At 33.6% G+C, this 72,089-nt stretch overlaps 1 protein-coding gene across 3 annotated transcripts; it reads right to left on the bottom strand.

Moving 5' to 3' along the window:
- Positions 1-32,061: 32,061 nt before the first annotated feature.
- On the bottom strand, positions 32,062-70,851 carry LOC139519635 (uncharacterized). 3 transcript variants are annotated; one of them, XM_071311836.1, is made up of 21 exons: positions 70,699-70,851; positions 67,355-67,736; positions 57,944-58,046; positions 56,919-57,349; positions 52,118-52,267; positions 50,911-51,036; positions 50,350-50,469; positions 46,430-46,507; positions 45,903-46,024; positions 44,332-44,421; positions 43,763-43,852; positions 43,068-43,181; positions 42,452-42,683; positions 41,176-41,328; positions 40,192-40,277; positions 37,852-37,922; positions 37,491-37,522; positions 37,033-37,180; positions 34,886-34,962; positions 33,794-33,844; positions 32,062-33,188 (listed from the first exon to the last, which is right to left on the bottom strand). In XM_071311836.1, the coding sequence occupies exons 2-21, from the start codon at positions 67,674-67,676 to the stop codon at positions 32,590-32,592; spliced, it is 3,195 nt and encodes a 1,064-aa protein (XP_071167937.1). In that variant the 5' UTR covers positions 67,677-67,736; positions 70,699-70,851; the 3' UTR covers positions 32,062-32,589. The 3 variants fall into 3 exon arrangements, with proteins under 3 accessions (XP_071167937.1, XP_071167938.1, XP_071167939.1); XM_071311837.1 differs by lacking the exons at positions 67,355-67,736; positions 70,699-70,851 and adding an exon at positions 59,560-59,709; XM_071311838.1 differs by lacking the exons at positions 67,355-67,736; positions 70,699-70,851 and adding an exon at positions 58,970-59,062.
- Positions 70,852-72,089: the final 1,238 nt, after the last annotated feature.

The following is a 72,089-nucleotide window of genomic DNA, read 5'->3' as shown; positions in this document are numbered from 1 at the left end:
TATCAAAACCATGAAAACATCAGTCACATAATGTTGAGAAAACTTTAAATGATCAACTTTTGTATTTTTACAGCTTGATGCTTTTTAACAAAATAAATCATGATCGAATTTATACATTTTTTGAAATATCTATATATATTTGGGAATATTAATAATTATGCTAGTATACTTAAATTAGCATAATAGTCCCAGTCCCATATATTATATCAAATATTATTGGATGCCGAATTGACTTTAAATAGGTGCCGATTTGACTAGATGCCGATTTAACCAGGTGCCGATTTGACTTTTTCTATGGGTGCCGATTTGACCAGGTGCCGATTTGACTTGTAAACAAACATGCTCCCCGTGTAACACGTGTCTGAATTATCCTTTCAAAGTGTTATGAATCTTTTTATGATATATTTTTCTGTTTTTAGGTTTGCATATCAGTATTCAAAGTGAATTAGACATAGGCCTAGTTCTGAGTATTGTGGTTTTTTTTTTTAATAAATTAGAAGGTAAGTGATCTACATAACTTCATATCGTCTTGGTACCTGTTTTGACGCGGACCAGAAATGACGCACCAATTTAGTTTTGGGTTTTATATTTCTAAACAAAAGATGTGACGTCATCGATAATTACTATTCATAACATGATGGTGAAGGTCATATGACTACAACATAGATGCCTCAAACTCTGTCCAGAAATGTTATTATTGCTTGAATTAGTAAAGATAATGCAATTTCTGCCATTTTATTAAGGTCAAAAACAGTCTACCCTTCCCAGAATGATTATCAGTCCTAAATCCACTTTGGCCGGCAAAAGTATGTATGCACATGCTGCCCCAGTTTGTGTTTTTCAAATCATATGACTGTCATGTGACATGGTTTTACATTTAATTAAAAGCGGGAATCACTGTAGAACAAATGATCGTCGCTTATATAATTTTCTATTGTTTATCGATTTTTTTCATTCATTGTACGAAGTATACATTGATAAATGTTTTAATGTCAATGTTGTTTTATGAATGCAATTACTTCTTATTTTCAAGTATATGGAATATATATGTCACTTTGATAAATTTTGAACAATTTTATATAAAATTTGAAATAAAATATAGGTTACAATTAAATTAATGAAAAAAATTGTGTTGCTATCAACATGATCATAAAAGTGACTGTAAATGTCAAAATTTGTTATTAAAATTAAATTTGTTGAATAGTGTTAACTTTAAATTATCCGGATTGAAGCAATTTTTCGAACATCAGGTACACTGCAAGTGGTTTTTACTGGTTTGTTTATAGTGCGTCATTACTGGTACCCATCATAAGTTGACAGTCCGTTTGTAATGTTAGCAAACATGATTTTTATTGCTTTTACTGTTTCAAAAATCAACTGTTTAATGATTGAAATACATTAACAAGTGATCAATCTTTCATTCTATTCTGTGTTTCTTTTTCTTTTAAATGGTAGATTAAATGCAGAGACAAACACAACGTTAGGTGCGTCATTACTGGTTCCTCGGGGATAAGTCATTATTAAACTCTGAGACTAGAGACTACTAGTAGTCTCAGTTTAACTGAAGTCTAAAAAGATGACTCAACTTTCCCTCTTATTCTCCCTCTATTTTTGAAACCTGCATACCAAATGAAAGGGCATTTGCTCCTGTCCTCTTCCCTGACATTTCCCTTTAAATTTGCTCAAAAGTCATAGTCCATTTACAGTAACGGCTGATTTGTGATTTTACCATCTTAACTGCAATTTTCATATTGAACACATTTGACCATTCAGTATGAGTTCCCATGTATTTTTGTCTTATATGAAGGATGTTTTAGGTCATGTTTTCCTAAACACCTTATAGCTATTTGTCTGTCTGGATTGTTAAAACCACAAATTCAAATATCGATGAATATGCAAGTTTTCAACAATCCAGGAGAATTGACATCCACGAAAAATATAGGAATCCACAGTAAGATTTAGGTTTTGATAAATTTTGGAAATGACATTAGGAAGTTATAAAACTTTATTCTTTGAATATGTTTCAAGCAAATTACATGCATGCTCGGCACCGCTTTTTATCAGGAATTTTATAATTTATGTCTTAAAATTCGGGTTTTTTCCATTATAATAGGTGGATTTTCAAGTTAATGAGAAAAATGCTTTGTTCACTAATGCAGCAATGCTTTAACTGTTGCGAATGTGAGCTCCCTTCGGCTATTATTAGAATCTAGATTTACATAATTCATGTTCAATGTAAGAGTTCTCCTTTCATTCAGAAGGTAGATTTCCATGTTTGCTGGTCACTTGACTAGAAACTGCATTCAGTGATATTGTTTGTCTCAATTTACGCCTGAATTTCAGATTTTTCCTTATTACCAATCACTAAAATAAATGTCATTTAATACGTATTAAATACATGTAGCATTGTATGATGGGCGTCAAGTTGGTTACCTATTCCCTATTCCCTATTCGTTACCTATTCCCTATTCCCTATTCGTTGCCTATTCGTTACCTATTCCCTATTCGTTACCTATTCGTTACCTATTCCCTATTCCCTATTCGTTACCTATTCGTTACCTATTCCCTATTCCCTATTCGTTGCCTATTCGTTACCTATTCCCTATTCCCTATTCGTTACCTATTCGTTACCTATTCCCTATTCCCTATTCGTTACCTATTCGTTACTTATTTGATTTTTAATATCCTTCCCCCTATTTAATTATGGCATGGAATAGTTTAATATGGCTGCCGTTACCATGGAAACGGCACAATTGTGAAAAAAATTAGCTTTTAGTTTTTGGTGAACTGTTTGGATATGCTTCAACTCATAATCATCATATTTTAGAACAATGTAGGTGCCCACTATATACAGGTGTTGGATGATTTTGGCGATCATTGGAACTACTATGTTGCCATGGAAACTACACCAAAATTTTCAAAATTCTAAAAATGCTCAAAACTTCATGAAACTTCACAGTAATGATGAGCAACATTGGAGTTGGAATTTCCAAAATAGGTCTTGTTACCATGGAAACAATGCAAAAAGGTCAAAAATTTCAAAAATAAGAATTTTCCGCAAACTGGATCAAACTTTACAGGAATGGTAACTGGCATAGGCAGAGTTGGATTTTGAAGTTAGAATTTTCAAAATGGCCGCCGTAACCATGGAAACAGCAAAAATATCAAAAATTCAAAATGTTCAAACTTAATGAAACTTTGCAAAAATGTTACTAGACATCTGTAGATGCTCTCTTTGACTTTGGAATTGTCAAAATGGCTGTCGCTCACCTGGTAATAGGGGGAAGGGGTGCCTTCCGTTATTGCTAGCAATTACAAATCTAGTTGTTAATAGTCTTACATATGGTAATAGTTCTGAATTGGTTGAGGTAAAATGATCTTTGTATGACCTATTTATATGTGTTTGTGCTCAACCGATCCTTTTACTTCATGTTCGATACGCATTTGTTCCTTACTTGTTTTTTATACGTTCTACCTTTTAACTGCTTTATGTCCGTATGTTTGAAGATGGATCTTGGTTCGACGGGATGAAATCACCGTGTTAGCGCTTGCGTAAAAACGAAGATGTGGTATGATTGCCAATGAGACAACACTCCACATTAGACCAAAATGACACAGATATTATCAACTATAGTTCACTGTACGGCCTTCAACAATGAGCATAGCCCAAACCGTGTAGTCACCTATAAAAGGCCCAGACATGACAACCTCATACAATTCAAACAACAAAACTGACGGCCGTATTTCATATACAAAAAAATAAACGGAAATATGCAACACAAAAACAAACGATAACTACTTAATTTCAGGCTCTTGTCTAGGGACAGGCACATACTTACATAATGTGGTAGAGTTAAACATGTAAGCAGGGTGTACATCGTTTCGGAGCATGCTATTACCTTGTTTAATTCGTTCCATCACTCGCTTATAATTCGCTTATAATACGTGTATCTTACGTTGCACCTTTTAAAACATGATTTTCAATTGTTTTGATGTCTCTGGTGGAAGATTTGGGCTCTTAGAGGTGATATAACTCTATAAGTGCATTTGTATCCGTTCTAGCGGTCGGATAATACCCTGTTAAATATTCGTTACTATTTCGCTTTTAAAAAGTTTGTTGTACGTTGCACCTTTTAGAAAAGGATTTCCAATTGTGTTCATATCTCTGGTGGTAATAATGTGTTCTTATAGATGAAATACCCCTATAAGCGCATATGTACTCGTTCCAGCGATCGGTTAATACCCTGTTACCTATTCGTTACCTATTCGTTACCTATTCACTTATAGTACGTTTGTTGTACGTTGCACCTTTTAGAAAAGGATTTTCAATTAAATTCATATCTCTGATGGTAACAATGTGTTCTTAGAGATGAAATGACCCCATTAGAGCGCATGTACCCGTTCCAGCGCTCGGTAAATAACCTGTTACCTATTCGTTACTTATTCGCTTTTAATGCGCGGGGTATACGGTGCACCTTGAAATAAATCGTTTTTTAATTGTGTTCAGGTCTCTGGTGGTAAGAATGTGTTCTTAGAGATGAAATTACCCTATTAGCGCGCATGTACCCGTTCCAGCGCTCGGTTAATACCCTGTTACCTATTTGTTACCTATTAGTTACCTATTCGCTTATAATACATTTTTTTATACGTTGCACCTGTTAGAAAAGGATTTTCAATTATGTCCAGGTCTCAGACGGTAACAATGTGTTCTTAGAGATGAAATGACCCCATTAGAGCGCATGTACCCGTTCCAGCGCTCGGTAAATAACCTGTTACCTATTCGTTACCTATTCGCTTTTAATGCGCGGGGTATACGCTGCACCTTGAAATAAATCGTGTTTTAATTGTGTTCATGTCTGGTGGTAACAATGTGTTCTTAGAGATGAAATGACCCCATTAGAGCGCATGTACCCGTTCCAGCGCTCGGTAAATAACCTGTTACTTATTCGTTACTTATTCGCTTTTAATGCGCGGGGTATACGGTGCACCTTGAAATCAATCGTTTTTTAATTGTGTTCAGGTCTCTGGTGGTAAGAATGTGTTCTTAGAGATGAAATTACCCTATTAGCGCGCATGTACCCGTTCCAGCGCTCGGTTAATACCCTGTTACCTATTTGTTACCTATTCGTTACCTATTCGCTTATAATACATTTTTTTATACGTTGCACCTGTTAGAAAAGGATTTTCAATTATGTCCAGGTCTCAGACGGTAACAATGTGTTCTTAGAGATGAAATGACCCCATTAGAGCGCATATACCCGTTCCAGCGCTCGGTAAATAACCTGTTATCTATTCGTTACCTATTCGCTTTTAATGCGCGGGGTATACGGTGCACCTTGAAATAAATCGTTTTTTAATTGTGTTCATGTCTGGTGGTAACAATGTGTTCTTAGAGATGAAATTACCCTATTAGCGCGCATGTATCCGTTCCAGCGCTCGGTTAATACCCTGTTACCTATTCGTTACCTATTCGTTACCTATTCGCTTATCATACATTTTTTATACGTTGCACCTGTTAGAAAAGGATTTTCAATTATGTCCAGGTCTCAGACGGTAACAATGTGTTCTTAGAGATGAAATGACCCCATTAGAGCGCATGTACCCGTTCCAGCGCTCGGTAAATAACCTGTTACCTATTCGTTACCTATTCGCTTTTAATGCGCGGGGTATACGCTGCACCTTGAAATAAATCGTGTTTTAATTGTGTTCATGTCTGGTGGTAACAATGTGTTCTTAGAGATGAAATGACCCCATTAGAGCGCATGTTCCCGTTCCAGCGCTCGGTAAATAACCTGTTACTTATTCGTTACTTATTCGCTTTTAATGCGCGGGGTATACGGTGCACCTTGAAATCAATCGTTTTTTAATTGTGTTCAGGTCTCTGGTGGTAAGAATGTGTTCTTAGAGATGAAATTACCCTATTAGCGCGCATGTACCCGTTCCAGCGCTCAGTTAATACCCTGTTACCTATTCGTTACCTATTCGTTACCTATTCGCTTATAATACATTTTTTTTATACGTTTCACCTGTTAGAAAAGGATTTTCAATTATGTCCAGGTCTCAGACGGTAACAATGTGTTCTTAGAGATGCAATGACCCCATTAGAGCGCATGTACCCGTTCCAGCGCTCGGTAAATAACCTGTTACCTATTCGTTACCTATTCGCTTTTAATGCACGGGGTATACGCTGCAACTTGAAATAAATCGTGTTTTAATTGTGTTCATGTCTGGTGGTAACAATGTGTTCTTAGAGATGAAATGACCCCATTAGAGCGCATGTACCCGTTCCGGCGCTCGGTAAATAACCTGTTACCTATTCGTTACCTATTCGCTTTTAATGAGCGGGGTATACGGTGCACCTTGAAATAAATCGTTTTTTAATTGTGTTCAGGTCTCTGGTGGTAAGAATGTGTTCTTAGAGATGAAATGACCCTATTAGCGCGCATGTACCCGTTCCAGCGCTCGGTTAATACCCTGTTACCCATTCTTTACCTATTCGTTACCTATTCGCTTTTAATGCGCGGGGTATACGCTGCAACTTGAAATAAATCGTGTTTTAATTGTGTTCATGTCTCAGGTGGTAACAATGTGTTCTTAGAGATGAAATTACCCTATTAGCGCTCATGTTCCCGTTCCAGTGCTCGGTAAATAATCTTGTTACCTATTCGTTACCTATTCGCTTTTAATGCGCAGGGTATACGCTGCAACTTGAAATAAATCGTGTTTTAATTGTGTTCATGTCTCAGGTGGTAACAATGTGTTCTTAGAGATGAAATGACCCCATTAGAGCGCATGTACCCGTTCCAGCGCTCGGTAAATAACCTGTTACCTATTCGTTACCTATTCGCTTTTAATGCGCGGGGTATACGGTGCACCTTGAAATAAATTGTTTTTTAATTGTGTTCATGTCTGGTGGTAACAATGTGTTCTTAGAGATGAAATTACCCTATTAGCGCGCATGTACCCGTTCCAGCGCTCGGTTAATACCCTGTTACCTATTCGTTACCTATTCGTTACTTTTTCGCTTATAATACATTTTTTTATACGTTTCACCTGTTAGAAAAGGATTTTCAATTATGTCCAGGTCTCAGACGGTAACAATGTGTTCTTAGAGATGAAATGACCCCTTTAGAGCGCATGTACCCGTTCCAGCGCTCGGTAAATAACCTGTTACCTATTTGTTACCTATTCGTTACCTATTCGCTTTTAATGCGCGGGGTATACGCTGCAACTTGAAATAAATCGTGTTTTAATTGTGTTCATGTCTGGTGGTAACAATGTGTTCTTAGAGATGAAATGACCCCATTAGAGCGCATGTACCCGTTCCAGCGCTCGGTAAATAACCTGTTACCTATTCGTTACTTATTCGCTTTTAATTCGCGGGGTATACGGTGCACCTTGAAATAAATCGTTATTTAATTGTGTTCAGGTCTCTGGTGGTAAGAATGTGTTCTTAGAGATGAAATGACCCTATTAGCGCGCATGTACCCGTTCCAGCGCTCGGTTAATACCCTGTTACCTATTCGTTACCTATTCGTTACCTATTCGCTTATAATACATTTTTTATACGTTTCACCTGTTAGAAAAGGATTTTCAATTATGTCCATGTCTCAGGTGGTAACAATGTGTTCTTAGAGATGAAATGACCCCATTAGAGCGCATGTACCCGTTCCAGCGCTCGGTAAATAACCTGTTACCTATTCGTTACCTATTCGCTTTTAATGCGCGGGGTATACGCTGCACCTTGAAATAAATCGTGTTTTAATTGTGTTCATGTCTGGTGGTAACAATGTGTTTTTAGAGATGAAATGACCCCATTAGAGCGCATGTACCCGTTCCAGCGCTCGGTTAATACCCTGTTACCTATTCGTTACCTATTCGTTACCTATTCGCATATAATACATTTTTTTATACGTTTCAACTGTTAGAAAAGGATTTTCAATTATGTCCATGTCTCAGGTGGTAACAATGTGTTCTTAGAGATGAAATTACCCTATTAGCGCTCATGTACCCGTTCCACCAGAGACATGAACACAATTAAAAAACGATTTATTTCAAGGTGCAACGTATACCTCGTGCATTCAATGCAAATAAGGAACGAATAAGAAGCAGGGTATTAACTGAGCGCTGGAACGAGTACATATGCGCTAATAGGGGTATTTCATCTAAAAGAACACATTATTACCACCAGAGATATGAACTGAATTAAAAATCCTTTTCTAAAAGATGCAACGTACAACAAACGTAATATAAGTGAATAGGTAACGAATAGGTAACAGGGTATTTATCGAGCGCTGGAACGGGTACATGCACGCTAATAGGGTCATTTCATCTCTTAGAACACATTGTTACCACCAGAGACATGGAGACAATTAAAAATCCTTTTCTAAAAGGTGCAACATACAACAAAAGTATTATAAGTGAATAGGTAACGAATAGGTAACAGGGTATTCACCGAGCGCTGGAACGGGTACATGCGTGCTAATAGGGTAATTTCATCTCTAAGAACACATTGTTACCACAAGAGACATGGAGACAATTAAAAATCCTTTTCTAAAAGGTGCAACATACAAAAAACGTATTATAAGTGAATAGGTAACGAATAGGTAATAGGGTATTAAACGAGCGCTGGAACGGGTTCATGCGCTCTAATAGGGTCATTTCATCTCTAAGAACACATTGTTACCACCAGAGACATGAACACAATTAAAAAACGATTTATTTCAAGGTGCAACGTATACCTCGTGCATTAAAAGCAAATAAGGAACGAATAAGAAGCAGGGTATTAACTGAGCGCTGGAACGAGTAAACACGCGCTAATAGGGGTATTTCATCTAAAAGAACACATTATTACCACCAGAGATATGAACTGAATTAAAAATCCTTTTCTAAAAGGTGCAACGTACAACAAACGTATTATAAGTGAATAGGTAACGAATAGGTAACATGGTATTTATCGAGCGCTGGAACGGGTACATGCGCGCTAATAGGGTCATTTCATCTCTAAGAACACATTGTTACCACCAGAGACACGGACACCATTGAAAATCCTTTTTCTGAAAGGTGCAACGTACAACAAACGTATTATAAGTGAATAGGTAACGAATTGGTAACAGGGTATTTACCGAGCGCTGGAACGGTTACATGCGCGCTAATAGAGTAATTTCATCTCTAAGAACACATTGTTACCACAAAAGACATGGAGACAATTAAAAATCCTTTTCTAAAAGGTGCAACATACAAAAAACGTATTATAAGTGAATAGGTAACGAATAGGTAACAGGGTATTAAGCGAGCGCTGGAACGGGTTCATGCGCTCTAATAGGGTCATTTCATCTCTAAGAACACATTGTTACCACCAGAGACATGAACACAATTAAAAAAACGATTTATTTCAAGGTGCAACGTATACCTCGTGCATTAAAAGCAAATAAGGAACGAATAAGTAGCAGGGTATTAACTGAGCGCTGGAACGAGTACATACGCGCTAATAGTGGTATTTCATCTAAAAGAACACATTATTACCACCAGAGATATGAACTGAATTAAAAATCCTTTTCTAAAAGGTGCAACGTACAACAAACGTATTATAAGTGAATAGGTAACGAATAGGTAACAGGGTATTTATCGAGCGCTGGAACGGGTACATACGCGCTAATAGGATCATTTCATCTCTAAGAACACATTGTTACCACCAGAGACACGGACACCATTGAAAATCCTTTTTCTGAAAGGTGCAACGTACAACAAACGTATTATAAGTGAATAGGTAACAGGGTATAAAGCGAGCTCTGGAACGGGTACATGCGTGCTAATAGAGTCATTTCATCTCTAAGAACACATTGTTACCACCAGAGACATGGGCACAATTGAAAAACGATTTATTTCAAGGTGCAGCGTATAACCCGCGCATTAAAAGCGAATAGGGAACGAATCAGTAACAGGGTATTATCCGAGCGCTGGAACGAGTGCATACGCGCTAATAGGGGTATTTCATCTAAAAGAACACATTATTACCACCAGAGATATGAACTGAATTAAAAATCCTTTTCTAACAGGTGCAACGTATAAAAAAATGTATTATAAGCGAATAGGTAACGAATAGGTAACAGGGTATTAACCGAGCGCTGGAACAGGTACATCAGCGCTAATAGGGTAATTTCATCTCTAAGAACACATTGTTACCACCTGAGACATGGACATAATTGAAAATCCTTTTCTAACAGGTGAAACGTATAAAAAAATGTATTATAAGCGAATAGGTAACGAATAGGTAACAGGGTATTAACCGAGCGTTGGAACGGGTACATGCGCGCTAATAGGGTAATTTCATCTCTAAGAACACATTGTTACCACCAGACATGAACACTATTAAAAAACAATTTATTTCAAGGTGCACCGTATACCCCGCGCATTAAAAGCGAATAGGTAACAGGTTATTTACCGAGCGCTGGAACGGGTACATGCGCTCTAATGGGGTCATTTCATCTCTAAGAACACATTGTTACCACCAGACATGAACACAATTAAAACACGATTTATTTCAAGGTGCAGCGTATACCCTGCGCATTAAAAGCGAATAGGTAACAGGTTATTTACCGAGCGCTGGAACGGGTACATGCGCTCTAATGGGGTCATTTCATCTCTAAGAACACATTGTTACCACCTGAGACATGGACATAATTGAAAATCCTTTTCTAACAGGTGAAACGTATAAAAAAATGTATTATAAGCGAATAGGTAACGAATAGGTAACAGGGTATTAACCGAGCGCTGGAACGGGTACATGCGCGCTAATAGGGTCATTTCATCTCTAAGAACACATTCTTACCACCAGAGACCTGAACACAATTAAAAAACGATTTATTTCAAGGTGCACCGTATACCCCGCGCATTAAAAGCGAATAAGTAACGAATAGGTAACAGGTTATTTACCGAGCGCTGGAACGGGTACATGCGCTCTTATGGGGTCATTTCATCTCTAAGAACACATTGTTACCACCAGACATGAACACAATTAAAACACGATTTATTTCAAGGTGCAGCGTATACCCCGCGCATTAAAAGCGAATAGGTAACGAATATGTAACAGGTTATTTACCGAGCGCTGGAACGGGTACATGCGCTCTAATGGGGTCATTTCATCTCTAAGAACACATTGTTACCACCAGACATGAACACAATTAAAACACGATTTATTTCAAGGTGCAGCGTATACCCTGCGCATTAAAAGCGAATAGGTAACAGGTTATTTACCGAGCGCTGGAACGGGTACATGCGCTCTAATGGGGTCATTTCATCTCTAAGAACACATTGTAACCACCTGAGACATGGACATAATTGAAAATCCTTTCCTAACAGGTGAAACGTATAAAAAAATGTATTATAAGCGAATAGGTAACAGGGTATTAACCGAGCGCTGGAACGGGTACATGCGCGCTAATAGGGTAATTTCATCTCTAAGAACACATTCTTACCACCAGAGACCTGAACACAATTAAAAAACGATTTATTTCAAGGTGCACCGTATACCCCGCGCATTAAAAGCGAATAAGTAACGAATAGGTAACAGGTTATTTACCGAGCGCTGGAACGGGTACATGCGCTCTAATGGGGTCATTTCATCTCTAAGAACACATTGTTACAATCAGAGATATGAATTTAATTGAAAATCCTTTTCTAAAAGGTGCAACGTACAACAAACGTACTATAAGTGAATAGGTAACGAATAGGTAACGAATAGGTAACAGGGTATTAACCGATCGCTGGAACGAGTACATATGCGCTTATAGGGGTATTTCATCTATAAGAACACATTATTACCACCAGAGATATGAACACAATTGGAAATCCTTTTCTAAAAGGTGCAACGTACAACAAACTTTTTAAAAGCGAATTAGTAACGAATATTTAACAGGGTATTATCCGACCGCTGGAACGGATACAAATGCACTTATAGAGTTATATCACCTCTAAGAGCCCAAATCTTCCACCAGAGACAACAAAACAATTGAAAATCATGTTTTAAAAGGTGCAACGCAAGATACACGTATTATAAGCGAGTGATGGAACGAATTAAACAAGGTAATAGCATGCTCCGAAACGATGTACACCCTGCTTACATGTTTAACTCTACCACATTATGTAAGTATGTGCCTGCCCCTAGACAAGAGCCTGAAATTAAGTAGTTATCGTTTGTTTTTGTGTTACATATTTCCGTTTATTTTTTTGTATATGAAATACGGCCGTCAGTTTTGTTGTTTGAATTGTATGAGGTTGTCATGTCTGGGCCTTTTATAGGTGACTACACGGTTTGGGCTATGCTCATTGTTGAAGGCCGTACAGTGAACTATAGTTGATAATTTCTGTGTCATTTTGGTCTAATGTGGAGTGTTGTCTCATTGGCAATCATACCACATCTTCGTTTTTACGCAAGCGCTAACACGGTGATTTCATCCCGTCGAACAAAGATCCATCTTCAAACATACGGACATAAAGCAGTTAAAAGGTAGAACGTATAAAAAACAAGTAAGGAACAAATGCGTATCGAACATGAAGTAAAAGGATCGGTTGAGCACAAACACATATAAATAGGTCATAAAAAGATCATTTTACCTCAACCAATTCAGAACTATTACCATATGTAAGACTATTAACAACTAGATTTGTAATTGCTAGCAATAACGGAAGGCACCCCTATTACCAGGTGAGCGACAGCCATTTTGACAATTCCAAAGTCAAAGAGAGCATCTACAGATGTCTAGTAACATTTTTGCAAAGTTTCATTAAGTTTGAACATTTTGAATTTTTGATATTTTTGCTGTTTCCATGGTTACGGCGGCCATTTTGAAAATTCTAACTTCAAAATCCAACTCTGCCTATGCCAGTTACCATTCCTGTAAAGTTTGATCCAGTTTGCGGAAAATTCTTATTTTTGAAATTTTTGACCTTTTTGCATTGTTTCCATGGTAACAAGACCTATTTTGGAAATTCCAACTCCAATGTTGCTCATCATTACTGTGAAGTTTCATGAAGTTTTGAGCATTTTTAGAATTTTGAAAATTTTGGTGTAGTTTCCATGGCAACATAGTAGTTCCAATGATCGCCAAAATCATCCAACACCTGTATATAGTGGGCACCTACATTGTATTAAAATATGATGATTCTGAGTTGAAGCATATCCAAACAGTTCACCAAAAACCAAAAGCTCATTTTTTTCACAATTGTGCCGTTTCCATGGTAACGGCAGCCATATTAAACTATTCCATGCCATAATTAAAAAGGGGGAAGGATATTAAAAATCAAATAAGTAACGAATAGGTAACGAATAGGGAATAGGGAATAGGTAACGAATAGGGAATAGGGAATAGGTAACGAATAGGCAACGAATAGGGAATAGGGAATAGGTAACGAATAGGTAACGAATAGGGAATAGGGAATAGGGAATAGGTAACGAATAGGCAACGAATAGGGAATAGGGAATAGGTAACCAACTTGACGCCCATCATTGTATGTAACTATCATATTCATGTTTATATTTGACATTATGAAAGTACTATCACTGTGTATCATCGCCACCGGAAATTGGGTACTAACGAAGCGGAGAGAAATAGAAAAAAAAGTAAACAAGTTAAGAATTCATCCAATTTAAAGCATTTCCACTCATTTGATGAGGGTGCCGCTTAAGAAATGATTTTCTGATATATAATTCTTTAAATTATTAGGCCGATAAGAACAAAATTAATTCAAGATTTTGTGTAATACCCCAAAACTTGCCACTTAGTACCGGAAAATTTCGAGGTCGATCGTCCTCTGTCGCTCCATTCTCAAGATATTGAACTGTTTTTCATTATTTTTCTAGACACATTTTTAGATTATTATAGTGTGGCATTATATTTACTGAAATTTGTTGTCAAAAACATGTTTTTTAAAGAATATGAACAAAAACATTGTTTGTTTGTTGTACGGCGAATTGCAGGACGTTGTACGGCGAATTGCAAAATAACAACTTTTGTGTGTACGGCGTCTTGCAATATATCATATTTTTAAGAGGAAATTAATCACTGTTTAGATAAAATCAAGTGACGATATTTTGTTGATATCAAAGCTTTACAGGCTTATAAATATACAAAATGTCTAACTTATCAAATATTATTAAATACATGCCGTTAATTCAGTTCAGAAGGCCTCTGTTGCGTACCGCTTTTCGATTTTGTACAAAAAGGTTTTTTCAACCATATTATCCTAAATACATTTATATATCGTTATACTACTAGCGACTGTTGTCTTTTTGTTTTAGTGTAAATTCAATAAAATAAACTGTCCATTCATCGTTTGTTGGTGCTAGCTTTAAAAAAACAGTGGAGATGTGGTATGATAGCAAATAAGATAACTATCCATCAAGATAAAATAAAGTATATGCTATCGTACGGCCTTCAACAACGAAAACTCCTACGAAAACTCGTACCTTATATAGCTGAGACTACTATAACAGTTATAGTAGTCTCAGCTTGTAGTCTCAGCTTGTAGTCGGCTATAAAAAGCACTGACAGAAAAATGTGGAAGGACTCAACAAGAAAACTAACGGCCTTACTTATATACAGTGTAACACTGAAACAATTTATGAAAACAACAAATAAGATAGAGATTAAGCAACGAAAATCACCGAACCACAGGATCGAAAATTCGGACAGACAAAATTAAGAAAATACTTTGTTTTCATCGAAAGTAAGGAGAAAAAAATCGTGAATTGCATTTCGAATTAATTTTCTTGTCTGTTTCTTTTTGAAAATATATAATTTGTATACATCTTAAATGCTGTGAAGCAAATGGTATTTCTATCTAATGCATTTTATCTAATGCATAATTAGATGAAGGGGGGGAGGGGTCCGTTAACATGTTAACAACACCTCGATTTTGGCAAAAACTGTTAACAACAAATTTTAAATGCTGATAAGAGTTAACAGCAACTTTAATTTACTTTTTCCAAACGAACTCAAAAGCAATGAAAAGGGGAAGTGCATATATTTTCAATGTATACAAAAGTTTGAAAACCACTGTACAAAGTCGCAGAAATGCCAAGCTCCATAAGGAATCTTATATAAAGCTGTCTAATTTTCAGAAGACACACGCAAGTACCATATTTTTTCATTGACACATGGACAGACAATTGAACGGATGGAAAAACAGACGGAGTGATTGACTCCAAGAAAAAGGACTATGTCATGAATAATCGAAAATGCTTCAAAAAGCAAAAGGGAGGCTTCTTCTGGTTATGTATATTGTTGAGTAAATGTTTTATGTTAATCAGTCGTAGCAACTTGGGTTATCGTCATGACGTAGGAAAGTAAAACACACAGAATGAGTGAATACTATAGGGCGGGGCTCTTATAAATTATGGTTACATCTCAGTCAGGGTTTTTCATACGACTCATTGCTTACATGATTTTATTAAAAGGAATTACATCTCCAAGTCCTAATTAAGAACTGTGAGCTGAAATAAAAATCTCCATCTTTACATTTCTGAAGTCTTAGACTAGCAATTTGACATCAATTTGAGAACCAAGTCCTCATTTTTCGGCCTCTTCTACCAGGCCACACTGTTCAGTTATTTTACGAATTGCAAATTGAAAAGGTACTTTATTTTTCACAATTCCGTCCAGGTACTCTGGGTCAATATAACTTATCAAACATTTCATATACATCTCAATTATTTTCATCATAGGACTGACCAGGGTTTCAGCTGGATAAGAAGTGGCCTTTCCTTTTAACGTTTTGGATACATTACAAATAGAAGCCAGATATAACTACATTGGTTAGACGTATAAAGAGGGGCATGAGATATCCCTAAACATGTTTAACACTGCCGCATTTGTTGCACCTGCATGTCCGTAACCTTTGCTACATTTGTATATAGTCATGGGCGTCAAGTTGGTTACCTATTCCCTATTCCCTATTCGTTACCTATTCCCTATTCCCTATTCGTTGCCTATTCGTTACCTATTCCCTATTCCCTATTCGTTACCTATTCGTTACCTATTCCCTATTCCCTATTCGTTGCCTATTCGTTACCTATTCCCTATTCCCTATTCGTTACCTATTCGTTACCTATTCCCTATTCCCTATTCGTTACCTATTCGTTACTTATTTGATTTTTAATATCCTTCCCCCTTTTTAATTATGGCATGGAATAGTTTAATATGGCTGCAGTTACCATGGAAACGGCACAATTGTGAAAAAAATGAGCTTTTGGTTTTTGGTGAACTGTTTGGATATGCTTCAACTCAGAATCATCATATTTTAAAACAATGTAGGTGCCCACTATATACAGGTGTTGGATTATTTTGGCGATCATTGGAACTACTATGTTGCCATGGAAACTACACCAAAATTTTCAAAATTCTCAAAATGCTCAAAACTTCATGAAACTTCACAGTAATGATGAGCAACATTGGAGTTGGAATTTCCAAAATAGGTCTTGTTACCATGGAAACAATGCAAAAAGGTCAAAAATTTCAAAAATAAGAATTTTCCGCAAACTGGATGAAACTTTACAGGAATGGTAACTGGCATAGGCAGAGTTGGATTTTGAAGTTAGAATTTTCAAAATGGCCGCCGTAACCATGGAAACAGCAAAAATATCAAAAATTCAAAATGTTCAAACTTAATGAAACTTTGCAAAAATGTTACTAGACATCTGTAGATGCTCTCTTTGACTTTGGAATTGTCAAAATGGCTGTCGCTCACCTTGTAATAGGGGGAAGGGGTGCCTTCCGTTATTGCTAGCAATTACAAATCTAGTTGTTAATAGTCTTACATATGGTAATAGTTCTGAATTGGTTGAGGTAAAATGATCTTTTTATGACCTATTTATATGTGTTTGTGCTCAACCGATCCTTTTACTTCATATTCGATACGCATTTGTTCCTTACTTGTTTTTTATACGTTCTACCTTTTAACTGCTTTATGTCCGTATGTTTGAAGATGGATCTTGGTTCGACGGGATGAAATCACCGTGTTAGCGCTTGCGTAAAAACGAAGATGTGGTATGATTACCAATGAGACAACACTCCACATTAGACCAAAATGACACAGAAATTATCAACTATAGTTCACTGTACGGCCTTCAACAATGAGCATAGCCCAAACCGTGTAGTCACCTATAAAAGGCCCAGACATGACAACCTCATACAATTCAAACAACAAAACTGACGGCCGTATTTCATATACAAAAAAATAAACGGAAATATGTAACACAAAAACAAACGATAACTACTTAATTTCAGGCTCTTGTCTAGGGACAGGCACATACTTACATAATGTGGTAGAGTTAAACATGTAAGCAGGGTGTACATCGTTTCGGAGCATGCTTTTACCTTGTTTAATTCGTTCCATCACTCGCTTATAATTCGCTTATAATACGTGTATCTTACGTTGCACCTTTTAAAACACGATTTTCAATTGTTTTGTTGTCTCTGGTGGAAGATTTGGGCTCTTAGAGGTGATATAACTCTATAAGTGCATTTGTATCCGTTCCAGCGGTCGGATAATACCCTGTTAAATATTCGTTACTAATTCGCTTTTAAAAAGTTTGTTGTACGTTGCACCTTTTAGAAAAGGATTTCCAATTGTGTTCATATCTCTGGTGGTAATAATGTGTTCTTATAGATGAAATACCCCTATAAGCGCATATGTACTCGTTCCAGCGATCGGTTAATACCCTGTTACCTATTCGTTACCTATTCGTTACCTATTCACTTATAGTACGTTTGTTGTACGTTGCACCTTTTAGAAAAGGATTTTCAATTAAATTCATATCCCTTATGGTAACATTGTGTTCTTAGAGATGAAATGACCCCATTAGAGCGCATGTACCCGTTCCAGCGCTCGGTAAATAACCTGTTACCTATTCGTTACTTATTCGCTTTTAATGCGCGGGGTATACGGTGCACCTTGAAATAAATCGTTTTTTAATTGTGTTCAGGTCTCTGGTGGTAGGAATGTGTTCTTAGAGATGAAATTACCCTATTAGCGCGCATGTACCCGTTCCAGCGCTCGGTTAATACCCTGTTACCTATTCGTTACCTATTCGTTACCTATTCGCTTATAATACATTTTTTATACGTTTCACCTGTTAGAAAAGGATTTTCAATTATGTCCAGGTCTCAGACGGTAACAATGTGTTCTTAGAGATGAAATGACCCCATTAGAGCGCATGTACCCGTTCCAGCGCTCGGTAAATAACCTGTTACCTATTCGTTACCTATTCGCTTTTAATGCGCGGGGTATACGGTGCACCTTGAAATAAATCGTTTTTTAATTGTGTTCAGGTCTCTGGTGGTAAGAATGTGTTCTTAGAGATGAAATGACCCTATTAGCGCGCATGTACCCGTTCCAGCGCTCGGTTAATACCCTGTTACCTATACGTTACCTATTCGTTACCTATTCGCTTATAATACATTTTTTTAAAACGTTTCACCTGTTAGAAAAGGATTTTCAATTATGTCCATGTCTCAGGTGGTAACAATGTGTTCTTAGAGATGAAATGACCCCATTAGAGCGCATGTACCCATTCCAGCGCTCGGTAAATAACCTGTTACCTATTCGTTACCTATTCGCTTTTAATGGGCGGGGTATACGGTGCACCTTGAAATAAATCGTTTTTTAATTGTGTTCAGGTCTCTGGTGGTAAGAATGTGTTCTTAGAGATGAAATGACCCTATTAGCGCGCATGTACCCGTTCCAGCGCTCGGTTAATACCCTGTTACCTATTCGTTACCTATTCGTTACATATTCGCTTATAATACATTTTTTTATACGTTTCACCTGTTAGAAAAGGATTTTCAATTATGTCCAGGTCTCAGACGGTAACAATGTGTTCTTAGAGATGAAATGACCCCGATAGAGCGCATGTACCCGTTCCAGCGCTCGGTAAATAACCTGTTACCTATTCGTTACCTATTCGCTTTTAATGCGCGGGGTATACGGTGCACCTTGAAATAAATCGTTTTTTAATTGTGTTCAGGTCTCTGGTGGTAAGAATGTGTTCTTAGAGATGAAATGACCCTATTAGCGCGCATGTACCCGTTCCAGCGCTCGGTTAATACCCTGTTACCTATTCGTTACCTATTCGTTACCTATTCGCTTATAATACATTTTTTTATACGTTTCACCTGTTAGAAAAGGATTTTCAATTATGTCCAGGTCTCAGACGGTAACAATGTGTTCTTAGAGATGAAATGACCCCATTAGAGCGCATGTACCCGTTCCTGCGCTCGGTAAATAACCTGTTACCTATTCGTTACCTATTCGCTTTTAATGCGCGGGGTATACGCTGCAACTTGAAATAAATCGTGTTTTAATTGTGTTCATGTCTGGTGGTAACAATGTGTTCTTAGAGATGAAATGACCCCATTAGAGCGCATGTACCTGTTCCAGCGCTCGGTAAATAACCTGTTACCTATTCGTTACCTATTCGCTTTTAATGAGCGGGGTATACGGTGCACCTTGAAATAAATCATTTTTTAATTTGTTCAGGTCTCTGATGGTAAGAATGTGTTCTTAGAGATGAAATGACCCTATTAGCGCGCATGTACCCGTTCCAGCGCTCGGCTAATACCCTGTTACCCATTCGTTACCTATTCGTTACCTATTCGCTTTTAATGCGCGGGGTATACGCTGCAACTTGAAATAAATCGTGTTTTAATTGTGTTCATGTCTCAGGTGGTAACAATGTGTTCTTAGAGATGAAATTACCCTATTAGCGCTCATGTACCCGTTCCAGTGCTCGGTAAATAATCTTGTTACCTATTCGTTACCTATTCGCTTTTAATGCGCAGGGTATACGCTGCAACTTGAAATAAATCGTGTTTTAATTGTGTTCATGTCTCAGGTGGTAACAATGTGTTCTTAGAGATGAAATGACCCCATTAGAGCGCATGTACCCGTTCCAGCGCTCGGTAAATAACCTGTTACCTATTCGTTACTTATTCGCTTTTAATGCGCGGGGTATACGGTGCACCTTGAAATAAATTGTTTTTTAATTGTGTTCATGTCTGGTGGTAACAATGTGTTCTTAGAGATGAAATTACCCTATTAGCGCGCATGTACCCGTTCCAGCGCTCGGTTAATACCCTGTTACCTACTCGTTACCTATTCGTTACCTATTCGCTTATAATACATTTTTTATACGTTTCACCTGTTAGAAAAGGATTTTCAATTATGTCCAGGTCTCAGACGGTAACAATGTGTTCTTAGAGATGAAATGACCCCATTAGAGCGCATGTACCCGTTCCTGCGCTCGGTAAATAACCTGTTACCTATTCGTTACCTATTCGCTTTTAATGCGCGGGGTATACGCTGCAACTTGAAATAAATCGTGTTTTAATTGTGTTCATGTCTGGTGGTAACAATGTGTTCTTAGAGATGAAATGACCCCATTAGAGTGCATGTACCTGTTCCAGCGCTCGGTAAATAACCTGTCACCTATTCGTTACCTATTCGCTTTTAATGAGCGGGGTATACGGTGCACCTTGAAATAAATCATTTTTTAATTTGTTCAGGTCTCTGATGGTAAGAATGTGTTCTTAGAGATGAAATGACCCTATTAGCGCGCATGTACCCGTTCCAGCGCTAGGCTAATACCCTGTTACCCATTCGTTACCTATTCGCTTTTAATGCGCGGGGTATACGCTGCAACTTGAAATAAATCGTGTTTTAATTGTGTTCATGTCTCAGGTGGTAACAATGTGTTCTTAGAGATGAAATTACCCTATTAGCGCTCATGTACCCGTTCCAGTGCTCGGTAAATAATCTTGTTACCTATTCGTTACCTATTCGCTTTTTATGCGCAGGGTATACGCTGCAACTTGAAATAAATCGTGTTTTAATTGTGTTCATGTCTCAGGTGGTAACAATGTGTTCTTAGAGATGAAATGACCCCATTAGAGCGCATGTACCCGTTCCAGCGCTCGGTAAATAACCTGTTACCTATTCGTTACTTATTCGCTTTTAATGCGCGGGGTATACGGTGCACCTTGAAATAAATTGTTTTTTAATTGTGTTCATGTCTGGTGGTAACAATGTGTTCTTAGAGATGAAATTACCCTATTAGCGCGCATGTACCCGTTCCAGCGCTCGGTTAATACCCTGTTACCTATTCGTTACCTATTCGTTACCTATTCGCTTATAATACATTTTTTATACGTTTCACCTGTTAGAAAAGGATTTTCAATTATGTCCAGGTCTCAGACGGTAACAATGTGTTCTTAGAGATGAAATTACCCTATTAGCGCGCATGTACCCGTTCCAGCGCTCGGTTAATACCCTGTTACCTATTCGTTACCTATTCGCTTATAATACATTTTTTATACGTTTCACCTGTTAGAAAAGGATTTTCAATTATGTCCAGGTCTCAGACGGTAACAATGTGTTCTTAGAGATGAAATGACCCCATTAGAGCGCATGTACCCGTTCCAGCGCTTGGTAAATAACCTGTTACCTATTCGTTACCTATTCGCTTTTAATGCGCGGGGAGTACGGTGCACCTTGAAATAAATCGTTTTTTAATTGCGTTCAGGTCTCTGGTGGTAAGAATGTGTTCTTAGAGATGAAATTACCCTATTAGCGCGCATGTACCCGTTCCAGCGCTCGGTTAATACCCTGTTACCTATTCGTTACCTATTCGCATATAATACATTTTTTTATACGTTTCAACTGTTAGAAAAGGATTTTCAATTATGTCCATGTCTCAGGTGGTAACAATGTGTTCTTAGAGATGAAATTACCCTATTAGCGCTCATGTACCCGTTCCACCAGAGACATGAACACAATTAAAAAACGATTTATTTCAAGGTGCAACGTATACCTCGTGCATTCAAAGCAAATAAGGAACGAATAAGAAGCAGGGTATTAACTGAGCGCTGGAACGAGTACATATGCGCTAATAGGGGTATTTCATCTAAAAGAACACATTATTACCACCAGAGATATGAACTGAATTAAAAATCCTTTTCTAAAAGATGCAACGTACAACAAACGTAATATAAGTGAATAGGTAACGAATAGGTAACAGGGTATTTATCGAGCGCTGGAACGGGTACATGCACGCTAATAGGGTCATTTCATCTCTAAGAACACATTGTTACCACCAGAGACACGGACACCATTGAAAATCCTTTTTTGAAAGGTGCAACGTACAACAAACGTATTATAAGTGAATAGGTAACGAATAGGTAACGAATAGGTAACAGGGTATTAACCGAGCGCTGGAACGGGTACATGCGCGCTAATAGGGTAATTTCATCTCTAAGAACACATTGTTACCACAAAAGACATGGAGACAATTAAAAATCCTTTTCTAAAAGGTGCAACATACAACAAACGTATTATAAGTGAATAGGTAACGAATAGGTAACAGGGTATTAAGCGAGCGCTGGAACGGGTTCATGCGCTCTAATAGGGTCATTTCATCTCTAAGAACACATTGTTACCACCAGAGACATGAACACAATTAAAAAAACGATTTATTTCAAGGTGCAACGTATACCTCGTGCATTAAAAGCAAATAAGGAACGAATAAGTAGCAGGGTATTAACTGAGCGCTGGAACGAGTACATACGCGCTAATAGTGGTATTTCATCTAAAAGAACACATTATTACCACCAGAGATATGAACTGAATTAAAAATCCTTTTCTAAAAGGTGCAACGTACAACAAACGTATTATAAGTGAATAGGTTAACGAATAGATAACAGGGTATTTATCGAGCGCTGGAACGGGTACATACGCGCTAATAGGATCATTTCATCTCTTAGAACACATTGTTACCACCAGAGACACGGACACCATTGAAAATCCTTTTTCTGAAAGGTGCAACGTACAACAAACGTATTATAAGTGAATAGGTAACGAATAGGTAACAGGGTATAAAGCGAGCGCTGGAACGGGTACATGCGTGCTAATAGAGTCATTTCATCTCTAAGAACACATTGTTACCACCAGAGACATGGGCACAATTGAAAAACGATTTATTTCAAGGTGCAGCGTATAACCCGCGCATTAAAAGCGAATAGGGAACGAATCAGTAACAGGGTATTATCCGAGCGCTGGAACGAGTGCATACGCGCTAATAGGGGTATTTCATCTAAAAGAACACATTATTACCACCAGAGATATGAACTGAATTAAAAATCCTTTTCTAACAGGTGCAACGTATAAAAAAATGTATTATAAGCGAATAGGTAACGAATAGGTAACAGGGTATTAACCGAGCGCTGGAACAGGTACATGAGCGCTAATAGGGTAATTTCATCTCTAAGAACACATTGTTACCACCTGAGACATGGACATAATTGAAAATCCTTTTCTAACAGGTGAAACGTATAAAAAAATGTATTATAAGCGAATAGGTAACGAATAGGTAACAGGGTATTAACCGAGCGCTGGAACGGGTACATGCGCGCTAATAGGGTCATTTCATCTCTAAGAACACATTCTTACCACCAGAGACCTGAACACAATTAAAAAACGATTTATTTCAAGGTGCACCGTAAACCCCGCGCATTAAAAGCGAATAAGTAACGAATAGGTAACAGGGTATTAACCGAGCGCTGGAACGGGTACATGCGCGCTAATAGGGTAATTTCATCTCTAAGAACACATTCTTACCACCAGAGACCTGAACACAATTAAAAAACGATTTATTTCAAGGTGCACCGTATACCCCGCGCATTAAAAGCGAATAAGTAACGAATAGGTAACAGGTTATTTACCGAGCGCTGGAACGGGTACGTGCGCTCTAATGGGGTCATTTCATCTCTAAGAACACATTGTTACTACCAGACATGAACACAATTAAAACACGATTTATTTCAAGGTGCAGCGTATACCCCGCGCATTAAAAGCGAATAGGTAACGAATAGGTAACAGGTTATTTACCGAGCGCTGGAACGGGTACATGCGCTCTAATGGGGTCATTTCATCTCTAAGAACACATTGTTACCACCTGAGACATGGACATAATTGAAAATCCTTTTCTAACAGGTGAAACGTATAAAAAAATGTATTATAAGCGAATAGGTAACGAATAGGTAACAGGGTATTAACCGAGCGCTGGAACGGGTACATGCGCGCTAATAGGGTCATTTCATCTCTAAGAACACATTCTTACCACCAGAGACCTGAACACAATTAAAAAACGATTTATTTCAAAGTGCACCGTATACCCCGCGCATTAAAAACGAATAAGTAACGAATAGGTAACAGGTTATTTACCGAGCGCTGGAACGGGTACATGCGCTCTAATGGGGTCATTTCATCTCTAAGAACACATTGTTACCACCAGACATGAACACAATTAAAACACGATTTATTTCAAGGTGCAGCGTATACCCCGCGCATTAAAAGCGAATAGGTAACGAATAGGTAACAGGTTATTTACCGAGCGCTGGAACGGGTACATGCGCTCTAGTGGGGTCATTTCATCTCTAAGAACACATTGTTACCACCTGAGACATGGACATAATTGAAAATCCTTTTCTAACAGGTGAAACGTATAAAAAAATGTATTATAAGCGAAAAGGTAACGAATAGGTAACGAATAGGTAACAGGGTATTAACCGAGCGCTGGAACGGGTACATGCGCGCTAATAGGGTCATTTCATCTCTAAGAACACATTCTTACCACCAGAGACCTGAACACAATTAAAAAACGATTTATTTCAAGGTGCACCGTATACCCCGCGCATTAAAAGCGAATAGGTAACGAATAGGTAACAGGTTATTTACCGAGCGCTGGAACGGGTACATGCGCTCTAATGGGGTCATTTCATCTCTAAGAACACATTGTTACCACCTGAGACATGAACACAATTAAAACACGATTTATTTCAAGTTGCAGCGTATACCCCGCGCATTAAAAGCGAATAGGTAACGAATAGGTAACAAGATTATTTACCGAGCACTGGAACGGGTACATGAGCGCTAATAGGGTAATTTCATCTCTAAGAACACATTGTTACCACCTGAGACATGGACATAATTGAAAATCCTTTTCTAACAGGTGAAACGTATAAAAAAAAATGTATTATAAGCGAATAGGTAACGAATAGGTAACGAATGGATAACAGGGTATTAACCGAGCGCTGGAACGGGTACATGCGCGCTAATAGGGTCATTTCATCTCTAAGAACACATTCTTACCACCAGAGACCTGAACACAATGAAAAAACGATTTATTTCAAGGTGCACCGTATACCCCGCGCATTAAAAGAGAATAGGTAATGAATAGGTAACAGGTTATTTACCGAGCGCTGGAACGGGTACATGCGCTCTAATGAGGTCATTTCATCTCTAAGAACACATTGTTACCATCAGAGATATGAATTTAATTGAAAATCCTTTTCTAAAAGGTGCAACGTACAACAAACGTACTATAAGTGAATAGGTAACGAATAGGTAACGAATAGGTAACAGGGTATTAACCGATCGCTGGAACGAGTACATATGCGCTTATAGGGGTATTTCATCTATAAGAACACATTATTACCACCAGAGATATGAACACAATTGGAAATCCTTTTCTAAAAGGTGCAACGTACAACAAACTTTTTAAAAGCGAAATAGTAACGAATATTTAACAGGGTATTATCCGACCGCTGGAACGGATACAAATGCACTTATAGAGTTATATCACCTCTAAGAGCCCAAATCTTCCACCAGAGACAACAAAACAATTGAAAATCATGTTTTAAAAGGTGCAACGTAAGATACACGTATTATAAGCGAGTGATGGAACGAATTAAACAAGGTAATAGCATGCTCCGAAACGATGTACACCCTGCTTACATGTTTAACTCTACCACATTATGTAAGTATGTGCCTGTCCCTAGACAAGAGCCTGAAATTAAGTAGTTATCGTTTGTTACATATTTCCGTTTATTTTTTTTGTATATGAAATACGGCCGTCAGTTTTGTTGTTTGAATTGTATGAGGTTGTCATGTCTGGGCCTTTTATAGGTGACTACACGGTTTGGGCTATGCTCATTGTTGAAGGCCGTACAGTGAACTATAGTTGATAATTTCTGTGTCATTTTGGTCTAATGTGGAGTGTTGTCTCATTGGCAATCATACCACATCTTCGTTTTTACGCAAGCGCTAACACGGTGATTTCATCCCGTCGAACCAAGATCCATCTTCAAACATACGGACATAAAGCAGTTAAAAGGTAGAACGTATAAAAAAACAAGTAAGGAACAAATGCGTATCGAACATGAAGTAAAAGGATCGGTTGAGCACAAACACATATAAATAGGTCATAAAAAGATCATTTTACCTCAACCAATTCAGAACTATTACCATATGTAAGACTATTAACAACTAGATTTGTAATTGCTAGCAATAACGGAAGGCACCCCTTCCCCCTATTACAAGGTGAGCGACAGCCATTTTGACAATTCCAAAGTCAAAGAGAGCATCTACAGATGTCTAGTAACATTTTTGCAAAGTTTCATTAAGTTTGAACATTTTGAATTTTTGATATTTTTGCTGTTTCCATGGTTACGGCGGCCATTTTGAAAATTCTAACTTCAAAATCCAACTCTGCCTATGCCAGTTACCATTCCTGTAAAGTTTCATCCAGTTTGCGGAAAATTCTTATTTTTGAAATTTTTGACCTTTTTGCATTGTTTCCATGGTAACAAGACCTATTTTGGAAATTCCAACTCCAATGTTGCTCATCATTACTGTGAAGTTTCATGAAGTTTTGAGCATTTTTAGAATTTTGAAAATTTTGGTGTAGTTTCCATGGCAACATAGTAGTTCCAATGATCGCCAAAATCATCCAACACCTGTATATAGTGGGCACCTACATGATGATTCTGAGTTGAAGCATATCCAAACAGTTCACCAAAAACCAAAAGCTCATTTTTTTCACAATTGTGCCGTTTCCATGGTAACTGCAGCCATATTAAACTATTCCATGCCATAATTAAAAAGGGGGAAGGATATTAAAAATCAAATAAGTAACGAATAGGTAACGAATAGGGAATAGGGAATAGGTAACGAATAGGGAATAGGGAATAGGTAACGAATAGGCAACGAATAGGGAATAGGGAATAGGTAACGAATAGGTAACGAATAGGGAATAGGGAATAGGTAACGAATAGGTAACGAATAGGTAACGAATAGGGAATAGGGAATAGGTAACGAATAGGCAACGAATAGGGAATAGGGAATAGGTAACGAATAGGGAATAGGGAATAGGTAACGAATAGGCAACGAATAGGGAATAGGGAATAGGTAACGAATAGGGAATAGGGAATAGGTAACCAACTTGACGCCCATAAAAAAAATTCTGTATAACTGTGATTTTCAACAATTTATCAAAGTCCAAAGCCCGTAATTTCAGCAAAAATTAGCGGAGCGGAACGAAACTTATACTTGATCTGTAACTCACAAACCAAAAATCAGTCCAATATCTGAAAGCGTTTAGAAAAAAAAGTCCGTATAACTGTGATTTTCAACAATTTATCAAAGTCCAAAGCTCGTAAATTAATTTCGGTAAAAATTAGAGGAGCAGAACGAAACTTAAACTTGATCTGTAACTCATCATGATTAACTCCTATACCAAGAATCTGCCCAATATCTGAAGCCGTTTAGAAAAATACTCCGTATAATAGTTTGTTGCGGAATGACAGAATTTCCAAAGCCCGTAATTTCATCAAAAATTATCAGAGCGGAACGAAACTTAAACTTGATCTGTAACTCATCATGGTCAACTCACATTCCAAAAATCCCCCAATATCTGAAGCCGTTTAGAAAAAAAACTCTGTATAATGGTTTGTTGTGGAATTTCGGAATTACGGAATTTCGGACAAGGGTAGAACTATATGGCACTGACAACTTCGTTGCAGGGCCATAAAAATGAATTTCAGCAAAGATATAAAGAAATATATGACAATGAAATATCATCTCTTGACCAAAATAGCAAACTTCTATTGTTTAAGAATATAAAAACTGACTGATATAAACAAGAAACTGAATTTTATTTGACATACCCTTATCTTGATACAAGAAAACTAATATGCAAATTTAGAATAAGTGATCATCCCCTCACTATTAAAGACTTTGTAATAAGTACAAAGTTCTGGATGAATCCCATTTCTTTCTAATATGTAAGATAAATGACGATTTAAAACATGTCTTTTTTAATGATTTAAAAACTCAATACAAAGATTTTTCTAATAATAAAATGAAATATATATACTAAATCCAACCACTAGTCAGCAAGTGAAATCTTTAGGCTCCTTTATTAAACAGTCTATGGAACTGAGGACAGGGAGCACTTGAGGTCATTTGTTGTGTTTAATGTTTATTTTTATTTTTTATGTAAATTTCAATGTCATTATTATATTGTCGTTATTACATGTAATTGTCATGCCTTTGGCCCTCTTATGGGTGTAATTTGTGCTTTAATAAATTTATTATAATGGTTTACTTTTTATCAAGTGTGACTTGGATGAAGAGTGGCATAGAGTTGTCTCATTTGCATTCATGTCACATCTTTTTATATATAGTCAATGTATTGAGAAAATTTACCTGAATCAATGATTGATTAATTGATTGTTTCTTACTTTTAATACCAGTGGCAAACCTTGCTAGATATTTATTGCTAATAAATTCGTCAAAGAACTAAACCTTAGCCTAATAATTGAATCATTAAAATGAAGCCAAGAGTGAAATGCCTCCTGTTGACTGGTAAAATCAAAGTGCGATATCATTTGAAGAAGTCAAGTGTTGAAGGCCGTACAGTGACCTATAGTTGTTAATTTCTGTGTCATTTTGGTCTTTTGTGGATAGTTGTCTCATTGGCAATCATACCACTTCTTCTTTTTTATAAGGTCAACTGTGACCTGCCAGATGACTAATATGATCTAATATACACCTCACAAACATAATATAGGCCATATATAGTTGAATCATAACACAATCATTCATACCATAATGAAACAAAATTATGCAAACAACATGATCATTATTTTTTCTAAATTTTATTTTGCATTCAGTCTGAAATGAATGATGAACGAAGATGTAGCAAATTTAGAATACATTTGAGTAGAATGAACAAAATAACACGTCTACATTTGTCAAGAAGAACAGTAACTGTTTATTGTGAAAACTGTGGTGACAGACATAAAACATAACCCATGTTGGTTATTTTCTTTAAAGAAATAAATAAAATGCATAGAATTTATTTTGTATCTGCTTCAATCCTTTATTTTAATAACAATATGCTATATGACATGATATAAATGGCAGCAAACCAACAAGACAAAAAAAATCGATGCGAGGTCCCTCATTTCTGTATTCTTCATTTTTTTAACGTTATTTTTCCCTATGTTCTGCCCATTAATCTCTATTCTATATTTTTGTTTGAGCTATTTTTCTTTATTCTTCATTTTATTTCCTATTTATTCTGCACATTTTACCCATTAGTCTTTATTCTGTAATATCAACCAGATCCTTGTCTAAATTATAACAATTCTGTTAGCTTTTTAAATATTCATTTCTTTTTTACTTTTACAAAGTACACAATTTATACAGAAATTGAAAATTATGAACATTCAAGCCTGCACGATCCAAACTATAAATTTGTATGAAAGATGTAAACTTTAAAGTTTGCTATCATTTATTGAGAAAATGATAATTCAATATGACACAATGCTCCCTATATGCTGTGTTATATTTATGCAGTCATGCATGCAGGTGACACAAAGTGTTGCCTCCCCCTAAAAAATAATTGGGGGGGGGGGGGGGGGGGGGGGAGAGGAATATTACGATTATATTTGTTTTCCTATTATTAAGGTCCCACCCTTTTAACCTCTTCTCAAGATTGTTTTGTTTGTGTTTGCTATACCCTGCAACAGTTACTGCACAAAAAAAGAAAGGTTATACCACAGGGAGAGCTGTTTTCAACATTTGAACAAAAAGCAATTTTTAAAATCAGACAAAAAGTCTTTCAATAAACTAAAACTTTCCATTAAAAGGGAAATATACCGTATGGGGCTGTCTTAAACTTGCAATGAGGTGAGAGTTTTTTTTCTTCTTTTTTTTTTTTGCTCCTTGTAGAATGCCTCACTGTAACCTAAAGACGAAGAACAGCAATCAAAATGCTGTTCTTTAGCTTTTTTGGGTGTTTTTGCTGTGTTTTTACTTAAATTAATTTTCATGAAATTTACTTCAATTAATTCATGAAAATCATATAGTAACTGTTATGACTAATAAACTATGAACAATTTGTGTTGAAACGTCAGTTATGGTTCAATTATTTATAAATTATAAGTTTTTGTTAAAATTACTTTTGGCTGCAATCCCTGATCCAGGAATTGTGGTAGTGTAAAACAAGAATGTGTCCTAAGTACATGGATGCCCCACTCAATCATTTTCAATGTTCCATGGACCATGAAATAGGGTAAAAATCTAATTTGGCATTAAAATTAGAAAGATTATACTATAGGGAACATGTGTACTAAGTTTCAAGTTGATTTTACTTCAATTTCCTCAAAAACTACCCTTTCCAAAAACTTTAACCTGAAACTCCCACTTTCATTTTCTATGTTAAGTGGACCGTGAAATTGGGGTCAAAACTTTAATTTGGCACTTAAATAAATTAGAAAGATCATATCATAAGCAACAAGTGTACTAAGTTTCAAGTTGATAGGACTTCAGCTTCATCAAAAACTACCTTGACCAAAAACTTCAACCTGAAACTCCCACTTTCATTTTCTATGTTCAATGGACCGAGAAATTGGGCTCAAAAGTCTAATTTGGCTTTAAAATTAGAAAGATCATATCATAAGCAAAAAGTGTACTAAGTTTCAGGTTGATTGGACTTCAGCTTCATCAAAAACTACCTTGACCAAAAACTTTAACCTGAAGCGGGATGAACGAACGAACAGAGCCACAGACTAGAAAAAAAATGACAATTTTTTTTAACCTAAAGCGGGACGAACAAACAAACGGAGCCACAGACCAGAAAACATAATGCCCCTCTACTATCGTAGGTGGGGCATAAAATTAAATTGGCCCCGTTTTGGTCTTCGGTTATGTGGCTATATTGTTTTCTGGAAGCTCTCAGGTCCAAAATGCACCAAATGATTGTTTTTTAACAACATATCCAAAATGTTATGACCTTGAAGTCTATCAGGTTCTTTAATTGAGAGATTTGTTTTACTTAGCAATACACTAATGCAATTTTTGTTTAAATGGACCCATTAAAGAAGCATTTTCTGACCTGTTTGATATTATTATCAGATTATTACATGGCATTTTTCATATCGCATGTATTATCAGCCCTAGGTTCAACATCAGCCCAAAAGCCGCATGGCTCGAGGGCTGATATTGACCGAGGGCTGATAATACATGCGATATGAAAAATGACATGTTATGATCTTTTTATCATATGCTTCAACAGTAGAGAAAAATAACAGATTCATATATTGATCCTTCTACGTGGTTCCCGAAAAGAAGTTGAAAGAGTAAAAAGTTCACGGACGTCGGACCCAAAATTTGATACGTTCAATATGAAATCTTTCCATCATATGCCTCAACAGAGAAAAAAAACAGATTTTAATATAAACGAATCGACAAAAAAATAATTTAACAATATACATAATGAAAATTGTTTGGAAAAGTAAACTTTTTAAAAGTAACTTTCTAAATTATGTTTCAGAAAAACTTAAAAAATGTATTTATTTAATTAATTTTTTTTAAATTAAATTTAATTGTTTTACACAATATACTTTCCAGTATTCAAATAATTGTTTTGTACACTACTTTGTAATGTTTTTCATTGAAAACGTAGCATTGAGGTGTATTTTCCGGAATTTGCCGAGTATCACCGGAATGCCATGTGATAACGTTACGGAAAGGCATGTGATAACAATCGAAGCATGTGATAAACTTTTCATATCAGCCCGCTAAGCACCAATTCGAAAAATATGGAAAAATTCGCTATTATCATACGGTAAAAATCATATGTTATTTAGTCTAAGTATATGATAAATTATGAACTTAAATACAAGGCCATATTATTTTGCAAAAGTTATCCTTGTCCTTAGTCAGATTGAGTTTCAGCCAGTTTAAACTTTGAAGTTTCTTGATAGAAATCAAAAGAATCAATTTTGAAGTTAGACTTTCCCCCAATATAATTCCATTGCTGTTACTTGAATAAAATGTAGAGAATTTGGTCACACTAAACTGAATATCTGAAAGTTATACTAGAGTTTGCAACAGAGGAACATGGACAGCTTTTAGAATTCTCTTAAACAGACTAGACATTTTTTTATTTTGTGGAATGACAATATAAGAATTTTAATTATGGGTAAATATAAGTGTGATGTTGCATAACTAGACACATTTTTCTCAATTTAACTTAATACCAATAAAATAAACCATAACAATAAATAACTTTCATATCAATACATCACAAAGTTTACAATGATGATAAAGAATCACAATAAAATAATATATAGGACTGTTCACAAACTTCAATCATGATAAGTTAATTTAGTCAAGAGACATTATTCATTTCTATGCTTTGACTGCCTGACACATTTCACATTGTAATGAATTGCCTCCATTTTCATAAGTACATTGTACACAGTTCCACTTTGGTCCACCACCTCCTCCCATTCCACCAAATCCTTGACCTCCCTGTCCCATCATTCCTCCAAATCCTTGACCACCTTGTCCCATCATTCCTCCTATTCCCTGACCTCCTTGTCCTTGACCTTGCCCCATCATTCCTCCTAGACCTTGACCTCCTTGTCCCATCATTCCTGCCAGACCTTGACCTCCTTGACCCATCATTCCTGCCAGACCTTGACCTCCTTGACCCATCATTCCTGCCAGACCCTGACCTCCTTGTCCACCTCCTAATCCACCTTGGCCCATTAATCCTGCTAAGCCCTGTCCCCCCATTCCAGCTTGGCCCATCATGCCTGCCAGACCTTGTCCACCTGCCCCTCCCTGACCCATGAGTCCTGCTAGCCCTCCCCCTCCTCCTTGTGCCATCTGATTCAGTAAATTCATTCCACCTCTTCCTCCTCCCTGTTGAAGCTGAGCTAAGAAATCCATTCCTCCTGCACCACCTGCCTGTGCCTGTTGAGCTCTCATCTTTTTCTCTTTATCTAAAATGATATTGAGATCATGCAATTATGGCTGGAATGGGTGGAATAGTTAGTTATCAAAGGTACCAGAATTATAATTTAGTACGCCAGACGCGTGTTTCATCTACATAAGACGCTCAGTTCAAAATAGTTATAAAGCCAAATAAGTACAAAGTTGAAAAGCATTGAGGACTTGAAATTTGACTCAAGGCCTAAATATTTTAATAACATATTTTGCAATTTCAAGGGTAAAAGTATGGCTCTAAACATACTATCACCTTCCCATGGAATTTTAATGCAAACAAATTTTAAAATCTAATTGAGTTACTTATCAACAAGTTTTCATATATTTTTTTGTCAAAAGACTTTCAAGATTTTACTAGCTTGTTTGTTTTTGTTGATTTTGATCTGTACAAATTACTGCTCAAAGATATACATCTTAATGTAAACCTTTACCCAAAATGTTTATATGCAAACATGAAAGTTTGTCAGAAAGATTAACAAACATAAGGATCGATCGATTGAGAAAATTGCTAAATCACCAAATTGAACAATGATGAGGGAATAAAAATCAATAATATGCAAATACTACCATCTTACTATATAACAGTAAGTAAAATACTTACATAAATTCCACTCATTGGTTCTTAGTCTATCTTGTTCATCAACTGACATACCTAGATAAGTTAAAGCAAAAGTTAAAGCAACTTCAATGAATAATAACACTTGAGCATAACAGAATTATGGTATAATTAAACCTAAGGATGAATTATAATGGATTCTTATTGTAAGGATTCCTGCTTCAATTTCAAAACTCTCTATTCTTTATATATAAGATCATTTGAACTGAAGTAAAAGATAGAGTTAATAGAGTTATAAAAAAATTGATATATATAGCTCACAGTATTCTAAAGTTATCTTTCTGAAACCAAATTTAACTATGCTCACTCAGAGATAAGTTAAAAGGCACAACTCTTTAATAGTAGTTGGAGCAGGGAACAGTTAAAACTTTCACAGGTATTTCATGGTAAGTAATACATTTGACATCAAAGCCACCTCTGTCATATTTTATGCAGGATTTCCTCTACAAGGGATGTTGACAGATCTTGAAATTCTTCATCAAATGAAGTGAATATGTCAAAACAGGCTTTAATTAAGGAGTGAAAATTTGTTTTAAGCACTTATATACCCATTCTAAACCATCAAATATTATAGATTAGTAATACAAAAGAGACTTTACTATTGTTTAGTACTTCAAGGGAAATAACTCTGAATGCTCACTATTTTTTTTAATATTTAGCAATAACTTTTAGGACATCAGCAGTAATTGAACTTGACCAGTACTTCATTCAAAGGATTATTGTTGCAAAGTTTAAACTTTTATTGTACCATCCAAAAACCATCATACTAATTGAACGTAATTGAAGGGCACAACTATATGACTGTAATTGTTGCAACTGTTGAAGTCAACATTCAACTGCATTTTGTGGTAGTTAGTAATAATGCAAAATCATATGGTACTAAACAAAATGGAAACTTAAATAAAAAGTAAGGAACAAGCTGTACGGGACAAACATATGGAGAAGCTGCTTGTAAGACTTTTTTCAGAAAGCATGATAATTCATATAGAAATTCCTAAATTTGAGTCAATTCTTTAAAGTTAAACATCATTTTCTTATAACGACTTGTTAGAGATTAACATTATACAGAATACTTACGTAAAAGTTTTATTTCTCCTCTTATAGATGAATCATTAACATTAACATACTCCATTTTGTCAAGGTCAAAATTATATCTGTAAAAGAATTTTATATAAACATGTTATTAATCAAAATATAAATAGATTTGAAAAAAAAAAAATTTTGGACCTTCAAATTTATTTAAAAATTATTGATGCAAGCTATACTTTATTGTAGTTTTAACATGGGTAGGCATTATATTCGTGATTATTTTAGCCCAAGTAAAGCGAGGGCTAAAATAACACGAATATAATCACCACCCATGTTAAAACTATAATAAGGTATAACTTGCATCAATTATTTCGATTCTGATTAGAAAAATTACAGTAATTTCTATGTCCGATGTGTATAAGTGTATATTGTTTGTGTAGGCTATTCCATGAACCTCAATTGTTTGTTTGTAAAAAAGCAAATGTCTGGCACTGTAATTTTTCAGAGGGAGGAGTTTGAACATCCAACATGAACAGTGTCATATCTGGTTCAAATATGTAAATTTCGGATGCAACACATTACAATTATAATAAGGGTTATTCCAGAAAAAAATGTATGGGGGGGGGGGGGGGGGGGTTGGAAGGCACATTATATTAATAATACATGGGTGATGGGTATCAGAGCAACTTTTCACACTATAATGCACTATAATTCTCAAATACAATTGTCTGGGTGGCGGGTGCTGACAAAAACTGCCTTCCAACACCCCCATACATTTTTTTCTGGAATAGTCCTAAATGAATTAGAAACAACATTTGCATCATTTAAAAGTATACAAGTGTTTTAAGTTAATGAAATATATTAAATGCATGCCAATTTAATGAAATTCATTATTCTGCAGTAGTCAATATACGCATGTGCAAACAAATTTTATTGGATTTAGAGCATGGCTTTGTTCATAAAGCGAAAGAAGCATGTCATATTAGAATACTTATTTTAATCTATCAACAGGTATGAATTTCAATACAGATCTGCCACTGATAATAAACACCATTTATCATCGTACAGCGGATATAGGTACTAACCAAGCGGGCATGAGCGATTTTCGTCTTACACAGTAACGAAAATCTTTGTTTTGCTTCATCAATATTCAATGTACATTTCTCAACATTTGAAATTCCTGCTCCCAAATAATTTTGGCATCAATTTTTTCCTATTCATAAAAAAAATTTGACATTCTAATAAGAACAATTAACTTGTACATGCGCAAATAGTTGTGAATGTCCACACCAACTTTCAATTTCGATGCAGTTGTTGAGACATTTACATGTTTTATCTGAAAGAAACCTAATACAGGGCAAAAGTAATAGTTACCAATCATAAACCTACCTCTGATTACTCATTCCTTGAAACATTTTGGGTAATAAACGAGTATGAAAATCAAGTTTTTGTGTACTGTTTACAACAACTTAACTATGCACCGTACATAAGGATTTATGTGGCCAGCTAAACACTGTACACAATGCTTCTTTCAGGATAAAATATCGAAAAATAACATAAAGCAGGCTATTATTTGAACTTGGAATTATTTTTAATTATGGAATTTACATAATTTCTTGTGCTTGCAATTTTTAATGAATTCCATGTGTATTTGGTATAAAAATGTTTTGAGCGGTTCATAACACTTTCTATACAATGTATTTTGTATAGATGGTGTTGTGCACGGCACAGTACATTCTATTGAAAATGTACTATCTTATTTGTAATAGAAATTGCTGTGTGCAGCACAGAACATTAAAGCATAGAATAAACATGGAATTTATTAAAAATTTCAAGAACAAGAAATTATGCAAATTCTATAATTAAAAATAATTATCTTATTATCGTTCTTGTTTTGGGAAAATAATGAGACATCTCTAATCATCAACCTACGACCAAATCATTTCTTAAAACAGCAATTTTGTTTAGATTGAAGCACACATTGATATCATGTGAACAAAACAAAGATATTTGTTACTGTGTAAGATCAAAATCACTCCTGCCAGCTTAATTAGTACCTATATCCCCTGTACGATGATACACGGTGATAAATTAGCAACTTCATAATCATTATACATAAAAATCTTAGCCTACCCTATTCCTTGTTATAAGATGATGACTTTACTTTTACTTTAAAAATAAAAGTGTATTCTTACCCTATTCCATGGTGCAAGGTCATGACTATGCCTCTGCGAGCTCTCTGTGTATCTATATGGTTGAGCACTGTATTATTTGCCTCTTCATCAAGTGTCCTCCATTCCGTAGGACTATCGTCTTTAAATTGATACTGTATCACTGTTTCTGCTGTTAAAAAAATTGATTGATGTTTTAAATTTATGATTCAAATGCAGCATTATCAGTATAAAGGTTACAAGGTTTGACTGTATACCCCAAATCCATGACAATTAGTACCTTGGCATATTTGACTAAAATATTTCAGAGGTTGAAAAACTAGGCAATCCATATTTAATTAATTGATGTCATATGTCTAATATGATGTTGAACAATTTATTATAATAAACACTGTAAGGTATTGTATCAGGAACCAAGATGATCAAGGGGGTGATCTGTCAGACTGGTAGAAAAAACATAATAATTTTAGAAAAGTACTTACTTATACCCCTATTTTTTCTTTCTTCTTCATCACTGAAATTAAAAAAAAAAAAAACATTCAACTATAACATGTACAAGTTTAATTCATATAAAATTTTTCATTCTTGCTATAACAATACTGGTAAGTAACTTATGGGCTCTGCAAATTCGTGAATTAATGTGTTGTTTATTCACTGGTTAAATATCCCCTAACCCCACACTTTTTTGCCATAGAAAATTAAATCCCCTACCCTAATAGGTCAAACTTTTATGAAAGCATTTACACCACTTTAATTTTATAAAATCTCTTTTTCCATGGATTCAAATACCATGTGATGTTAACAGGGGGGAACTGAGGTAATCCTGAAGGGTAATTAACTTACATTATTTCTAAGTCAAAGCAGTCATCAGCACCAAATCTGTATCTTTCTCTTGTGCCATTTGGCCATTTCACCTTTTGAATATTGAAAAAGATATAAATTTTAATTCAGTCTTGACGTACACAAAGCACAATAGTTCAAAATATATTTATAAAAAAATAATACGTCACTACGTACATAGGTATTAGATTAAATTTCTTTAAAAAAAATAGTCAGTGTTACTCTAACTTGAACTATCATGCTGTATAAAACATACAATGTCCCTTTAGTATTTTGTAACCCAAAAATAAATCAGTAATTAAAATTCTACTGAAAACATAAACAAGAGGCACACTTGTGCCTGTATCCCTCACCTAGTAAAACAATAGCCAGTTTGCTAATAAGAAGTTATAATTTTGGCAATTTAATCAAATTGTTAAACCTAGTTTCTCTAGTTTTTGAGATAACCGCTGAAACTGCAAATAAAAATATACATATATTTCAGGGGCAATAATTCTAAAACAGGCTGACTATTTCTTGTTGTTGTGGGTACTTTTGTTTTTATAATTTTATGTTTTACTAGCTCCTTTAGTTTTCATATTAACAGCCAGCATTGCTAAAACTTGGAGAACAATAGTTTTAATGGTAACAGTCAATAACTCTGAAAATGGGTATAAATCTACAATTCAAGGGCAATAACTCAATATATATTAGCATCCTCAGATTTTTCAGAAATTTTTCATCTAGATAGGACTTGCCATGATGATCAATTTTGTAGATTTCACCAAATGACAGGCGACGTGTGATGGAAAAACAGGTATCAGATCTATAAATGTACAGTAGAATTTATGTTAAGGAGGCTCAAGGGTACAAAAATTTTAGCAAAAATTTAAACATTTGTTTTCATTGCAAATTCTAATTATTTTTGTATTTATTGTACAAAAATCAACCCAAAAAATCAATTCATGTTGGCTCCAGATGACTATTAAAATGTACATATCATTGAAAAATTATCTTTCTTTGGTTAAAACCATTTGTCATTTATTTGCATTTAAATTTAAATATCTGCTTTTGCTCATCGGTTACACATATTTTTTTATTATCTTTTAAAAAAAAAGCTGTACTTCAGGGGGCTTGTGGGTATAAATATCTTTTTTATATAATATAGGATTTTGCTATATTTTTTATAAATGAACTTTATCATATACTTAAAAAATAAAATAAAAAAATGGGTTAACCATTCATTTAACTTTACAATCTGCCTCCGAAAAGAAGCATACATTTTTGTTAATGTCCTTTTTTCTGTTGAACTAATAGAAGAAATAGAGGTAATATCTTAATAAAAAAAGAAATAAATTACAGAGATTGCTTAAATTTTACTGTTAAGTTACTGTTTACTTATTTAGTTTATGTCCAGTTTATTTGAATACAATAATAACAAGAATGTGTCCTAAGTACACGGATGACCCATCCACACTATCATTTTCTATGTTCAGTGGACTGTGAAAATGGGGTAAAATCTCTAATTTGGCATTAAAATTAGACAGATCATATCATAAGGAACATGTGTACTAAGTTTCAAGTTGATTGGACTTCAACTTCATCAAAAACTACCTTGACCGAAAACTTTAACCTGAAGAGGGACAGACGGACGAACGAGCAAAGGAACAGACAGACGAACGGACGGAAGAACAAACGAACGAACAGATGGATGGACAAAGGAATGAACAGAAGGACAGATGAACAACAGACGCACAGACCAGAAAACCTAATGCCCATAAATGGGGCATAAAAAAATATAGGTCACTAATGAGTTAAACAGTATATTTCAAAACTATTGAAATGGCATTTTTTGCACCAAAGGGAGATAATTTCAAGCTTTTTCAATGATATAAACTTTTTAAAAGTCATCTTGGGCCAAATGAAATTGATTTCTATGGTTGATGTTTGTACCATATCATAAAGTAATAACTAATAGTATAATTAATAAAATTTGTAATGAAAAAACAAATGTTTAATTTTTCACTGAAATTTTTGTACTCTGTAATGTCTTTATTCGTATATACAATTTTTGCCTCCTTAAACTAAACTATTGTTAAATTTAAACGATTTCTGTAATTTAGTTTGATATTTTCACTATTTCTCCTATTAGTTCAAAAGAAAAAAAGTACCTTTTCAAAAATGTATGCGTCTTTCGAAGGCAGATAGTGAGCTTAAATGAACGGTGACCCCATTTTTTAAATTTTATTTTTCTATTAGAAAAATCCTATATTAAAAAAAAAATGATTTATACCCGTGAGCCCCCTTAACTGAAAAAATGTAACACTTACTGTACAAATAACCAACTGTTTTGAATCTACTTACTGTAACCCATTGTTTTGCATGTTTCCTTACAACTATGCCTATTGATCTTCTACCGCCATCTTCATCACCTTTGTTCCAATGCACACCTGAAAATATATAAAATTTTAAAATATTTACTCTGATATTTTAAGGATTTAATTAATTACAAATATATATACAACATATCATTAGGCAGCATAACCAAGCAATCTACTCTTATCGTTACTTTTTTTTTTATTATCATTTAGGTGGTACCTAACACTACAGGGAGATAACTCTATAAAGTTATCTAAACGTTTTAATTACATTGTGTTGAAAAGGGAATATTAAGCTTCTCAGTGATTAAAATTGGTGTTTGTCAAACTGCTATATAAACAGTGTAATTTTTCTGATAAAACAGTTGGTTCAAATATTTTGAAATTTTTGTATTTTTGTCAAAGGGTCAAAGTTAATACTTAGTCAAAATTTTAAGAAAATTAAAGAGCCAAATTAATTTTAGTTTAAGTGTTGGGTACCACCTTAAATTGATCCTTAAATTGACACTCATGTCAGTTACTTCACTGTATGCAACTTTAAATCAGGCTGCTGGTTTTCTCCTTTTAATTGTTCCACATTTTGTCAAACCAGATTGTATAGCTTACTATGTACCCATTTTGCTGACCTATAGTTGTGAAATCCTTCTCTATTTGTTTTTTTGTTTTTTAGGTGAATAGTTGTTTTATATGCAATTATCTCTTTATTCGTATATACAATGTTTCATAATAGTTGATTCAAGAGATATAAGGTACAGATGTTTTATTAATAAGTAGAAAGAAAAGTTTAGCCAAGAATGAAAACCAGAGGAATCATTTAAACGGGAACAATGAAGAATATGCTAATAACAGTAAAATCAGATTAAAAATATAAGTGTTTAAGATCTTATGTATTTTCTTATGTGACAAAAAGACAGAGCACAAAACAACATGTATTACATCGGACTGTAACACTACATTTCAATATATATACCTCTGATTACACGGCATCCTGTATCAATATAACCTGGGATGGTTATGTCTATCTTTCTGTATATATACATTTTGTCAACCTCATGGTTTTCTGTTTCATACTTGTAGAAATGAATCTTGGTTGGTTTTTCATCCCATTTAACAACCATAGTATCTGAAATAAGAAACACATGCAGCATAAAGTTTATTTGTGCCATAAGTAAACAGTTTGGTAACTTTTTTTTATGTTTGCTTTGTTGTTGGGTTGCCATCTTAATGGCATCTAGAGGCTCTAAAGAGCCTGTGTCGCTCACCTTGGTCTATGTGAATATTAAACAAAGGACACAGATGGATTCATGACAAAATTGTGTTTTGGTGATGGTGATGTGTTTGAAGTTCTTACTTTACTGAACGTTCTTGCTACTTACAATTATCTCTATCTATAACAAACTTTGCACATTAGTAACAGAGGAAATTATTTTGTAAAAATATTCAAAAATTTACCAAATTAATGAAAATTGTTAAACATTGACTATAAAGGGCAATAACTCCTTAAGGGGTCAACTGACCATTTTGGTCATATTGACTGATTTGTAGATCTTACTTTGCTGAACATTATTGCTGTTATCATCTCTATCTGTAATAGTATTCAAGATAATAACCAAAAACGATAAAATTTCTTTAAAATTACCAATTCAGGGGCAGCAACCCAAAAACCGTTTGTCCGATTCATCTGAAAATTTTAAAGCAGATAGATCTTTTCTTGAAAAACAATTTTACTCCTATGTTCTATTTTTAGCCATGGTGGCCATCTTGGTTGGTTTGCAAGGTCACCGGACACATTTTTTAAAATAAATACCCTTAAAGATGATTGTGGCCAAGTTTAGGTAAATTTGGCCCAGTAGTTTCAGAGGAGAAGATTTTTGTAAAAGTTAACAACAACAGACGACGGACGCCAAGTGATGAGAAAAGCTCACTTGGCCCTTTGGGCCAGGTGAGCTAAAAAGGAAAGACATATAAAAGGCAACTATTTCTTTCCGATAATATTTTGTTATGTCACTGAGTTAATTAGTTAATCACCTGGTATATGCAGCTCTTATGAAAAAACAATATTACAATTGCTTATAAATGACAATTATTTCATCCTGACAGATACTCGAAAATATTTAAAAAAAAAAAAGGTTCTGTTTAAAAGTAGCTTTTGAGTATTATGAATATTAATGGATATAGTAACTTTTGTTAATAATTTGCTCAAAACACTTTTCCTTATTTATAATATATCTATATCTATATATTACTTCTCTTGCAATGAGCAACCACAGTTCCATTTTTATAAGGCTCTTTATGTGTGTCTTTAAATTTGGATCCTGGTTTCACTCTTGTTCCAATTGGTGGAAGACGTGAGAAGAATTCAGTTGGATAAAGGGTCACTCTGTAGTCATCATCATATTCAGGTGGTGGTTCTTGTTCAAACAATTCCTCTGGTATCTCAAACTTATATCTGTCACGTAACAGTGTACTTATCTCTGCCTGTTAAAAAAACCCCAATTACATGATATTTTTTATAAAATATGCACAGTCCAATTCAAAGGGGGAGGGGACTCCAATATTTAACTTATAATTACATTAAATCTTTTGTACAAATTAAGCATTTCAACATATCGTGTTTTGCATGGGAAGCAGACATTTTTGTTAAGGTAAATAACAGACTCAGTTGGCAAAGGGAGACAACTTATGTGGAGAGTGTAATGCTACTGGTAAAATTGGTTATTGCCGAATAGATTATCAAGAAATTGAAATTTTGCAGCAGTTTGATCCTTTGACCTCTTAACCGTTTTAAAATTTTAATCATCTTAAAACTAACCAAGAATAAAATAGCTTTAAACATTTTTTATTCATCTGAAAGTTAATTACCATATCAGTTTTGTTGAAGTAGTCATACTCTGCTGTGTGCTTGGCCAACAGTTCCTTTACATTGCCTCTGTTTTCCTGATCTCTTAATTCTGGTAGCATCTTTCCAATTATTGTCTGCAAAAAAATTAAAATATTTTGACTTTATTTTTCTTGAAATAAATGAACACTTTCAAAACAAATATATCATCGGTAGAAATTTTACAGCTACAATGTAAAAAGATCTGTAAGTATTATTTATAAAGAGATGCAATACCTGTACCTATCTTAATTAATGAAGATCATAGATGGGGGAGGCAATACATGTTTATGTTAACCTGTTTTGGCCTTTTTCAAGGTGCTGTTAACTGTTATCAGCATTTTTGCATTTGTTGTTAACTGTTTTTTTCCAAAATCAAGGTGTTGTTAACATGTTAACAGACCCCCTATTGTCCCCCTCATAGATGATCAAGAATCTCCATGAATACCAAATAGGCATATATGTTTTGACAAATACTAAAGAAAGGAGGATAAAAAAGATATATATGCTTGTGAAAAACTATGAATTGATGATATATAAAGAAATTCATTGATTTAAATAAAAGAACATGAAAAAACACTTTCTGCTATCCAATCAAAGTTGAGAATACTTATAAAACAAGTGAATATGTTAAAAAAACAAATAATGCTGGCAATTAATGCCACCTATACCAACTTACCTGGTATAAATAATATCTCCCAACATGTTTTGACCACAATGCCTGACCAAACTGTCCTTTTCCTTTCTTGGTAAACTTTTTGAGGAATCTCTGTAAAAAAGCCAGCATATCTTATTGAGTATGAATAATTTTAATTTTGTTGATAACATTTTTATGACATCTAATCTAAGGAATAGATATCTATATTATATTTTTCAATGTAAACAAAAAATTGGATCATGAATCAAAGCACAACTTTGAGAAAAAAAATGCAAGAAAGCAAATGTAAGAAGTTCCCAATTAAAAAACTGCTATGTCTGGAAATACATTCCAAATAATTTTCTCTGTTTCCTTCCCTAACATTATCAAATAAATGCATGAGAAATATCAGACAAGCAGTACTATCATTCAGATTTGTAATGATAATTTTATCCACAAAGTAAATTTCTGTCCCTTCCATTGCCACAATTTCCCTCATATAATCCTAAGCAATTGCTTCTCTGGAACAACTTGTGAAAACATTCTGTTGAAAATCCTTTTTTCACCCAATGATTATCTTAATATCTTACCTCCTCTGAGTAATATCTTACCTCCTCTGAGTCCATTCCTATTTCTACAGCTGTTAAGATAAATTTCTCTCTTAATAAATACGGCATAAATTTCATTATTCTATCCTCAATCTGAAAAATAGTATAAAATAGATATCTTTTAACTGTGAGTGTAACAGCATGTCAATCTGTAAAGTTATACAATGTATTTCAAATGACCAAAGCAATAATCATTATATTTTTTCATCTTATGTCAATTAATTCACTTTTAATTTATTTGCTATCTCTTAAAGAAAACAAGTTGTGGGTTTACCTCTATATAACCATATGCTCCACAGGGTGCAGCTTTATACCACTGCAGAGGTCGAAACCCTGACCCGGTTGGGCAAGTATGGACACAACATTTAAGCTTGAAACAGCTCTGAATTTGGATTGTGATTAAATAGTTGACACAACATAGGTTTCTGATACAGAATGAATGGGGTCTAAGAACTTAAACTTAAAAACTTAAAAATTGTAAATTGGACATTTACCTATCATTGTCCAATATCCAAAATCTAAATACATGGTTAGATTCAGCATATAATAGAACCCCAAGAATTCAATTTTTGATGAAATGAAATAATCTTCAATTTTAGACCCTTTAGACCTCAATGTGGACCTCAATTTGATAACCCGGCCCAAATATTAAAAATCTAAATACATGGTTAGATTCAGCATATTGAAGAACCCCATATATATTTAATTTTTGTTGAAATCAAACAAAGTTTTATTTTGGACCCCCATTTGGACCAACTTGAAAACTGGGCCCCTAATAAAAAATCTAAGTACATGTTTAGATTCAGCATATCAAAGAACCCAAAGAATTCAATTTTTGTTAAAATCAAACTTAGTTTAATTTTGGACCCTTTGGACCTTAATGCAGACCAATTTGAAAACAGGACCAAAAAATTAAGAATCTAAATACACAGTTAGATTTGGCATATCCTAGAACCCCAATAATTCATTTTTTGATGAAACCAAACAAAGTTTAATTTTGGACCCTTTTTGGCCCCTAATTCCTAAACTGTTGGGACCAAAACTTCCAAAATCAATCCCAACCTTCCTTTTATGGTCATAAACCTTGTGTTTAAATATCACAGATTTCTATTTACTTATACTAAAGTTATAGTGCAAAAAAAGCAAATGGATGACAATGACGATGATGACGCCAACGTCATACCAATATACTACAAAAAAAATTTCAATATGTGCGGTCGTATAAAAAGAAATCTGATGGCACAAAAATATTAAACACATCTAGAGATCAACATATGGTCTTCAACAATGAAAGGGTGTCTTTACAAAATGTTCAGTTCTAAAACAGCCATAGTATAAGACAGGTTGTGATTAAATTAAACAAAAACTATCAAATTTAAGCCATATACAACAAATTCTGTAAACACCCAAAAACCCCAACTTGACAAGGTTCCTAACTAGAGTATATTTTCATATCAGTAGAGATCACAGTGAAATTTGAGTTAAATGCTTACTAACACTGTTTTTTTTATACCACAAAATTGTAATGTTTTTTGTTATTTTTGTGCAATTCATAAGAAAAAAAGAATATTTACCCTTTCTAAATCAGCCTCATTTTCACAATTACTAAGAAAGTTTATCTCATCTGTCACATTGCCATCAGAAACCATGACAACTCTTACACCATGAGTTCTTCCATTTATTGTGCACTTCTTGGCTGCAAAACAGAAGAAATTTTTATAAAGGTCCCAGTAAATAAACTACACAGAGAACAATACCTATTGTATTCATTCAATAGGACAGGTGAACTTACAAAAGTTTAAATTACCTTGGTCAGATGGAGTGGAACACTTCCATTGGGGTCGCAATAATATTAAAGAAAAGTAAAAGTAACTGAAGTTGTGTATATTTCATTTAGCAATTCACAAGTAAAATGTTTTTAAAAAAAAGTATGGTAACCTATAGTTGCTTACATCTACATCAATTAAACTCTGGCGTGTAGATGTTTCTTTTTGTAATATACAAAATGATTGAAGGATACAAACAAAATCATATTTTCAAGAGTTATGTACCTTATGGAAAGGACAGTGTTTTTTTAAATTCAGTATCAAACAAAACATACCTTTCTTATGACAGTAACAAAACACACCCAGCAAGGCACTCCATAGATTTGTTCTACCAGCACATACATCTATATTATCTGCCAAAAGTCATTTTTAAATAGAAATGAAATAAACAACAAAATTAGGACACAAAGACTCATAATTCAGATGAGATAACAATTATTTGTTTATATATTTGTTACAAAGTATGAGTGAATTTCTTTTTTTTACAATTTTAGGATAACTTAACTGCATATTACGTAAATTATTTAATTGCCTATTCTTACTGTGAATTATCTCTAAGCAATGCTGTTTACCTTTACCTATTGTTCAACCAGATGAGATTGAGTCTACCTGTATAATTTTTTATTCATCAACCCAACCTTACAGCCAGGGATGGGGTAATTGAAAATGTAATGGTAATTAAGTGTAATGCATTACAATTTTCCATGTAATTGAATGTAATGTGTAATTGAGCATTTTTTAAATTACATGTAATGGTAATTTAATTAATTACATTGAAAAAAGTATGTAATGCTCAATTACTTTTGAATTACATTTCAATTACATATACTTTTATGGTGTTAAAGATAAGGATTTGTGTTTAATAATATAAATGGTAAAATAATACTTGTTTTTCAAATACTGACATTACATATTTTTTTAATATATGAAGTCTATAATTTATACTGAAGTTACAATGTATATTGATATTTATTTGACTTACAGATGTTTTTTTTTAATAATTATTATTTAATTATAAATTTAAAAAATGTGAGAATCATATAATAGTGTTCAGTTTTAAGAAAGATCTTTTAACTAAATAGATTGATAAGTAATTAATCACCTTGTTAACTAAAACCAAAAAAAAAGTATCACTGTGAAAAATCTTTCTTAGACAGTTCATTTAGAATTTAAAATCACTGCACACAATCATTTTGTCAAATTAGTATACACAAAAGGATTATAGAAATAAAAAAATTAACAGCTGTAAAAACAAACAGCAATTAATCAGATTAAAATGTCCAGGGGCAATGCCACTGTTACATGTATTTTTATCTAATTAGCAAAATATTGCTAATATTTAGACATTATACATACATAATTTGTACTAAAAATTATTTGTGACAAGCACACTTTTTGAAATTTTAATGTAAAAACAAATATTTATGATTGATGTATAATATCTTTATTTATATTATGTTTAATTTAAATGACTTCATTTCTGAGATGTCAAAATACCCCTTGATGTATTGGCAAGTTAATAAGAACCAATTCCCCCTCTTTTCAATATGATGATCTTATGATCATAAAACTTCCATGTTCTTATCAAGCAATATCTGCCACATAAGCACCTGTCGAAAAACGTTTATATTAATTGATGTCAAAGTGTTCAGACCAGAGAGATTCAGACTAAATGACAAAACATTAAAATAGCTAATGATTATCAAATGCAACGCTTAAACTATGCTTATACATCATGTACATGAATATTTTACACATGCATTATTTATACATGTATATATTGTTAAAAAATACCATGACGAAATGTAATGTGTAATTTAATTAATTACTTTACTAAAGTAATTGTAATTTAATTAATTACATTTCAAAAACAGTGTAATGTGTAATTGATGTAATTGATCATTTTTGCAATGTAATGTGTAATTTAATTAATTACATTCCAATGTAATTGACCCCAAGTCTGCTTACAGCATGCGCATTTTTGTTGAAGCTTTACTTCACTTCGGGTTTTTCTATAATACAATTACTGGTAGAGAAGAGAAAGCTAGTTGTTATTCCAATGAAAATTATGACATACAGAGGGTGGACCATTCCCAAAAGTAAGTTTATTCCTGTCACAATCTATAATGTTTGTACCAATACAGGTACCACATATTTAGTGGCTTTCAGATTATTTGCTTGTTTTAAATGTTGTTCTGCAATAACTGTTGACATTAACCAGAACGTGTACAAGTTCAGGAAATGAATCTACAATTTTAGCTAATATAGCTCAATTAAACTTTATATGAGCTTAATTATGCCATCAAATATTATCTCCCTTGACAATTTTTCAATAATATTTCTATTTCTTGTTTGTTATTTGCAAATAATTACATTAGATGTATGTTTCATTATAATATTTTATTCTGATTGGCTAACTGCACATCACGTGTTATTCCGTAAGCAGTTGCATTGCTCAATACAACTTTTCACTCATAATAACACATGCTCCAACAATAAAGTGCACAGGTGAATTAAATAATAAAATATATAAAATTCATGTTTTCATGATCATAGCTAAAAAATGTAATTATAAGTATTGAATGCTTCTTTTTGTAACCTTATAGGGTTGTAAAAGCGTTGACCCTGCGTAAAATGTACTTCGGTCAACGCTTTTACACCCCAATAAATTTACAAATAGAAGCATTCAATTCTGAAGTGTATTTTGAAATATTTGAAATGTTAAGGAAGTACTGTAGAAAGTAATAATGCATATTTTTTTTTACTCTAACTGTATAAAAAAAATCCCCCCCCTAAAAAAAAAGATAATATAATAAAATTGTACACATAAATATTTAACTATTTTTTCAGACTTAACTTCCAAATATTGGTCACCTGGTGGAGAGTTGTCTCATTAGCAATCATATCACAATTTTCAATTTTACATGACAGTATAGTTATGGGAGAGATCCGTTTGCGCCAAAAATGGGTCCTTTTGCGCCACAACTTTTTTTCTCCAATGCTACGATTGCGCCACCTGTTTTAAAATAACTAGGTATCATTTGCGCCAAAAATAAAATATACGATTGCGCCAATATAAAGAAAAATGACTTCAATTCTTCTTTATCCGTGCTTGGGACCGACAGTATGAATAACTTTAAAATATAAAACTATGTAAAGGCTGTCTTATGCACTTCGAGTCATTTTTCTGTAGATGTTCCTCTTCGTGATGGAATAGCTGCGAACATATGATCTTAGCTGGTCTTTCGGATATATTTTCTGTAGCTTTTCTTTTGCATATTCGTAGTATTTGACGCTCTAACTTTGTGGGTCTGTCTCATGTATATGTGCAAGATTTCCACTCAGACCAGCTACATGTAGTCATTGCTCATCGGTATAAGCTGTAGCACTGCAGTTTTTTGTAGTTCATCGCCATCTTATTTCTCCACTTTTCTTAATAAAAGTCTGACGAAATTTATTGCCGTTGAACACAACACCTGGCTTCCCTCGATTCGATTCTCATTTCTTTATAGTTACATCCATGTTATCAACGCGAAGACTAGTACTTTTCTTAAACTGGTTCTTTTATATTTGCCACTGAACAAATTTGTGTTTAGTGTTTATATGCATACCTTTAGTTTAATGGTAATTCTAATATTTAAAGTCACCTTTCACCAACAAGAGTAATAATTATGTATCGAATAAACATTTATATGACAAAAATGATTCTAAATATATATCGATCTTTAATATGTATAATCAATATGTGTTCAAGTAAATTGGCGCAAATGAGTTCCGAAAACTGGCGCAAATGATACATTTGAAGAAAAAAAAATTGGCGCAAATGATAGCCATGAAAAACAGTAATTGGCGCAAAAGGAGTGCTGCCATAGTTATTTCTTAAATCTACATTGGCTAGAGGTACAGAGGGAAGGTTGAGATCTCACAAAACATGTTTAAAACCACCACATTTTGCGCTTGTGTCAAGTCAGGAGCCTCTGGCCTTTGTTAGTCTTGTATTTTTTTTATTAATCTTAGTTCATTTATATGTTTTGGAGTTAAGTGTGACGTTCATTTTCACTGAACTAGTACACCATTTTATTTAGGTGCCAGCTGAGGATTTTCTCGCTGTGTTGAAGACCCATTGGTGGCCTTCAGCTGTTGTCTGCTCACACTTTATACAAAACAAAAAGTAAATACACAATTCTATACCAACCTAAACATTCTCGAATGAGTGAGTAATCATTTGTAAACTCATGTAATATACCAGCATGTGATCCAAACTCAAATACTCCAACCATCTCTTCTAAATTATACTCTGTCGCTGTTTCTATTTCTGTAAAAAAGAAAATGAAACCATGTAATATCATCAAGTAACTGCATCCACTATCTGTCAAAATTTTTAAGAAAGATGGAGAAAAAATGTGAAAATATTCTTTTATAAGAAAAAACTTGATGACAGACCTTTAATACACTTTTCAAAATTTATTCAACTAGGTGTTAACATCACTTGCCCTATGTGCCTCCGTGCATAATAAGGACTAGGTAGGTAGGTATAGGTAGGTGATAACATCTAGACTATATTTTAAAACACGTCTTCTGCTGAATGCAATATACTGACTTCTAGATGTTTTTATAAATTTTGATGTTGCTGGACCGTTTCTTCTCATTGACAACATCTTCTTTTATTAATATTTCTTCAAAATATTGCATACCATCTTTATTGTTACAGTGACAGCATTTAATTTCTTATAGCTTTTACATATAGGTATCATACCATCTAAAAATTCATTAACAAATTTTCTGGTTTCTAGCAAGCCACCAGGTCCTGTACTATATGATGTATCTAACAGTAGTAATGTATATAATCCTTTAGGTAACTGTTCATTCTTTTTACTGTCCACTAAAATAAAGATGCATATTTTAAAGTAGAATAAAAGTTGTTTATAACATGCATTTCAGATATTATTAAAAAAACATTTATAATCCTCATACAAGTTTAATTAGAACAAAATGTATCTTCAAGGTAGGTAATTTTGTGTTTTAATACAAACAATGTTGTTTGATCTCCAAACCATATTGAATTCTGCTTTCAAAATGTAATAGCAATTGTATTTCCCAAAAGTATATCCTGTCGAGTAACTTGAATGCCCTTGCTCTCTTTTCCATTGTGGAGAATGACTTGAAAGGAAGATAACTTTCAAGTATGTAAGATTGACTTGTCTCATCAATAAATATGAAAATACACTTCTTAAACGTTCTGCATTCATTGAAAAGGATTTGCAAGTAAATATCCTGTTAAATATTATCTTTTTTTTTAAGTTTTCAAATTCAGCATAATAAACTGTCTCCCCTTATAAAAGGGGCTCATGGGTTTAAATCAAATTTCTATAAATGAACTTTATCTTATACTTAATAGAAAAATGAAATAAAAAATGGGGTCACCGTTCATTTACGCTCACAATCTGCTTTTGAAAAAAGCATACATTTTTGTTAATGTTCTTTTTTTCTGTTGAACTAATAGGAGAAAAAGCGGTAATATCAAAATAAAAAAGAACTAAATTACAGAAATTGCTTAAATTTTACAAATATTTAGTTCATGTACAGCTTATTTGAAAACAACAATAAAAAATATAGGTCACTGATGAGTTAAAAAAGATATTTCAATTTTAATGCCAAAAAATGTCAATTTTTGCACCAAAGGGAGATAATTTGGAGCTTTTTCAATGATATCTACAAATCACCATAGGCCAACACAAATTGATTTTTTGGAATGATTTTTGTACCTCATGATAAAGTAACAACTACTACAACACACTGTACAAATATTAGGTGGGATGTTTTGAATTTACATTTATTTTCTAAAAGAAATGCACTACAAAATTACTGTGTTCTTGAACCAATAGTCATGTACTAGATATGTCAGCCACACCTTTTCAATAAAAATATGTTTTATTTTCTTCATACAAATAAATTAGACTTACATGCTGCAATTTTGTATATAAATTCTTTAACATTAGGATCAGTGATTATAAATCCTAAGGATTTAAGATAATCTTTGCCATTATTGAATTTAATATCTTTATAAGGTACCATTACTGGTTGATAGTCAGGTACAGTGTGAGGATAGGTCACTGAAAATAAAAAAAAATTCTGATAATATATATTCTTACAAAGGTTAATAAGATATTCTAAAACACATGAACTCTTAATAAATTGAGTGAATAAGCGTAATATTCATTTTTTTATTATATATTTTTGAGAAATGGAGTTGATACAACTTGGAAAGTCTAATTGAAAATCAATTATGATTAAAAAAGATACCAGAGACATCTCATAAATCGAAAATAAACTGACAACGCCATGGCCAAAAAATTAAAAAGACAATGTAATTCAGTGGTTGTGGTTTGTTTTTATGTGTAACATATTTGTTTTGTTTTTCGGTTATTTTTTTATATAAATAAGGCCGTTTGTTTTCTTGTTTGAATTGTTTTACATTGTCATATCTGGGCTTTTTATAGCTGACTATGTGATGTGGGCTTTGCTCGTTGTTGAAGGCCATATGATATGGTGACCTATAGTTGTTAATGTCTGTGTCATTTTGGTCTCTTGTGGACAGTTGTCTCATTGGCAATTATACCACATCTTCTTTTTTTTTATGTAAACAGACAAATAATAGTAAACGAGACACAACATAGAAAACTAAAGACTAAGCAACACAAACCCCACCAACTGGGGATGGTCCCTGGTGATCCAGAAGGGTAAGCAGATCCTGCTCCACATGTGGCACCAATCATGTTATTCATGTTATTACAAACCTGATAAATAGTCTAATTCGGTAGGTCACATCTATAGTGAAAATGGAAGTGGATTGTAGTTAGGACATAAGGAACATATCTGATATCATCTGTGAAACGGTTATTCAATAACGGTCAACCAACCTAATGTGATGGCGTCCGTAAATTTTATAAAGGGATGATTTCAACTTCACCATTTGGAACTCTTGGTTTAATAGCTTCCTTGAAAGCAACAACCTTCTATCAAGAAAATCATTATAAGAAATACAAGCCCAGGAATATTGTATCAATTGGGAGATATATACTCCATATGCAGGCTTAATATACTACTTTTAAAACATTTTTATATATATATATTATAGAATGCTTCCTGACCTTAAAAGTGTAAGAGGGTTACACTCTGTCAATTGTCTAGCAATGAATGATAATTGGTAAAAATTTGAAGCAATACTATAACTTTTCAATGCTGTCATTCATAAATCCACAAACACATGCTGGGACCTTGATTTTACATTCACTGGGGAAAAGCTGATGACCGTAACTGCATTCACGGTCATCCCAAGATGTCGGATGAAAAATTAGGTCAGTTTCTGTATTGTCTGTTAAAGTGTTTCTATATCATTTTCTTTACAAATCATACATTGAAACGATGTAAATTTATAAAAGAATCACTCCAAAATCACTAATTACTTCCGAGAAATGTGCATGAAACGGGAAATTTGCTTTGAAAATATCGTTAAGATGACCGTAAATCATAATCAAAATATTTTCAAGATGACCGTAACATAAAACAAGGATGACCGTGATTGGTAAAAAGATGACCGTAACTTGTAAAGGATGACCGTAATTTGTAAAGACTGACTGTAATTTATATAGGACGACCGTAACTTTTATAGGATGACCATCAATTCTAAGAAATATCCGTATTGTATTCAAAGCTTTTTTGTTGAGTTTGTCGATCTCAATAGGGGCTCGGTTAGCGGATATAAATATGTTTCATAAATTTCTTTTTTTAAACTATAATATAATTGGCCATATTTAGGATTTATATCAATGATAGTAAATTGCATATTTCTCGTAAACAATGAAATATTTATTGATATCGACGTTAAAATTTTAACACAAATTTACAGCGATACGACGAAAATTTGAAGAAACATGAATGTGTCCCTAGTACACGGATGCCTCATCTACACTATCATTTTCTATGTTTAGTGGACTATGAAAATGGGATAAAACTGTAATTTGGCATTAGAATTAAAAAGATTATTCCATAGGGAAAATGTGTACTAAGTTTCAATTTTATTTAACTTGAAGCTGGACAAACGGACAAACAAACAGACGAACGGACGAACGTACGCACAGACCATAAAAATATAATGCCAATAAATGGAGCATTAAAAACATTAATAATACATACGAATATTTGGTAATCGAGCCCATGTGTATGGGTCCAGAGGAAGCAGATTAAAATCTTAATTTGTCTTGATATATGCAGGCGGAAACACTTTTGAAATAGAACAAAAGAATCGAAGCTCTGTGTTTATCGAGAAATCGATAAAAGTTAACTGTAATGTTTGATATAGTAACAAAATTTTAAAAAGTTAATAGAAACAAATAAAACGACAATTTTCTTATTTTAAAAACACCATTTGCATAAGTTTTCAATGTATCTATTACATAGTAATGCAAAACAATAAGATATAAAGTCGACGACATGGTTCTTATCGGGGCCTTTTATAGCTGACCATGCGGTATGGGCTTTGCTCATTGTTGAAGGCCTTACGGTTACCTATAGTTGTTAATGTTTGTGTCATTTTGGTCTTTTCTGGATAGCTGTCTCATTGGCAATAATACCACATCTTCTTTTTTATATATAGTATCTATAAGTTGGATGTAGAAAATGCATAACCTCCGATTTTTTTTTATCACGGACGGAGAACATATCAATCTTTTAGTTCAGAAATTTTCATGTCTGCCCTTCCATTATGTGAATCAAGAAAAAATTCCCCAAAACAGGTAACGATTGTATCGAAAAGAGAAAAATCGAGTGCACCTTTTTATGTTAGGGCATGTTTGGGGTGTATATTTTGTCTTTAAAACGTACAAAGCAACAAGTGAGAGGTTTAGCTAGCTATAAAACCAGGTTCAATCCACCATTTTCTACATTAGAAAATGCCTGTACCAAGTCAGGAATATGACAGTTGTTATCCATTCGTTTGATGTGTTTGGACTTTTGATTTTGCCTTTTGATTTTTGATTTTCCTTTTTGAATTTTCCTCGGAGTTCAGTATTTTTGTGTTTTTACTTTTTATATAGCATCTCGCTTCAGATTCTATCATTATTATATATCAAAGCTACAGGTTGACTTTATAACGTAAAAAAATGACAGTACGAAAAGATGAAATATATGGGTCAATTGAGATACCTATCTAATGAATCACAAAAACAGAGTAGGTGTGTTCGAATAGCTATTTTTTCCAAAAGTACTTGACGACAGTCTTTTAATTTGGATGATGAAAATGTGTGTGTGATAACTAGGGTTTATAATCTTCAACCACTGAAAATGTTTAGTCTGCCCTTCCACGAAATATTTAATTAGAATTTTTTTAAATGCTTAAGAATTTTCAAAAATTCCATCTGACATCCAAACAGACAATATTTTTAAGTTGAATCAATGCAGACAAAATCATTGACTAATGCTCATTAGCTAGTAGATACATTTGTATTTTAAAATATAACTGACATATAACGATCGATCGTAATGGTGCTATGTGGATAAATTTATCAGTTTTCAAGAGCAAAATTGGCAGAGCGTCATCCCTACAATGGCTTCCATTTCTACGACTGTGAGCATGAACTGGCGTAATGGGGAAATAATTTTGAAGAAGTAGAATCCTGACTGTATGAATAACATTTCTGTATATATACAAATTGACAACGTTCCGCCTTGTGATACGCTTTTCGTACAATACTATTTTAAGGATCTACTTTGCTGGAGCTCACCTTCACTAGTTTATTCGAATGATATTTTCAAAATATTTCTGTTATTTTATTTGCACAACAAAATGAAAGACGATATAATATCAATGGGTGTACATGCAATTTTTTGGCATTTTTAAAAATGTGTATTTATCATATGTCATTAAAAGGAATCCCAGAAACAAAAACAAAAATCTTTTGTCGAGCAGATGAAGGCTGTGCACCGCATGTCTTTTGGCAAATTCATTTTAAAAATTGAACCCTCTACTGTAAAAAAGATACATATGGTAATCTTTGCATTTGAAGCGCGTCTTATTTTCTTCTACCTATAGGATAAAACTTTCAACACGATTAATCATTTGATACAAAAAGATAGTTATATAAATACGGATATTTCTTAGAATTGAGGGTCATCCTTTAAAAGTTACGGTCATCATTTACAAATTACGGTCATCTTAAAAGCAGTTACGGTCAGCCTTGTTATGAATCGCTGATTCTGTTACGGTCATCTCGATTGTGATTTACGGTCATTTTGGCGATTTTTTCAAATCGAATTTCCCGTTTCATGCACATTTCTCAGAAGTAATTAGTGATTTTCGAGTGATTCTTTTATAAATTTACATCGTTTCAATGTATGATTTGTAAAGAAAATGATATAGAAACACTTTAACAGACAATACAGAAACTGACCTAATTTTTCATCCGACATCTTGGGATGACCGTGAATGCAGTTACGGTCATCAGCTTTACCCCAGTGACATTTCCCAAGAAATTAATAATCTTCCAAAATTCCTCCTAGTGAATGAAATGTTTGATAATCTGATTCAAGGCTTATGCACAGAACCTTGAAGATAAAACATTGAGATAATTGTAAAAGGGAAAGAAATAAAGATGGTTGTATTCTGGTGCTATTTATATATCCCTTCCACAACTTTTTTTTTAAATGACAAGGTTAAAAAGAATCAATTCTACACCTTCCCATAAAATGACTTTAAGAATTCATTACCTGAAAGTTTACTTTCTATAGTCATAGCTATATCAGTGTCCTCCTCAGATTCCTCACCGAGATCTCCCATATCATTATTTTGTGAAACATAACTACTTGAGGCTCCGTTCAACCTCTCATCTCTACTGGATCCTGCTGCCACATTTTTTTGTGATAAATTAGCATTAAACAAAGATTCTTGGACTGGTACTCTATGCTGATCTGTCTCTATACTGTTTTGCCTTTGCACATTGGGAACAGGTGATGACCTGCCATTCCCACCACTTCCTGTGATGTTATTTTGTTTAGGTTCTGTTGCTGACATATGGTTTGGTAGAGTTTTAGCTTTTAGAATATCTGACTCAGAGGAGCTTATTTCAGAAGTCAAATTTGGTGTTTCAGTTTTTGGTGGCAATGCGTTATGATGTTGTTTTCTTCTGTCCTTTTTTGTCCTAAAACAAATGTATATATTTTGTATTACAATCTTGTTTTATATGAATCTTTAATTTATCTATTTGCTGTATCCTTTCAGATCTTGCTAAAATTAAAGTATCTTTTTGTATTAAACATGTTAAACAAGCAAAATTTACATTTTTACTCAGTATTTAATAGTTCATATCCAATACTAAAAATTCTCACCAAAGCAATGTTACTTTTTTTTTGTAGAAAGATAACAGGATGTGTTCAAGCAGCAGTTACATAAATAGAATAAAGGACAAAGAATATGTTGTCCGAAGTGCATCAAAAGTTCATTTGATAAGAAAATAACAAAGAAGCCAAACAACTTGACAATGATCATACATAAAGTTGTTCTATCCAACCTTTATTATATTTCAATGTACTATACAAGATTTTTGCATAGACACATAAAGAAATGTCTTAGTAATTGACAAAACTAAAAACCAATACATGTATGATGTAAAATAATTATTTTTAGTAGTTTTCTATCTGATGATTCTGGATTTTTTTGTCTTTTGAAATCGCAACAGTTTTCTTCGGCTTATGAGTTTTCAATATGCTCTTGGTATTGTTTGTATCTTGTTTACCTTGGACTTGTGTCTTCCTCTAAAGAATGGTCTGTAATTAGTGTTGCTCTATCCACGTCTGTGTCGTCTGAGCTCAAATCAGATTGTGATCTCTTTCTATAACCTACAATGATCGGTAAAATTATCGTTTTTTTCATTTTAGTTTTTTCAATATTAATCAAACTGTTATTTTAACAAGCCATTGAATAGAACTTTAGTTAATTTTTTTTTATTAGGTCTCTTTGGAATATTTTTAAGGTTTTAAGACAGACAATTTGCTAATCATCAAACTTAAAAGCAAATACTATTTACAGTTCCTGTCATACACCGTAGTCAAGATAATTCAAATCAGTCAAAGATCTCCATATTATATAAAGTACTGATCTAGTTTTTCAAGGCTAAACATTTTTGAAATTGACCAATCAGAATAAAAACACCTAGATGGTAGAAATTCCAAATCAATAAAAAAATGTTTCAAACAGAATTTCAATAAATACAAAAGGTAGATGGAAATGACAAATATGCTATAGGACTCACGTAAAGTATGTTTCAATGCGAAACTTAGGTTTGACCACTCACCAGTGGCAAATCCAGGGGAGGGTTGGGGTTCTAGGGTTGGAACCCCCCCCCCCCTTTTGTTATATAATCAATGCATTTGAATGGGGACATATAGTTTGAAGTTCATCTTTATCCTGGGTTGGGATCCCCCTTTAAAAAATGGCTGGATTCACCATCTGATGACATACATCTTGACATATTTCTTGAGGTTTATCTACCCATTCTGCAGTTCAAAGAGATTTTTGGGGTGATCGAGGAAAATGCAATTTTGGTGTTGTTCTTAAATCATCAAATAAACGGTATAAATAGTATCTTTGTATCTTCCTCACAGAGAAACACATGTTATACAATTGAATTCTGAGAAAGCATTATAATTCATTAACAATAAGATATTCAATAAACATATATTTATTAAATTTCAAGAGCCAAAAAACAGAAAATGCCTTGTATTATTTTGAGGACCTGACCTTCTTTTTTTAAACTACTTACTGTATCTTAAGAAATTACAATGCACTTCTTATTTTAGAATAAGACAGCTTCTTACACATACTTAATATGTTATGAATATTTCCTTGTTTAAAATTATTTTTAGTTTTGGTTTTTTCTTCCCACTTCCCTTAGATTGGTAATACATTTATTATAATTATATTTAACATTTCAGGGAAATTCGATATCAAAATAAGTGAAACATTTTATAACTTTTTAAATATATTCTATCCTGCTTTTGAAAAAACTAGAGATAATTTCTACTATACTTTTATAAGTGATATGGATTCTTAGTTTTGTCAAATCTTCAATAATCTATAATTTTAATCATTTGTTTTATAGATTGTTCAACAAAGGACAGGACAATTGTCCCAGTACCTTAGTTATTAAAGCATTTTTGTAATGTATGATAGAATGACAGCTATTAATTCTAATGCACTGCGTGCAAGTGAAACTATAAGGTTATGACCATGTGACTTTATTTGAAGGTCACAAATTAACTTAAATTTCATGGTCTATTGAGTTTCATGATAAAATTCAGTTTTTACATTTTGTTTCTATACTGTGAATGAAATCTTAAGCACTTTACATACCCCATATACATCATAATCTTTTCACTTAATGATGTCCTTGTTTCAATCCACATAAAGAAATTATCACATGTGTATTAAATATAAATCAACAAAATATATTTGTCAAAAGTTCTGACAAATTTATAATAATAAGGAAATTATAATAAAGATGAAGTATCATTTCCTTTCCTGGTAAAGATATCTTAGCTGTTTTAAAATAATACAAGATATCTTAATTTCAGCTGGGTATTTTCTGATCATGTATAAAAATACCTGTTGGCAGGTACATCCTTTAACATTTTAATGACTGTAGTATACATTTCACTGGTATTAAAGAGATAATAGTAACTGCAATTACGATTATCCCAATATGGCGACGGTAGATATAGGTAAAATCTTTACACTCATTTTTCTTAAATGTAGCATGCTTTTGTCAATAGTTACTCAGCTGAAAGGTTTATCTATACCATTACATCATATTTGAATCGTAACGGTGCACTGGAATCGTCTGAGCGCTTTGAAAATTGCCGTTGAAAAATTCGGTATGATAATCGTAACTCTATGGTATTTTTCTTCTTTGATAATCGTAATTTTCTTTATCGGATAATAGTAACTGAAACATAATAAATGTGTCTTTCAGCATTTCAATGGTAGTTTGTGTGTTAAAAATGCAAATGTCAAGTTTAACGATGACATAAACGCATATAAAAATAAATGAAGAAACTTACAGGTTAATATCTAGGACAAATTTACCTATATATATATATATATATATATATACAGTCATGGGACTAAAGTGAGTTCCCAGTAAAAAAAAAAGTCCTATCATTTCAACTTGTATATCTATTTATAACTGACAACAATATGCATAACCTTTTAGTTTAAACATATTTTACTTGCAAAAGTAGCAAAAGGGATTGGACACAAGTTATAACAACATTAGAGACGTCCTCTCCCAATATAAATATAAACACAAAGTACATTAGATAATGGCGAAAAAAAACACAACATAATAGTAATGCATGTAATACATACTTCAAACAAAAATTAGAAATAAAAAGAAAAAAGAAAAAAAATACAATATAATAAGGAATAATAATGAAACAACTAGACTGCTGAAGTGAAAGGTTGTAAAGTAGAAATTTAGAATGTTAATTGACTGCTTTAAATCTTTGTGTTATTCTGATATAAGATTGTACGGACTCAAAATGTCTTTGTTTTGCTGAAAAGAAAGGTCACCGTCACCAGCTAAAAGAAGCTCAATGGATATAGCATAACTTTCTATTTTTGAAAACAGTATTTCTCTGGCTTCGTTGTGAAGAGCGCACTGTAAAAAATAGTGTATACTATCCTCAACAGGGTGGCCACAGCTGCACGCGGGACTGGGTTTAATATTAACACGATGTAAATCTGAATTTAAAGAACTGCACATATTTCTCAAACGTGTATGAATGATATTAATTTTCTTTCCCCACAACTAAAATAGGAAAGTGGCTGTATCAATTTGGACTTCATTTTCGTTTAAAAATATTTATGTTTTGGACGTACATTTACATATCACTATGTCGGGGGGAAGGCTATTCCATTCAAAAGTAGTGGATGGGAAAAAGGATTTTCTAGTTATGTCTAGTCTATAACCGGGTACTACATAATTATTAAACAAATCGTATTTAGATACTTGACCAACAAGCGGGGGCATTAAATCACAGAGATAATCAGGGGCAGTCTCATTATGTATAGAATAGAACATATTGAGCATTCTGGATTTTCTTCTGTTCACAAGCAATTGCCAGCCAGTTTCAAAATATATAGCTTCCCGACTAGCAAACACGGGCAACCCAGTTACTAACCTCCCTGCTTCTAACTGAACATGTTCTAAATTGTCGGCTTCTTGTTGAGTACATTTTTGTACAACCATCCCATAACTCACATGCATATTCCATAACGGGTCTTGTTAAAGTTAAATATATACGAGCAAGATAATTTCTATTCAATACATATTTCAATTTTTTAAGAACATTTAATCTCGTGCTTGCACACTTTAAAATATTTTCTATATGTGTATGGAATTTATCATTGGAATCAAAAGTAATCCCTAAGTGTTTATGACAGGAGACAAATTCTACTAATTGGTTTTGAAATTCTATTTCAATATCATCTGGGGAAGTATGGCAGGAGAATATCATAGCCTTTGTCTTATTAGGGTTAAAGTTAATAAGCCAATCTTTAGACCATACTGAAATTTGTTCTAAATCGCTGTTGAAGACATCCTCTATAGTGTAAGGGTTATTGCTGGAATAAGAAAGAGATGTATCATCAGCAAACAATCGAGTTAGACTTGTCAAATTATCAGCTATGTCATTTACATAAATAAGAAATAGTAGGGGACCTAATACAGAGCCTTGCGGAACTCCTGCATTAGTATTATCAAAAGGCGAATAGGCATTTGAAACGAAAACGCTTTGTTTTCTATTTGAAATATAACTTTCAAACCATTTATACAGATTTCCATCAATACCATACTCTTTTAGTTTTATTAAGAGGCCACTATGCCATACCCTATCAAAAGCTTTCGAGGTATCACATAATATAAGAGATGTTATACAGCGATCATCAAGTGACATGCATATCCTATAATAAATTTCTATTAGCTGGTGAACATTTTGATATATACATGTACCTGTTAAAGATACGGAAAATGAAGCAGCTGTCGAGACAGCTATTGTGGTAAGTAGATATTTTGATTTTTTTCAAAGTTTCAATGTTGTGTGCGCGTTTAAGTCCGTTTTTGTTTGTTTTTTTTTAGGGGGAGGGGGAGGGGGGATTAGCTATATCCCATATCCCAAAAGTGCAATCCTTTCAATTCATTGCTCAAAATGAAAGTCACGTATACCACATTTTCATATGTCATATATATGTTTTGCCTCCAATATCACGTTTATATTAAAATTCTGCGCGAAATGAACAAAAGTTTCCGTCAATAACTTTATAACTGCATTATCGGATTTAACAGTTGATACCTTTATCGGTAGATATGAGTGTTCATATTTCCCTTTTCCTTATAATTCAATAAATATAGCCGTCCATTTTTTCCCCTTTGATTCCCTTTTTTTATTTTATACTGATATAATATATGATTTTAAAAATTTACTTCAAATGTTTTGATCAAATACCCATGTATTTTAGAACGTTTCTTTAAACAGTGTGTATGGTAAAGGATCTAAAATAGTTACAGTTTATTGTTACTATTGTTTATTGTTACTTTTGTTTATTGTTACTTTTGTTTATAGTTACTTTTTTTTTTTGGTTTTTTTAGCCTTACCTATAGTCTTAATACGAAGCACTTGACGGACTGGAAAAAAAACACACACAAATATGTATATTGATAAATTACATCAGAAGGCATAACATGTACATCATCACAGTCGGAACTTGTTTAATTACAAAGATTTTTATAGATTTTACAACAAATATTTTGTGCTTCAGAAAAATACATGACAATTAGGTTACTTTAGGCTAATTTTTGTTTTCATTTAATAGAAAATAACTTATTGTATGGCTAGTATGCAAATACAAAAATGTTCCTTGTTTAGTACCTTCAATATTTGTCTCTACAATATCTTCCATGCATATGTATGCATCATACTTTTCATATACCGAGTATTTATGAATTTTTGAATTAGTTTGTTTCTAATATTGCGGAATATGCGTTATTTTATTCTCCACTTTGCAGTCATTCTTTGAATAAGTATTCCTTGTAAGACAATTTAAAGCCACATCAACTTCAATTCTTCATTTTCGGGCTTTTGGCCAAACTATAAGAGAACACAAATCCATGTTTGTCAAAGAACTCCACGTTACTTAATTTCATAATACACAACAAATCCCAACCTTTCTCTATTCTTATATAGCATTAACTGTTTAAAGGATGTCATATTGTTATGATTCAAAATTAAATTTGTGTTGTTTATAGTTATTTTCTGAGATATCGAAATTTCAGTGACAGTCATGAAGTAGCTAAAATGCCAAAAAAATATGGTATGATTAACAACGAGACAACTTTCCACAAGAGACCAACATGACTCAGATATTAACAAAAATAGGTCACCGTACGGCCTTCAACAATGAGCAAAGCCCACACGGCATAGACAGCTATAAAAGGCTCCGAAATGACAATGTAAAACACTTTAGACGAGAAAACTAACGGCATTATTTATTAAAAAAACTAAATTTTATGATATACTAGTATGTAGATATAGGAAGATGTTGTGTGAGTGCCAATGAGACATGCAACTCTCTATCCAAATAACAATTTATAAAAAGGTAAACCATTATAGGTCAATGTACGGCCTTCAACACGGAGCCTTGGCTCACACCGAACAACAAGCTATAAAGGGCCCCAAAATTACTAGTGTAAAAAAACAATAGCATAACATCACAACATAGAAAAACACACGTCAAAATATCAATTGGCAGACTTAACTCAATCAAAAAACATAAATTAATACACATATGTAACTGTTTTCCTAAGAACTGTTAATAATATATGCATAAAAAGAAATGTCATAAGATGTTGGAACGTTTTGTAAATAATTCATCGACATAACTTCATTATATGCTATTAGATATATGTTTTAAGTGTCAATATCAATAAAACACTTTCCAGTTACGATTATCTTTCCATTTTTAAATACCATAATTACGATTATCTTTTTTTCCGAGTTACGATTATCATCCCGAATTTTTCGACGGCAATTTTCAAAGCGCTTAGACTAATCCAGTGCACCTTTACGATTCAAATATGATGTACTGGTATAGATAAACCTTGCAGCTGAGTAACTATTGACAAAATCATGCTACATTTAAGAAAAATAAGTGTAAAGATTTTACCTATATCTACCGTCGCCATATTGGGATAATCGTAATTGCAGTTACTATTATCTCTTTAATACCAGTGCATTTGTAGTGGTGCTGCATTAATTATATACAATTATAAAGGAAAAGATAGGCTTATTTATTGATGGGATGTGAAGAAGGTTGTGCTCAATGCACTAATAATAATTATTTTGTTTATCTCAAAAGTAGGGATAACGTCAAGTAAGCAACATCATAGTTTTGATTACATGAAAGAAATTCAATCCCCCCCCCCCCCCCCCCCCCCCCGAAAAAAAAAAGCGCCGACTCTTTTCTGTGTCAATTGGGCTTTTGTTGGAGAGTTGATTCGCTGACAGTCATACCACAGTGTTCTAGCCAGGATTTAAAAAGGGCAGGGTGCTAGTCAGAAAAAGGGCAATTTTACTAGTTAATATCATTAAAAAGGGCAATTTTAGGTGATAAATAAGGGGAAGTAATCAAATTGTTTGTAAAACTTTTTAGAAATTCACAAATTATTTATGACCTAAAGGTAAGTTAATTGGTGTTAATTAACAATGTTTTGACACCAAAGCTGTAAGGTAAAGCCATACACTTAATGGGTCACTTAATTTGACAGCTTGCACAGGTAGCTGAACTTCCTGTTCATGGAACAATTACGATTTTACCGGTATTTAAAGGCAGAAAAATGCCGATTTTTTTGTGATAAAAAAATGGCAGGGCGCCCGAGGAACGACAGAACCAAATGCTCCGCAGGGCGCAGCTTTATACGACCGCAGAGGTTGAACCCTGAACGGTTGGGGCAAGTATGGACACAACATTCAAGCTGGATTCAGCTCTAAATTTGGACTGTGATTAAATAGTTGACACAGCATAGGTTTCGGACACAGAATGAATGTGGTCTAATGAACTTAAAATATTTTATTTTGCCTTTGAGCAATTCACTATGCTGTTGAATATTAATCCTCTCAAAAAAATGTTTGAAGAAATTTTCTTTTTATTTATGAAATCTGAAATGAGAAAAATTTACTGTGCAATTGAAGATTTCTTGCTATTGCTGAATACTGTGCAATTGAAAATTTCTTGATATTGCACATTACTAAATATAATAATTTTGGATCCTGATATGAACCAAATTGAAAACTGGGCCCATAATCAAAAATCTAAGTACATGATTAGTTAGATTCAGCAGATCAAAAAAGCCCAAGAATTCAATTTTTGTTAAAATCAAACTTAGTTTAATTTTGGACCCTTTGGACCTTAATGTAGACCAATTTGAAAACGGGACTAAAATTAAGAATCTACATACACAGTTAGATTTTGCATATCAAAGAACCCCAATTATTCAATTTTTGATGAAATCAAACAAAGTTAAATTTTGGACCCCGATTTGGACAAACTTGGAAACTGGGCCAATAATAAAAAATCTAAGTACATTTTTAGATTCAGCATATCAAAAAAACCCAAGGATTCAATTTTTGTTAAAATCAAACTAAGTTTAATTTTGGACCCTTTGGACCTTAATGTAGACCAATTTGAAAACGGGACCAAAATTAATAATCTACATACACAGTTAGATTCGGCATATCAAAGAACCCCAATTATTCAATTTTTGATGAAATCAAACAAAGTTAAATTTTGGACCCTTTGGGCCCTTATTCCTAAACTGTTGGGACCAAAACTTCCAAAATCAAACCCAACCTTCCTTTAGTGGTCATAAACCTTGTGTTTAAATTTCATAGATTTCTATTTACTTATTTTAAAGTTATGGTGCGAAAACCAAGAATAATACTCACTTGGGCCCCTTTTTGGCCCCTAATTCATAAACTGTTCAGACCTCAACTCCCAAAATCAATCCCAACCTTCCTTTTGTGGTCATAAACGTTGTGTTTAAATATCATTGATTTCTATTTACTTATACTAAAGTTATAGTGGGGAAACCAAGAAAATGCTTATTTGGGCCCTTTTTGGCCCCTAATTCCTAAAATGATGGGACCAAAACTCCCAAAATCAATCCCAACCTTCCTTTTGTGGTCATAAACCTTGTGTTAAAATTTCATAGATTTCTGTTCACTTTTACTAAAGTTAGAGTGCGAAAACTAAAAGTATTTGGACGCCGCCGCCGCCGCCGACGATGACGCCAACGTGATACCAATATACGACCAAAACATTTTTAATTTTTGCGGTCGTATAAAAATGGCACGGGCGTCAATAAAAAAAGGCGGTCGCTGCGCCCTGTTCAAACGTTGTAGCTAGAACACTGTACCACATCATCTAATGTTTATATCTACAGTTTAAGTTATCAATGCACCATATTCATTTAAAGAAATGTTTTATTCCATTAAGTACCCCTGTACAAAGGCTAAATAAAATAATATGTGTGTTTCCTGTAACATCTTTAAAAAAATTTGGTAGGCAGTTTGGATTTTTTTTTTAATTAAACAATTTCTTTTACATTGAGTCTAATATTGGGGGAGAAATTCAGAATTTAACAGTGCTTCCTGAACTATGACAAAAAAAAATTGAACTTTTTAAAAATTGAGAATGGAAATGGGGAATGTGTCAAAGTGACAACAACCCGACTATAGGACAGACAACAGCAGAAGGTCACCTTTCTAAGCTTAAAATATAAGGTAGGTAAGGAAATATGAAACACACATATTTGTTTTTTTTTTATTTACCCTAATTCTAAAGTTGATCTCAGATTCTTTTCATGTGAGTCAAACCAATCTTTTATTTTATTTGTTAATAATGTGTTTAATACCATTTCGAAAAAACATTCAAGTCAACCTCAAATTTAATGTGTGGCCAATGAAAATTTCAGGATGAATATTTAAAAAAAAAACTTAAATCAATTACTTCTACATGTTCTATTTATAACCTTTTTCACTCCCCAATCCCCAACTCATAGCCTCTCGTGTTATACAACTACTTTAAATCTTACTTGATAAGTTGAACTGATTTCCAGAAGCACTTCTCATACTTTTGACCCAGCTAGTTGTCCTAGTTTCAGGCTCCGAGAATATATTGGAATCTGCTGAAGGATTAGTCTTGGAGTTCATCAAATATTTCAAGTTTGATTTAATTTTAACATTATCTATTTTCAATCTTTCAATTTCAGACAATACTTTCTGGATTCCACTCGTTAATGTTTGGTGTACATCGTCAATACTTTGTCTAGCCAAATCCATGGACTGGTGTAAAGATTTGACATCTCTTCGAAGCTTTTTAATGTCTTCCTGATTCTTAGCAGTGGCCTGAGCCATAATTGGGTGTTCTTGATTAAATCACAATCAAATTACTTCCAATTACTATCTAAAATTTATCTGGAAGGAATGCAACGTTTTAATGAAAGATAATTGCTTAAAAAATTAGATAATAAAAGAATTTGTTTGAATTTTGTTTGATTTTGTATAGTAATTTAATTGTAACAAATTGTATCTAATGGAACAATTATTTAACTTAGAAAGGGTTTCGTTTCTTATAGTAATTTTGAATTTTCTTTTCTTACCAGTCATAATGAAGCTTTAAATCATGCTATTTTACCAGGTAAAGCACAAAGTTTTCTTTTAAGCTCTACAAGAATTTGTTTTTATTCTCCTTGATCAATATATTTTTTTCAAAATAAAACAACATACCCCAACCCCTCAGAGTAGAATGGTTGTTTCCCAACTGCTTTTTAAATATAGGTTTGAATTGGTTTTAAATTTAACAATGTCTAGCATGAGATATGTTATTGCATTTTGCAAATGTATTCTTGATTTTTTTTGATTTTTTTTGCCTAATCCAAGGACCAAGGTCACCAGGGATGTGGATAGTAATGGGGCTACTAAGCTTTGCCTTTTTAAGATAATTTGGTTGTCAATGAATGGTTCTGGATTGTTTATAATGGGAAAAATTTCACACCTGTTTTCATTATCATAGTGCTTAATTGTACTGAAGGGTAGGGCTTTTATTCAATTCAAAGTGGGAACTAAATTAAACATTGCATTGATCTAAGCATCAGAAGCAATACTATAAATTGGAAATATCTTCCGTTGACCATAACTGTAGAAAGGCAGATAACACCAATTTTTAAATATTTAGGGTTATACACATCAACATCATTTTGAAGCTTCAACAGATATCAAGTATATTTTCACTTGTCACGGCTCTTTGAAATGTTCATAGATAGAATGGATAGAATGTGGTGCTGAATGCAATTATTTTTTTTTTTAATCTGTAAAGTAGTGATGAAATTGATAACTATCAAGTCAGCCCTTCTAAGGTTTTAATTACTGCACGAATGAAATCTTAACCTCAAAAATTAATATAATAGACAACTTTTGAGTTCGATGCATTTCCGTCAAAAACTCTGGTTTTAGTTAACATCATTCTTGCTTTTAGGGGCATCGTCACTTCCATTCCAATGTTGAGTGAGTGGTTGGAAAACTATAATGCAACAATGCAAGAATTATTCGGCAAATTGAATTCTCATAATTGTCTTTCAGCACTACTGTCATTAGGGAATTGTGATTAAGTACCTTCAGAACAATATTATTTATAGTTTATCCTGCACAATGACGATCGATAAGACGCTTGATAAACGTTAATAGTGCAGGAATACAGGCAATCTCCTCTATCTGGAAAATGACGTCATAAAGACGCGCATAATTGAAGTTTTTTCTGGTGACGGCTGAACTTGAAAGTGGTCTATTGATAAGATGGCTAAAATAATTCCTTCCCTAGGACAAAATTGATATCTTGTCCTGTCACTGCGTTTTTGAAGACTTTTTATATTCTACCAGATTATTTTTCATCTCAACAAGCTCTTTTAAGGTAGGCACTGGCTACAGTTACATGGAAATGTAACAATAATAAAAATATTATTGTTACATTGGAGACTAAATGCCGGAATGCATGGTTGGGTAAGGACCTGTTTAATTATGAATGTAACAATAATTATTGAGGCTACGGTTACATTGCGTTATTGTTACATGAAAAAAAGCAATGTACGATGGGACTAGTAATATGTACTAAATAATAAAAGTTGAGGACATTTATTACATACATTTATAACATACAATTTATTTACTGTAATTTTTTATTTACAATGACAATTTCTACAAATCCAGTAAGTTGTTTTTAAAGTCCGACACATTTTTGATGAACGAAATTACGTCCTCCACGGATACGTGTACATACAGAATTTCTTAGTATTTAAGTTACAGTTAGCAAACTTTGCTTTTGATTATCAATTTGCGTCAAGTTATAAAGCTGTATGAAATGTATGTCGAAGATGATATTGTTTCAGTTTCGTTTAAAATGCATCCCAAGTTTTATTTTTTTGACCATAAACAAAATTGGTCCAAAGTATAATGACAGTAATAAGAGTAGGTGTGCAGTTAAATACTTTAAAAAAGTGAAACCATTGAACTATATTTTTCGCCTTTGACAGTCACACTCCTAATCTTGAGTAGTATCTTTAAGAACATCAAAACCATTAATACGTAGAAAAACTATTCAAGTTGTACACCATTTGTTGAATAATAATATTTTATTATTTATCAGTATTAAATTACAAGTATTGTTTAGTACATATGAAAGAATGAAGCAATACAACTATAGAAGATTCAAGTTTAATCAATATAGCGTACATTGCTGTTTTTCATGTAACAATAACGTAATGTAACCGTAGCCTCAGTAATTATTGTTACATTTGTAATTAATCGGTTCCTCACCCAACTTTGCATTCCGGCAATTAGTCTCCAATGTAACAATAATATTTTTATTATTGTTACATTTCCATGTAACCGTAGCCAGTGCCTTTAAGGTATTAGGGAGGGAGGGGGATACTTCTTAAAATGCATCTGAGACAAGTGCCTGTGCTCTTTTACATTAGTTCAAGGAGTTAAAATAGATTTGACAAATATCTGTCCGATTAATTTACATTTGTGGTTAAAATAATTACTTTGACAAATTTAACTATAACTATAATAATTATACGTTAACTTAAATATATATTCCTAATTCAAAGTACATATCCAAATTTTACCAGAGACATATATACATGTCTCTGTTTATTCTTATTATAGTTAGTTATCTTGAATACAAAAAAAAATCCTTGGTGTTGATTTATTATCTAATATAAAACCAGTAATACTTCCCCGACTTACAATTACAATAATATCAAGCTAAATTCAACTTACTGTCTGAATACTCATTATAAAATTGGGTATGCCTGTTTAAAAACAAAACCGAAAGTAGCGTCTTGAAACAAATGTTTAATTTCAGTCTAGATATTTTTACCTTGGGTTTTTATATGTCCATGTCTTTCAATTCAAGCTTATATAATTCATATTGATGAAAAGTTCCACAATCGTCTTACACTATGAGCATAGGTATTTTGTCGAGTGCAGACTGTTTATCATCGATGGAAATTTTCTGTCTATTTTTAGAATCAGAAACGATAACTCATCTCCCGCCATTTTCAGTTCACTTCCAAGTAACATTTTTACGCTAATCTTGAAATTCTAGTGATGTCATACTTTAATTGAATCCAAAATCTTAGTCTTCAAAAGGGCGAGCAGACACATACAAATTTATTTTTTAACAAATCGTTTTGTGCCTCAGGGAAACGACCATAAAAAAGGGGGGCCCGGGTAATTTCCCCACCCAAAAGATAAAAACAAATATTCTTATCTCTATTCTTATTATAAAAAAAAATCGGCTGCCAAGCAGATGACAAAAAAACATGTTCTAAATCCAGATTTCCTATACCTTAAAGTGATACATTTTGAAGAAGAAGCAAATGATTGATAGGGAATTGTTGTCTTCAACTTTATATATTAAAACCACAATATTTTTTTCATCAAATTGGGGATCAGAATTTTTTTTAAGAAAAAAACATATCCACCCTTTTTAAAGTCAAATGGTTGTTCCCTAATATATAATAATTTTTAAAAAGATAGGGCAAAACTCAGTAGTGAAAAATCGTCTTTTCAGGGCACTTATAAGGGGTTATCTAATGTACTTAAGACTAAAGTCATGTTGGAATTCTTGTAGATCTAGGATAGCTGATAATCTTTAGTTTTAGTTGACAGTTTCTACCTATCTATTATAGAGAAATAAGATCAAAGCTCTAAAAAAAATAAGAATTTTAGGACAAGAACTCCTATAAGGAATCTTCTGATGGTTTCAGTCCGTTCAGTGTTTTGGAAGATCTTGTTTTCCAGATAATTTCTATTCATCTATTAAAGTTTCCAAGATTCTTGACAAAAACTCAAAAAAATAATCAAAATTATCATAAAAGGGCAATAACTTCTATAAGAAGTTATTTGAAAATTTTGCTACAAATAGTTGGGCAATAGTTATTGACATTCTTAGCATTTTCACCATCAGTTTTTCTATATCAATATAGGTTTTCAAAATATAAAGCAATTTATTAATGAATTTTAACCCTGTTTCTAACCATGACAGCCATGTTCGAAGATTGTCAGGGGAGCACAAGCCAACCTCAGGGGCGGATTTAGGCGGGGGCGTGGCGGGCGTGCGCCCCGGCCATAAAATTGCAAAGCATGGGTTGTCTTCAACTTATTTAAGTATCAGAAGAGACCAATTATCTTTTTGTGAGACGTGGTGTAGTGGTTAGTGCATCGGACTACTAACAAAAAATGTTCCTGGTTCGATTCCCGTTACGG

The sequence above is a fragment of the Mytilus edulis genome, chromosome 4 (genome assembly GCF_963676685.1).
Source record: "Mytilus edulis chromosome 4, xbMytEdul2.2, whole genome shotgun sequence".
In the NCBI taxonomy this organism is placed as follows: Eukaryota; Metazoa; Mollusca; class Bivalvia; order Mytilida; family Mytilidae; genus Mytilus; species Mytilus edulis.
The sequence above is the reverse complement of the archived record's forward strand: the minus strand, read 5'-3'. Positions and strand labels throughout refer to the sequence as shown.

Excerpts from the sequence above, each read along its gene's own strand:
- LOC139519635 (XM_071311836.1), bottom strand. The coding sequence starts at position 67,676 with ATGGCTCAGGCCACTGCTAAGAATCAGGAAGACATTAAAAAGCTTCGA. Across the intron at positions 34,963-37,032 it reads ACCTTGCACCATGGAATAGG|ATATAATTTTGACCTTGACA; the intron begins GTAAGAATACAC and ends ATTCTTTTACAG. Across the intron at positions 33,845-34,885 it reads AGGAGAAATAAAACTTTTAC|GTATGTCAGTTGATGAACAA; the intron begins GTAAGTATTCTG and ends TAACTTATCTAG.